This window comes from Condylostylus longicornis, unplaced genomic scaffold, assembly GCF_029603195.1.
Source record: "Condylostylus longicornis isolate FDR11 unplaced genomic scaffold, ASM2960319v2 ptg000076l, whole genome shotgun sequence".
In the NCBI taxonomy this organism is placed as follows: Eukaryota; Metazoa; Arthropoda; class Insecta; order Diptera; family Dolichopodidae; genus Condylostylus; species Condylostylus longicornis.
Genome location: NW_026578044.1, coordinates 1,936,713 through 2,008,801, shown reverse-complemented (window position 1 = coordinate 2,008,801; position 72,089 = coordinate 1,936,713). Strand labels below are relative to the sequence as shown.

Genomic DNA, 72,089 nt, shown 5'->3' with positions numbered 1-72,089 from the left:
TGCAGGAAGCGCTTAGCATCGGTACAACGTAGAGGAGCTTTACGGGTCGCGTGCTCCTATCTCGTGCAGCTTGGTCCTGGTAATCACGAGCGTAATTCCGAGTGATTTGCTAGCGCTAGAAAGAAGGAGAATCTACACAAGAAATCAAAACATCACCAAAGAAGAAGCGGCAGCGGAAGCGAGAGCACAGACAATGGAAATGTGGAAGGAACGCTGGAGCAACAATCACAGAGGTAGATCGACAACTAGATTGATACCTGACCTTGATAGGCGGGTTGGCATGGCGAAGTTAATTTTCACATCACGCAGTTTTTATCGAGTCATGGATATTTTCGGGCCTACCTACACAGGATGGGGAGGTTGAGGAGCTCTGAATGCAAGCACTGCGTTGGGTGGAAGATACTGTCTTCCACACTTTTTTCGAATGTAGCATTGCAGAAACTGAACGTCGAGGCTTAGAAACGTTCAAAGAAATAATGATTCCAGAGAACATCGTTAAGGAGAATTAAAAAGAAAGACAGGTTTCATCATGAAAGAGAGCAGCGCGGTCTAATCTGAATAATGCGAAGAGCGGTTCCGGATTGGATGCACCGTGGGATGGGGGTTGTTTTTCTCGGTAGGAGTCCGACAGTATTGAGGTGTGCGGAACCATCTCATTCTCCATGAAGGGTTTCACCTACTTGTCCATGTTTACTAAAAAAAAAAACATCACTTAACTAGCCACAATCATTAATTTTATTTACATCGTAAACTTTTAAAAATTAATAATTTTCCAATATAAATATAAAAGATCTTTTTAGTAGAAGTTCCATTGTTTGATTTGATTAAAACCTTTGCTTATAAGTAGTGTTTTCGAACTAAAATTTTATTTTACTTACATTAAGTATGTTTAAAAATATAAAATCAGACGGTTCTAAAAGTCTAGTTCCTATAAATTCATTCAAGTAACGAATTTGGCGTGCAAGAGAGGATTAACATGTTGGCAATCTTTTCGACCCTCTTATGTAAAATTTGGTGTGACAACAGCACCTCCCTGGTCGTTAAAAATACAATCGTTATCAGTTTTATCATTTTTAAACTTAGATTTCGGTAATAATAAAGTCTTTTGTATTTGTCAATTTATGCGAAAAACAAATTTTTTATCAAAAATATTTAATTTTTATAGATGATTATATTAAAGTTAACTAATTGCTTCTTTTGTTCAAAGTATTTTATAAAAAATCCTCGATACTAATATAAAAAATTATGAATTACAATTAATTGTGCTTTTTTATTTACAAAGTAACAATGTGTAAAGTTGGAATATTACAACAATTTTTTTATCTAATAAAATTTTTTTAATCAAAATTCAAATAATTTTTAATAAAATTAAATACAGAATAAATTTTTGGGCACACTTGAACAAAATATGGGTTTCTTTTTTAATAACCCAACCAAAAGCAATTCTTTAAATCTTAAAAGTTGCAAATTGGAAAACTTTATTAATTTTTATTTTCTTTATAGACACATATATGTATTTTTAGAGGACAACATTTTATTATTAAGTAAATATGAAAATAATATTATCTAAAGTTGTGTTTTATAATTCGTTTTTAAAGTTTACATACATAAATAAAATTAGCATGTGATTGTAAATAATAATAGAACTTGTGTATATTTGAAATAAATTCAGTATTGTTTTGGAAAGGAATTGTAAATTTGATTCTATCAAAGCAAAATTAACTAAAAATAATTATAAAATTATTACTTGGGAAGAAAAATATCAATAACAATTAATACTACACGAAAAAGCCAAAACAATCATCATTTAGCCGCACAAATATGACTGTAAGATTGCCTAGAAAAATTGTCATCATTTGACGAGGAAGCCTTTTCCTAAAAAATGATGAGAAATTAACTGTTAGAGTTTATTAGTATGAGAGATAAAAAAAAATTTTTGGATTAAGTTTTACGGAGAAACAAAAAAGACTTGAGCTACAATATCACTGTTATATGACCTATTGTTAAATATAACTTAAGTTCCCAGAAAGTACAGATCTCAAAGCACACTTATTATAATTAAGATCAAAATAACTAGAATTAGAATTGGAGGTATGCAACATCCTATTGAATAGTCATTGGTTCATTCCCATCATATGATGACGAACATTGAAAAGCTCTACTGACCTCAAATTCGAATTTTTCATAAAAGACACATGCTTCAACGAAAATGATGAAGTAATATTTACAGAAAGAAATTGGTGCATAAAAGCAATGTCAACATTTATCCTAATAGAGTACAACAATCATAGTCAATATTCATACAGCGGCAAAATTGCTCTGAATGAATTCGATCTCTTAGCGAACCTAGAACGGTAGGTTAAGGCGCCCAAAATCTGACACGCGTACTCCAAGTTGGGCCTAACATAATTATGAATAAAGTTGCTTTAGTGTACGGGAACAGGAGAATTTTGTTTTTATTAAAATGTATAATAGCTCATGATTTAACTTATACACCATTATTGCCACAGATTAATTTTTTTTTTTACAAAAGAATGTATATGTATATATTTGTACAGAGACCTACATATTATATACGTTGAATTATCCTATTATATTTATTTTGAATGTCAATTACATATATTTTTTTTTCATATAACAAAATGGTTTCTTCATTAAATTAGAACTTTTACAATAAAACTTTTAAAACTGTTATACAAGTAAAAATATTGTTTTTATTGTATTTTAATTTACCTTTTCATTTTATTCTTCCCAATTCTCCTTTTGTTGTCAGATTTGCCTCATCCCTTATACTATGTTTTTTTTTTTTATATTCATTGACTTAGACCATTTGGTATTTCTATAATTGTGCCTTTCCTGTTTTATTACTTTTATGACAAACTTATATTTTTCACAATAGAGAGAAACTTTAAATCATCTAAAAATTAAGAACAAAAATTTTTTATTTATATTTTTTTGGTACCCGAAATGTCTTCTGTTCAAAATATTTAATGTGATGTCCTTTTAATTTTTTCCTAAAAAAAAATACAAAATGTATTTAATTGTTTTTTTACTTGTTATTGCTCTAATATTAAATTTTTTAACAATATGTTTAAGTAATTATATAAATAAAAAATATAATTTAAAGACCCATTGTTAAAAAAATAGAAAACCTTTCCTTATCTTTTTAAAATGGTGAAAATAATAAAAAAAGTAGAGTCATTCGCATAAATCATAACAATTGGAGAAAAAAATTTGATATTATATTTTAATGATAGTTCTGAAAAAGTGAGGAACTCAAAGACAGAGGGTAAATTTGGGTTCTGAAATGAAGGCTTTCAAAATTTTAAATTTTCACTCATGAAAAATTAATCAAATTTGAATTGAAACTGAAACGGAAATGCCGTCGGATTAATTGTATATTACCACCGATTAGTGGGTTGTTATACTCGTGATAATAGAGTCAATTCCGGATCATGAGGAATATACTCGTCAAAATTTTTTTTTCACTCAAAACATCATGATGTGACTACTTGTCAAGTATAATAAGAGTTTTAATTATTTGTGCGTGTTTAGTGGACTATTAGAAATTTAAATAATGTAAAACATAAAAAAATAATTTTACTATTCAGTGTTCAGTACCCCGCAATCTCACAACGAGTAAACTAGTCCCGTTCTCATGCGCATTTGTTAAGTGCGAAAATAAATGTGATCTGATGAGTAGATCATCAACAAAAAATAGAAAAATTTTTTGTACATTGAAGTTTTCAGTGAGTGGATGGTTTATTTAGAGTCAGATACAAGTAATCCTTTCATAAATAACGAGCTTTATTTAAACTCGTCGCGATGAATATAGTCGTTATAAATTTTTACATTTACTTTGATATATATGCTTGATATACATAATGATCGATCAAATATTGACTAAATAATTTTGAGTGAAATTACAGAATCAATTTTAAATTTGTTTGAGCAATTTTAAATTAAATTTTGACAGAAATAATTTTCTCTCTTTTCAGAACGGTTTTTTGAAACTAGAAAATTCTGTGTGTACAGTAACTTCGCATTTAATTCATTACCTTAGAAAATTTCACTCAAAAATATTGAAAATTTGAGTTAAATTAAAATATGTAACTGAAATTTAATTCCAGTTTTTAATTAGTCATCACTGTTCTAACAGAATAAAAACAGGAAAAATAACTTATTAATTTTTAAAGCCCCTTCCAACAATATCCTATACAAGCTTAAATTATAACAAAAAAAGAGAAAACAAAACATATAAATTTAAACGTCATTAAAAATATGCTCAGTTTTTATTTAATATTCCCTAATATTTTACTCATACTTATGTACACAAAACCGTACTTTGTACGCCTTTTCATATACAAGAAAATAAAAATGAAATTTTAGGGAAATTACGATATAATATGTACATTTTTTATCCTGTTTACAACAATATTTTCTCATATTATTTTTAATATGATGATATCGAGCTAGATAACATATATAAAACACACAATATAACATGTAAATGTAATCAAAAACTATTCTGGTAGAAAAAATTTGAATAAGTTTTTCAATATGGACACAACACTAACACAGACTTCATCCTTTAATGTACATAATATGGTAACAAGAATTTTAAAAACTCGTGTACTTTGTAATCCGTTAATGCTTAAGTTAGTCAACTTGAAAATTTGTTTTGATTTTCCATTGAATTCTTCATTATTAAAGCAGATAATTTAATACACCATGTAATTTAGAAATGAAATATTAATGGAAATATTTCATGATTCTTAGCACACGTTCACCAAATATAGAATTTTCTTACTAAGTTCACTTTGCCTATCGTCCATCCAGTTGGCCGGTGGTGCGGCTATTTTCAAAACACCTCTTAATTAACTGTTCAAGTATGAATTTATCATCTCGTTAATTCTTTTTTTACTTTCTCGTTTTCCTTCTAAGAGTGTATGACTGATGCGCTGGCGAGAGAGGGGAATATTACAAATCTCCTTGGCACGGAATCCTTCTGCGGAATCGGACCACACACGCTTGGTGGAAAAGAAATGGAGAAACGGCGTTTTGAGCACTGGATGGATCTTTCGAGGTTTCAACAATTTCTAGGGGTGCTTTAGCTAAATCATAGGGTTGCGTAACAACTAGGTGAAAATTCTCAGTAGTATTTTGATGAGCCATTGCAGGCTTATGAGTCATCTTAGGAGGCTGGGTCTAGAAAGTTAGAGTATTTGCAGATTTTGTTCAGAGGATGAGGAGATCACAGTGAACCTTATGGGAGATTATTGAACTCCTACCCGCAGGAGAATCGAAATTCTGAGGAACTATGTACTTACTCCGGCGATTATATCAAGTTACTTTAATTCATTAGGGGGTTGGGTCTTGAAAATAAGATGTAATGTGTTTACTAATTTTCGGAAAATGTGCTACTTTGAATACTATTTATTTGATACGAATTTTTATATTATTTTATAAAAGTTTTATCGATTCCGTTAATGAAAAATATTAAATAGGATATAATGATCATATTAATGAGTAAATAAAATTTATATTGCCTATCTCTCAAATTTTTCTTGTAAAACTTTTGACATAATTATTATTCTACTTTATACACAAGTCTAAAAGTTCGACTCAAACTTTGTTTTTTTTTCTTGTTTCTGTACAATATTAAGGTCAGTAATTTGATGTTGTAATATAAAATTAACAAATTTTTTGTCTTATACACGTGCTAGATTTAATTTAATTTTATTGATACTAATTAATATTTTATAAACAAAAAATTATGTTATTGGAGAATTGAATATTGAAGTGAGTTGATTTGATGATAATGAAAGAAAATTTTCGAGTTTCGCTCTCTCTCTCAATTCTATTACTCTATGTGTGATAAATATGCTTGATTTATGTTTTTTATAATTATTGCTTATTACATTCCTATACAATAAAGTTGTGAAAGAAGAGCAAATTGGGTAATCAACTTATTCGATAAGATGAAGCAAGTTACTTAAGAAAACTCAATTTTAATGCTCTAAATGTTTGCAGTTTTAGTAGCGCAAGCATAATACTCTTGATCCTTCTTACTATACAATGTTTTCTTACCTTACCAAACCATCTGATAGACTCAATATTTTAAGTTAGGAAAACCAAAATAAATTTCAACAAATCTCAAACTATATAATCACATATTCATAATATTAAAAATATACACACATTATTTTTGTAACACAAATATAAAATTTAACATACTATTTAAATAAATAGTAGTATTTCTTTATGTTATTTACTTAAAAAAGGATTTTCTGACAGAATAAAAAAAAATCCTTTATTTGTACATAATAATAAAAAACAACAACAACAAATGCATGGGTACATTCATTTACACTCAGTGTGGTTATCCACTTAGGGGCAGAATCAACTGAATAGAAAAAAGGGACTTGGTTTTTATTCTTTTTTATTGCAATAAAATCAAAATTACTGCCCATCATATCAAAGATCTTCTCATCCTCTATTTTCATTTCTATAGAGAAAAATTTATGCTTCATTTTTAGTTTTGTTACTCTTGGTTTTTTTATTTTTTAACTGTCGGGGATTTGGAATCTTGTATTATCCAGCAATCATTCCAAAATCATCATTTCATACAAAAGACTTTTTTTGTTTTTCTGAAGAATATGTAAAACTATTTTTGTTGTGTTAAAATATGCTTAAATATAAAAATATAATGATGGTTCTTTTTGTTAGAAAAAAACAAAATTTCACGTGGCAATATGAGATAATCCAGATTACCAGCAACAAATTATTTGTCAAATTAATAAATAGAAATTTCTGTTAAATATTTTATCAGACTAATCTCATCTACTATGTATAATAGGCGTACCAGTAGACTGTATAACAAGGGATTAGGAAACATTTGGAAAAGATCTGAGTTTCAACCCGTGCTGACCTAATTATTACTGGTAGCCTGCACAAAACTTATGTTGCGCCAAAGTCTCATACCATACAGCCTCCGAAGGCGTCAGAATACCCTCTCCACCCCCATTCGGAGTCTGAAAAGCCGGCTGCAACCTAGCTCTTTGGGGAACATCGTTTCAATGAACTTTAATTGATTTTTGGAGAACTTATATTTGTTCGAATGACAGCGGGAATATTTAAATGCTGCAGTAAGATTATGACTTATCCTAACTAACGTCACTTTATACGAACTTACAATCGTTACATTTGTGAAACATCCAAGCAATGGAGCACCCGTGTATAAAAATGTATGGTATTTCTTTAAAGGCAACTTTATATAATTCAACAGCCAGTGTTCCAGCCAAAATTTCTCTTTTTAAGGCGAATAATAAGTTGGAAACCCTAACTGAAAATTGAATAGCTCTGGAATTTAAATGGAACAAATAAAATATCTACTAACATTTCTATTCAAATTTTTAAGCAGAAGACCCTAAAAAACAAAACAGAAAACAAGAAAAACCTTTTCCACTATAGTTTTTATCGCCTGTACTCCCTATTAATATTTTTCATCGGTGTTTTTATAATATTAAAATCTACACGAGCGCACACACTCTGTCTCGATATATACATCTATACACACACAATACAATTTATTTTTTTTTTTAATAAATCGTGAAGGATGTTTAATGTGGGTGTTAAAGTAATAAAACCAAATAGTAAAGGATATTCAAAAAGAAATAATGTAAGAGAATAAAACTGAGAATCAAAAAGGGTTTCACTTCTTCTTCTCTTTCTTCTTCTTCTTTTCCTTTGTTCAATGATCTACAGTTATTATTTTAATAAGAAAATATTTCTATTTATAAAGGAATAGAAATTGAATGGGATAGATGGATGGATGGATGGGATATCTTGAAAAATGATAGGAAAAACAGCTGGATATCTTAATCTTTGTTATTTTTCATTTTTGTTCAATTTCTATTTTCCTACTTACACTTATTTTTTTTCCATTTTCAGTTCATATTTTCTAATAATAGTTGCAACGATTTGAAAGAGAGAGATTGAGAGATGCCCTAACGGAATGTATAAGGGCATTTTTATTTTTTTTAATTTTGGTTTTTTTTGTTATTGTTAAGATAAATTTTTTTTACTCCTCATTTAATAGCAGTAATTTAGTAAAATATGAAGTGCATATTACTTTTAAACTAGAATATTATGAACTATTCTCATATTATTACATAAGATTGTTAAAAATTATAAAGCAGCTGTTTTATAGCTTATAAGTCAAGTCATTTGTGATAAATTCGTGTTATCAATCTTGAACAATTTAGTGTAGCAAATATTCAGAAAAAGTTAAAAATTTTAAATATGGACAAAATTCAACGAGGAACACTTATAGCGTGAATGCAAAACGGTGGCTCGCCTACGGCGAAGATACTTCAGAAGGAGCTTTGTGACCCCGATGGAAATCTCGCGACTTAGAATGGAAATTACAAAAGAGCCAACGTGAGAACGACCCAAGGACTTCACTCTCCGACGAGAGAAAAAAAAACCAATCACTGGCAACTGTTATAATATGGCAAAAAATTTTTATATGAAACGGTCTGTATCTTATAATGCAGATAGTTTGTCGGGGATCGAACTCGATTGTCGAATAAACAATAAATTATTATTCCAGCGAGAATTCATGATCAAACAATTAACGTAACAAACACAATAAACGTCCGACGGCCGCGTAGAATTTAGGGAAAATTTTATTTTACTCAGTCTTAAGTGGCTAACTCAGAAGAGTATGAATCAAATCAAGACGTTCATATCTGAGGGTTCGATTTGTCAAATGATTGTTAGCATTTTTAAACCACCCTACTTCTCCTTATAATGTTCTTCTCGCAATAGCTTTTTTTATTGAATATTTTTACAGTTAATAAAATTTAAGATAATAGGTTAGGTTAGGTATCTGAACTAGCCCGAACCTCCTACAAAGATAGTTTGCGGGGCGGCCCATTCCTCTTGCCTGTTCACCGATCAGACAATGGCCCGTCAGTACCCCTACCATAGCACTGATATCCTCCCTAATGAGAGAGATTAGATCCCTTGCTCCATTAGCCCATCTAAGGTTGGTGCGCTCCACTGCCGCATTGCGCAGCAGCAGCCCTAGGGCTCTTAGAGGCATGCCCAATTTCTCCTTTTTAGGTGGAATCTCCAGAGTAGTTCCATGCCTCGCAAGCTCGTCCGCCTTGCAGTTACCCGCAACCCCCTTTGTCCGGGGACCCAGGCATGTCCACTATCCACGAGAACAGAAGCATGCCCCCAAGGGGCACAATACAACTGAGATGTGCCCGCAAGCGCACCGCAGATCCCGCAGCCATCTGCCAACCCAGCACATCTAATGGCGGCAGATGGAAGAGAATCTCGAGAGCCGGAGTAGGGGTGGAGCGTAATACCCCACCAATACATACCATCGTCATTCTTTGAATCTTGCTTATCAGCCTGAGGCCCCCCGCTGTGTGGGGCGCTGGCTACCACACCAGAACGCCGTACATCAGGATCGGCCTCACCACTGCGGTGTATAGCCAATAAACCATGCTTGGTTTCAGGCCCCACCTCTTCTCGACGGTCTTCTTACATGAGTAAAGCGCAATAGTTGCCTTCCTTACTCTCTCCATAACGTTGTACCTCCAGTTCAACTTTGAATCAAGAATTAGACCCAGGAATCTAGCCTCTCTGCTAAAGGATTAGCGAATTCCGTTGAGTGTCGGCGGAGTTATTGTTGGTATCTTATATTTCCTACTGAAAATAACCAGTTCCGTCTTTTGTGGGTTGATAGCCAACCCACAGCCGACAGCCTAGCCAGACACGAGGCCCAGGGCCCTCTGCATCAGCCCACTAAGGGCATGAGCTGTTTTCCACACACCGCAACAGTCAAGTCATCAGCGTAAGCTATCACCTTGTAGCCCTCCCCCTCCAGGCATACCAGTAATTGATTAATTACGAGGTTCCAGAGAAGAGGAGAAAGCACACCTCCTTGCGGGGTGCCCCAGCCAACGGTTCTATCTGACAGCATGTTGCCTATCAGAGCAATCAGAGAGCCATGAATCGAGAGCCCCGACAGCGCCTGAGTGATAGCCCGCGCTAAACAAACACCCAACAACCCCCATGAAATCCGACCCACCAGACCCCTTAATCAAACCAGCCAATATCCCTGGCGAAGTCGAAAAGCCGCGCAAGAGACACTCCGGCAAATCCCCCAGGCCATCGTAAAAATAAGCCCCCAAGCCCCTACATCCTTCACCTCCGCCACATCCATACATCCGTCATAGCAACCCCAAGCCTCCTAGCCATTTTCCCCAAAAGGCAATGCCCCGTCAGAACACCAGTGTGCTGAGATCAGCCTTATTATACCTCAACAGCATCCTCGTCCGCATTTCGCCCCCGATAGGCCACATTGCCTTGGTCACTCTACACGTGTGAGCCTCCGCCCACAAGACCCCGCTCCTCCTACACTCACCATTTATGACGGCAAGATAAGTTCCTAGCCAGCCCCAGCCCTCACAAGACGATCTGCCATCTCGTTACCCCGTATCCCGCTGTGACCGGGAACCCAGCACACGATCTTCCTGCACATATTACAAAGTGCCCTAAGTTCCCACTGCATCGGCTCACCAAAGCCAGCCCTACCGAATAGGACGCGATTTAAAGCAGAATCGCCGCCCTACTATCCACAAAAATTGGCAGCTCGCATCCCCTCACCGGTTCAATGTCAGCCAATTCCGCCGCCCTGACCACCGCCAAAATCTCTGCCTGGAAAACCCCACATCCATCAGGCAGCCTAATCGATAGCTCTATCCCCAACTCCTCGGTGAAGACCCCCGCCCAGTACCATCCATGGTCCTAGAACCATCCGTGTAGGAGGATACCAGCTCCGTTTTTACGGAGTTCGCAGAAAGACCGCATCCCTGCGCCAAGCCACCCAGTCTATCAAGACTCCCCTGCATTATTGCACTCAGTACTTCCGGATATTTACCCGGGACCAGGTAAACACTACCCCCCATGAGCCTAAGATAACCTTCAATAAACAGGACCCACAGATATGCGACAGGACCCCAACCCCCCCCCCCCCCCCCCCCCCCCCCCCCCTCCCAACGAGGTGTGCCTCCGACAGCGTCCTCATCCTACTTGAGCTCCACTCGGCCACCACCACCCTAGTAGTAAGAATTGGCCCTGTCCATCTGATTATTCTTTCCTCTACCCCTACATTCTCGAGAGCCCCTACGATAGCCATTATTGAAAGCACCATCAACATCCAAGAAAGCGGCCAATGTATACTCCTTGTACTGCAGAAACACCTCCACCTGCGTGACCACCGCGGTCAGCGACGTCTCCACAGATCTCCCTCTTCTGTAGGCATGCTGGTCATTTGACAGACCCGACTCCCTTTCATCCCTTATTTTTCCACTAACCTCTCCATGGTCCTCACCACAAAAGACGATAAGCTGATTGGCCGGAAACCCCTCGCCCTGACATGATCGTTCCTACCAGACTTCGGCACAAAAACCGTCTTTATATCTCCCCATTCTCTAGGGGCATACCCCATATACAGGCAGCTACGAAAAATTACCACCAACCTATAGATGATCACTCTCGGTGCCCTCCGCAGCATAATAGGCCACACCCCATCCGTTCCCGGAGACTTGTAGGGGCCAAAAGACTTAATAGCCCACTATATCCTCTCCCCCGTAAAAATTTCTTTACCCAAAACTCGTATGGCCTCCGTTCCTCTCCTCGGAAACTCCCTGACTTTTGCTTCTTCTTTTCCCTCGGGAATTGATCGTGGAAACTGAACCCCCATCAGATTCTCCAGCGTTTCTATACTAGAGCCAGCCCAAGTACCATCATCTCTTTTAACAAAACCAGGTACCAGGAGCTCCCACATAGTAGTTTCCTTAATCTTTGAGGAGTCTGCTTGTTAGCCTAGTGTATAGGCTTCGCGTGGGTGGTCAGTTGGGATTCTTCTCCCTTGCTACTACTACTACTACTACTACTACAAATTTAACTAATTACATAACATAATAACTGTATGGTTTGAATTCAAATTATCTAAAATTCTTATATAATTTTTTAGTTGTCTTTATTTTCATCTTAATTTCCGATAAAGAAACTGAAAACTTTGTTAAACATGAGCAAAATTTTGTATTGAAATTTTAATTTTTTAGAATACATATATACATACATACATATGTATATGCATATATATTTTTTTGTAGAAGCATTGACATTTAAAATGAATATTTCATGAAAATGAATAAGAATTTCTGATATGGTATGAAAAAATTATGAGTTAAAATGAAAATAACCATAAAGAATAAACCAAAACTGAAAATATTTTTGTCTTCAAATGTCTTTCTAAATTCATTCTACAATTTCCACAAAATAGATCTGACAGAAAAAATATTTTTAATTTTTTTTTTATTTTTCTTAAAGTTAAAAGCAAGAGTTACTAAATTACATTATTTTCCTTCATAAATTCCATTTGATATCCTGGTTATCCTTTAAAAAAATACAATCAACTACAATTGATTTAAGTGCACAAAATATTAATTTTGTACAGTTTACGGAAACATTAAGGCGATGCAATAACAAACACTATAGGAAAACAGTGGAAACAATATTTTTCAGAATACGGCAATGCAATGGGTTCAGAAAGTTTACCGCATTCCTAAAACCAAATCAATTTTCTTTCAAATTAAATGAGCTGTGCTCAAGGAAAATTTAATAGTTCTTCTAGTTCATTATATGCATAAATTGGAACAATCTCGGGATCGTTTGTGTAGAATTTGCAATTGTAGAGACCGAACTGAACATATTTTCTGCTTTTTTGAGACATTGGCCAGAAGGCTATTAGTTCACTTAGGGAGATATGTAGAAACACCCTCGAACTTGTGAGAAAAGACACTTGGATTAATCTGTAATTACATGAGGATTATACGCCTAGCTGACACTTTATAAACGGTGGAATATTAGAATAAGTCCTTTTGGCTGCAATGACCTAGAGTAAGGAAGATCCTTGTCAATATACAAATTTATTAAAAACGAAAACTCGCAGAGAACGTGACTGCGCCTCTTTAACTGCTAAAATACTAATGAAATATGGAACAACGTAGTTTTGATCAACAAAGCCATATGGTGACTAGCCACAAATTCACATTATGTATTACTTGCGAATTTTTATTTTTGATGTTCACCGATACGCGTCAAAATAGTACTCTGGACAAAAAGAGAATCGCTTACAAAACAAACTTTAATTTTCAAAATTGCATTCGACCTGGAAATTTGTTTTTTTTTTTTTAAATTTATGTATTTAAACAAAGGTTTTCGAGTGTAAAACCAAAAACAGAAAAAAATCAAAAAGAAAAAAAACCATTTTTCGTGTGTCCTTTTGAATTATTCAAGTATTTGAAATTTTTGATTAAAAAAACAAAAAAAAAAAAAACCGGGGCTACAGCAAAAATATTAAAAATATTTTTATAGTATTTTCATCACGTTCTTCTTCCCAATACTCTCCCAATGCAAAAAAAAAATAATAAAAAGAAAAAAAAATTTGAACAAAACTTTTATACTTTTCAACCCTTTACAACTTTTTGCCATTTTATATGATTTTTTTTTGCCAGTTCCTATATCCGAAAAGAAAATTTCAAGTTAAGAAAATTTGATGGAGCAAAAAAATTGCAAGCAAATTTACAGTAATAATACGACTATCGTTAGTTGTTTAGTATGCGCTTTTCCTTTCTCTTTTCTCATATTTTCTTTCTTTTTCTTTTGTTTCTAGTCTTTTTTTTTTTGCCTTAGCATCTTATTTTCGTTAAAATTCATGCATGCAAATGCAACAATTTTTGAACCCAAAAAGAATGGATACTTTTTCCGAAACAAAAAAAAAATTTAACTTTCTTTTTTATTTTTACTGAAATATTAAGAAAAAGGAATAAAAATAAAAAAGGAAATTTACAATTCATGAATAAATTTGAAAGAGTAAAACAAAAACAAAATAGGAAAATAGAAAAATCCAATGGAAAATTTAGAAAACTTCCTTACTTATTAATACACAAAAAAACTGATATTATTCTAGGAGTTTTAAAGAATTTAAACTGAATATCCTTTTTACATACAAAAGGATTTTAAGACTATGTTCAAATGACCATTTTTGTGTTATAAGAATTTAAAAAAGTTGAGCTCCAAATTGTTATAAATTCTTTTAAGAAAGTGAATTTAATTGATTTTTTTTTAAAAATTAGGTTTTGATCAAGCAAAATTTAAAGTCTTATTACTGAAATAAATTTAAAATTAACAAATTTGCATTTACCCCCTAAAAGTATGCAATTCCGATACATAAATTTATGAAATTTTTATGCAATCATTTAATTTCTACTTTTAAATTCCAGCTAACTAAAACTTTTCTTTAAAAAACATAATTAGTGTTAAGAGATAAAAACACTTTCTAAAACAGTTTCACCTTTTCTAATTGAATTTCGGAACTATTTTCTTCCTAAAATCTTAGCTTCCTTTTAAAAGCAATATTGAACTAATTCGGTTTGAATTTGTTTATTGTTGTAATTTTATCGTTTCCGTATATTAACACAAATATCCTTAATATTGCAAATTCTTAGATATATTTTCCTTTAAATTGCTGCACCTGAAACATTTTATAGTTTGCTAGAAATAAATTGCTATTTTAGAAAGAAAAATCAGAAGAAAATTAAAAATACTATAAAGAAAAAAATGTCAACGAATTCATCAAAATCAACGAAAAAAAAAATAAATTAAGGATTAAAAAAAAAAATTGGTGATCAATCTTGTAAGATGACAAAATAATTCAAGAGAGTAGAAAATCCGAAACTATGTAACAATGCATTGCAATTTTTCTATTAGTTTTATTCCTTATATTTGTTATAAAAATATTTAATTATAAAAAAGAACTGAAACAGGTGGACATTTTGTTAATTTTTTTTTTTTAAAAAGAAAACATGCAACATTCGACAAAGTTTACAGAATAACAAATATTATAGAAGAGCGTTAGAAGAATCAATACAATATTTTTGGAGGTGGCCCAGGCATTTGATATAGTTTGACATGAAACCTTATTATTTAAACTTAAGCGATTTACATCTTAGGATTCATGGAGTTAATTGAATCATATTTAACTGAAAGGCTTTTTAGAATTAGCACTATATCCAGAAACATCTCAGCTGTAAACGAGTCTGATATTTCACAAACATCTACCATCTCGGCCCATTACGGTCTTTCAGATCGAAGCACAACGTCCAGTGGGTACATCCTCCAATAACCTAACGTCTTCACAACACAGCAAGGTTAATTCCTCTCTAATCAAAAGTACAATATAACAGAAATTAAACTTATATTTAATTTTCATAAAATTTATCAAAATATTCTTTGAACAATATATAAACAATTAAAATATTATACTAGTATTATCACAATGTACTTATAATATTATCTTAGCAAGCATTGAAGAATAATACTTACTTTTCAACTTTAAATACTTTCACAATTTATAAAATTTTTTATTCAAGACACGTTCACCACTACGTAAGCACTCTATTCTTCTTATTCAGTATTATTTTTCTATTTTCACTTATTTGGTTTCTTTCCTTTTCATTTGTCAGTTTATATTTTGTTCTCTCTTTCTCTTTATTTTTTTTTGTTTGTTTTGTTTTACTTGTTTTATTTTTTTTATCCTCTCCAAATATTTTTATACATTTTGATTCATCATATATAGAGAGGTAAAAATTCCATCGAAGTTAACAACCTTTACTTTAGTTTTAAAATGTCATTACGTATAGAAGTTATGACACAGTTATCTATCAGTTTATTTGATATAAAATAGAGTAACCAATCCTTCATAAGTGAAGTATTGATGAGCTCTCAGTGTATTGATGAATTTACCAATACAGAATTTTAATCAAACACTGCTAATTTTACTTCAGCTTGTTTACTTACGTAATAGTAGCAGAAAGAATGTCAAAAATTCCTTCGACAGTTCCCCAAGACCATCGTAAAAGAAGGCACATCAGCGAACGACAGGTACAAAGAAAAAATTCAACATCCTCTACCTAGCAATATCCTGGCATCCCCGATAAAGCGTGTTAGTGACTCCAAGTATGATATCCCTGACAAACATAATGTAGTGAAGTATGCTGAGGTTTTAGATTCCTTTTCTGATGGCACCCATCCATCCATTAGGTCAGCATTCCTGCATGCTTCAGTCCTTTCAAGACAGTCCGCCACCTCATTTCCCTGTATCCTGTTGTGATCGTGAACGCACCAAACGATCACTTTGTACATATCGCAAAGTACTCTCAGTGCGTCATTGCACTGCCCCGCCATAGCTAACCTAATTGAATAAGACTCGGTAGTCCTCATTTATGCCCTAATATCCGCAAACATAGCCAAATCACACCGCTCACCAGACTAGGTGTAGCTAATTCCTTCTCTCTGAGCACCTTTAAAATATCCACCTGAAAAACCAACAGCCATCGGGCAGCTCCAATCCCCGTTCGTCGGAAAAGGCTCCCACCCAGTATCTTCCGTACTCCTTGAACCATCTGTGTGGATGAAAAATCCCGCATGCGTATGCTCAGCCACTAGTACTCCATTCCTCTTTTTGTTAAATAACAATCCCGTAATCAACTTCCCATTGGTATATATTACCATAAAGTCAGACATAACGTCTTTAGAACCCTAAACTCCCCCAAGATCCTACTGTGGGTATAGCCCCTTATTTTTCAGAATATCGTTTGCTCGCTCGCTACCCCCGTAATATGTCGTCAATTTCCTGAAAAGAGCTCAATATTTTATGATAAATATATTTGTATGTGCTTTTAATATTTTTTTTCACATTTGTATTGATCTAGTATTTCGCATGCCAGAACTGAATTTCTTACAAACTAAGTAATCATCTTATTACGATATTGATTACAATGGCCACCATATTTTTATATTACCACCAAAATCGGATTTGACCATACTTAAATGGGAAAAAGGATATTTAGTAAAATAAAAAAAAATAAATACGAGAATATACGAAAAAGCAGATTTTTTATTACGTTTTTATTTCTTGTCATTTCTTTTCCTTTATATTCTAAAGATTATTGTGATTCAGTTCACCTTTCAATATTTCTGTATATACCGCAATGCACAACTGTAGACCCTGAAAAGCAAACAAAAATAAAATATTGAGGAATTTTATATTATGTAGGTAAAAATAATACTTGGTTGTAAACTTTTGAGAAAGGTAAAATTACTTAAAGAATTTTAAATCTGACTTTAAATCATATTTGAAAAGTTCAAAATTTTAAAGTTTCAAAATAATTTTAAATGAAGTTAAAGAGGAACAAAGTAAAAATTTTCATGATTTTTATATCAATTGAAAATTAAGACTTTAATGCTATTCCTGAGAAGGTATATGCCCGCGTGAACTCAGTTTTAAAGGCAATTCTTTTTTATTAGGAAGTAGTATAAACCTGTTCGCGGGATATATTTGGAAGAAACTGATATTCTAAAAATAATTCCATATTTTTTAATTTTCATTTCAGGAGCAATTCAAGGATAACGAAACCCAAATTGGGGATATAAAAAAATTCAGCTACCTAGTTAGCATCATTACTACGAAATCAGAGGCTCAAGAATACTTAGATAACAGAATTTGATTGAGTAGAGCAACTTTCGGAATAATATGGGCAAAATGATAATTACCACACCTGGTCAGAAGCACGAAAATAAAAATCTTCAATTCTTGTATAAAAACAGATCGTCTATATGGCAGTGAAACCTGATAAATAAACTAGAAAAATATTGACAAAATGTAGGTATTCATCAATAGATGCTACGAATTATATGCAAGATCTTCTGATATAGAAGAATTAGTAACACTGATCTCTGAGTACTGACCAGCGTGGAGCCAGTAAGTGGGCAGATAACAAGAAAGAGGTGGTAATTGTCGGGGCACACTTCGCTGAGGCTACCAGATTGTTAGGCAGGCTTTATAATGGAACTCACAAGGAAAACGCTAAATGGTGAAGAACGAAGAAAAGAGATCAAGGATACTGCCAAAACATGGGCACAAGTGAGGCTAATAAACAATAGAGTGCAATGAGAGGCAATGTGGAACCCCAAAAACTCCTAAAAGGAGTGAAAGAAGGATGAAAAAAGGAATCAATTTTTTATAAATTTTCTCCGTGCCCCTGAAAGTATGCAATTTTATGTATTATTGTGAAGCAACGATTTATTTGCAATATTTTTAATAGAATTCAATGTTTTTGTCCTTAAACAGAAAATTATTATATTTGCATTAAAAAGTAAATCGTTTTCCAATGACCCGGGGTCAGGTCGAGGCATCATAATTGCTTTGTAATTTATTGATTTCAACCGTAATCTCTAGTTATCTTAATACACTTTTGTATTCGAAAGAATATGAAATTTAAAATATTATTAAAAAATTCCGAAAATCAAACTGAAATTTACAGAAAAACAAAATGCATAAACTTACATTAAAAAAAAACTCAAATAATAAAAATAGTCTTTTTATACTTTTGTTTTAAATCAAAATAAAAATGTTCTACGAGGCACGTATGTACTTATTCTAAAGAGCTCTCATTTTACTAACTTTAATTTTTGAAAAACGATATTGCCGAAGATAAGAGAGAAAAAAATTGAATGCATAAAGCATTTTGTAATTCACATGAGATTTTTTAGTTTTTATTTACCGTAATGATATAGTTTTTAGATTTTTACAAGAACTAAGTGAGCTTGACTACATTTTAAACTTCTTTTTTTAATGCATCTGACAGCTCCGGTTTTTTTTTTTGTTGTAGTTACTTTTGCTTTTCAGAATATTGTATTTTATTATAAAATAACGTGAATTTTTGAAAAAAAATTGAAAAACGATATTGTATCGCTAGAGATTTTAGGGATAGCATACACATGAACATGATAAAACGGTAATTATAAGCATATTCAGACTGAGACTGAAAAGTAGTAGACCTTCCAATAGTATGAAATAAACAAACATATATTTAAGTTTTTAACATTCTGCGTTCATAACGAAATATAATGTAACAAACTCTAATATATAAGAACAACCAAAACCATTACCTTATTATAAAAATATTTTAGAAACCGAAAACCTAACAATTTTCGCCCACAATTACTTTAAGCGCCTTGTCTTTCCATTAAGAATTAAAATTTAAAATTTTTGAACTCAAACCATAGTTTTCTTGAATTCCTAATTTAGTATTTAATTTACTTTTATTTTTCAATTTTGAAATTCAAAATACATAAGACATTAATTAATCCCATTTAAATTACAAAGAATTTTTATTCATTTTTAATGCGAACAGTAAAAAATAGCATAAATAATCATTTAAAATAGGAAAAAAAGCACTTCTTATACAATTTATAGCTTTCGAATATTAAAACCAAAAAAAAAAACAAAAATACCAAGAAAACAAAAATTAGATTCAAAAACAAAATAGGAGGCTTTTGTTATTGGTAAAGAAATGTAAAAAAAAAAATCCAAAAAAGTAATCTCCATAAACATTTCACATTTTTTTTTTTATTAATTCTATAATTCCTTGAACTCCTATAAAACACACCTATTCATAAGCTTTTTCACTCGACTGTTTTTTGTATCCATTTATACTTTAAAACTTTAATACCACAGTTACATCGCGCGCGATGTCGGTTTTGCTTTTTGTTTTCTTCATTTTTATTTGCTTTTATTTTTCAAGTTTTTGTTGTTTTATGATAAGATGAAAAGTAACGAAAACCTAAAAATCCTGTAATAAATCATTGATATTTTTTTCGTATTTGTTTCATTTATTTTCATTATTCCGGGCACGTTTGACCGGAAGCTAAAAAAGTTCTTCCTTTCTACTATATATTTTGACAATTTCAATTTCAATTGTATAATAAATTTGACTTTTGGTTTGTAATAATTATAAGAATTATTCGGTACTGATCCATGCACTGTAGGGTAATATTGTTACGGTGACAGGTCGATCACATCAATCATTTTCAATTGCGAAATGACAGTTAATATGTAAAGCAACTCGTGTCAATTGATGTTTCATAATTTATAAATTAAAATATCTTTTTTCTTATCTGTTTGCCTTTTCTACATCAAAATGAGTTACTTTCAACAACAAGTTTTTGTAAATGCAGTAACACATGACCTGATGCAAAAAAAATAGTTAAATGACAATTACTTGCGTTAGCAGCAAAAACTGAAATTCACGACAAAAACTATTGGAACTCATAACTTGCACATGTATAATAAGTTTTCATCATTTTGGTCGCTTTTGTTACATCAAATTAACACGTTAATGCCACATTTTTCAGATTGGATGGAAAACTGATCAAAAACTTTGCTTTAATTGAGTTTAATTTAAAAAGGGAAGGAATAGCTACAAAACATTTCACTGCCATTCGGAACTGAAAATTCAACGTTACCAAATTTAAAGGCCATCAAATTAATTGTTCCTGATACCAAATGTGATATCTTACGGCTTTGCCAGGCATGCAAGTTTTACTGTAATTACTGTAAAATAGTTGCACCCAGTTCTAAAATGGCGTTAACTAAAAAATTGTCATCATTTTGTAAAAAATTACAAAATATTTGATTGCTCAACTGCGTGCGATCATACAAATAAGCAATCAAACCGCTACAAAACTAAAAATTTCATGTCTGTCTAAATCCTTAGAGTTTTCCAGATTAATTTTCAAAATTATCTTTTATTTCCTTTTTTTCTATTTGTGTTTTTTTTTCATATCTGTACACACTCGTATTTATTTATTTAATAAGAGTATAAGTTTTTTAATTTACATTTTTCTTTTCGAAAACTTTGAATGACTTTTTTTTTTCTTCTTCGCCTCTTCTATTTAAACAAAAAGTATCGCAAAATAGAAGTGAAATACAAAAAAAAATTTAATGTTTCTTTTGATTTTCTATTGTGTTTTTCTTGGTTTCCAACTTCTTATAGTTAGTTCTAAAGAGATGGGCCTATTACCGTTTGTTTACTTCTGTTATTGATTTTCAATTTTTAATAAGAAATCCACTCCAAGTGTATATGAACCAAGAGTAAAAGTTATTTTTAAGTGCGAGAAAAGGAAAAACTTTCAAATTTTTTTTTTACTTTTCTTTTTTCTTCTTATTTTTTTTTTTAATATTTTATTTATTTTTATATTATGTTGGTTACGTTGATAGAAAATATTACAGTTAAAATAAATTTCCATAATGGTTTTCTTTGCTTTCTTCCATTTCACCTCTAAAATGAGAAAAAAAAGATAAAAACAAGACAAGAAAAATGGAAAAATTGTTAAAGTTTCCATTTTAAGGACAAAAATCAGTTTATTGAAGAGTATAAATTAATTTTGTGTAAAATTATTTTTTTTTGTTTTTGGTTTTTTCATAAAATTTCTTCAATTTTGTTATCCTTTTTTTTTGGTATTTTCTTGAACTCCTAAAAGGTTTTTAATGGGGGAAGAGTGTTATACTTGAGTTCATTATAGATAAATTAAGTATTCCAGTTCAATTATTTTATTAGTTTCAAATTCAGTATAACAATAATGAATAATTTAAGTTCAATCAGCTGATAATTTTATGTTAAAATTAATATTCTTCCAATAATAATTATTGTTAATTAGGAGAAGTATGAAGAACTCAAAACATTTTCTTTTGCAATTACAATTAGTTCTACGCTATTTAATTTTATTTGACCACTCCATATCTCTTGAGAATTTGATTAATTTGAGATTTGGTTGTGGTGAGTTCAAATATTTTAGTGTAAATAGATATATTTTGCAATTTATGAGTGAATTTAAATTATAAGTTCAAGTACTTTACTATAAATGTAATTTTGTCTGTAGATTCTATATAAAAAACGAAAATAGAAACCTGTTTCAGTCCTATAATGCAAGAAGACGGTTTTAAAATCATTTTTCCAGAATTTATGTTTGCTTTAATAGAAAGAGAATAATTGTAATAAAAAGATTAACTGAATTTTAAAATCCTTGTTAAGGATTAAACACAAGATAGCCATAATGTATTCACATACATAGTGGGATAAAATAAATTTACTATAAATTTAATATTGAAAAAAAAATGTGTTAAATAAGATAGTTCGCTTGACTGACATAAATCCGACGCGGGTGCTACCCAGTCTATTACTGTTAATACCCAGTAAAGTTACTGTTAATTTTTGGCAACACCTTGTTTTTAGTAGTCTAAAGCATCTCTAATTACTGCAATGAGTCAAGTTGACAGTTCTTGGAAGATTGATGATTAAACTCCTGTTTTGTGACTGCTCAAACAATCTTGCACCCCAAGTTAAGGGTGGTTCTAACAACTGCGCCATAGTGTCTCACTGGAAAAGCTCTGCTGATACCTCTTCCTGCGGCCGAGTTATATTCGAGATTTTTTACGGCTGTTTTTATTTTTTACATACTTGGGGGATCTTCAGAAAGTCTTAAGTTTTCTTGTTTTCTAATTACTTTATACTAATGTATTTCTTCCCTAGACACATATTTTTTGTTGGTAGTTGCTTGAAAGTGTTGATTCCATATTTTCGGGTGGTAATCCACATTTGATACTAAGTTGCCATTTCGATCTCTGACAGAACGTGTTGTGTTTTCTTTTTTCCCGGTGAGATAATCGATTATTTAAAGTAAGTCCTGAGACAAGCATGCCATCTGTTCAAGGGGTCTCCTTTTAACTTTTCTAGTGGCTTTCTAATACTGCTAAAAAAAAAAAAAAAAAAACAACATTACTCCGGTGCATCCTAGCGGCGTATCGCGGCTTATATCGGGAATGGCATGTACCCAGAGGAAGCTAGAAGAGAGAAGGAAAGACTCGAAAAGCTGAGTAGCACAGGTCAAGGTGGCCATCACTCATAAACTGCAACCAGAGGAAAGGCTATCCGAAGTTCAGATGGCGAAAATCAAAGTAGCCATCATGGATGAAATGGATAAAGTTGTAGATTCTCATCCACAATTCACTGCAGCGTTGCAAAGGGATGCATGGATATCCGTAACATGCAACAATCAAAACACCAGGGAGTGGATAACCAGTGTCTGCAGGAAGATAAAGCTTTAATTAGGATAGGGAAGCAAAATCCTAGCCTCAAGATGAGTTTCTGGAGGGTACTGAGGATGGATAAGGAAAAGGACGGGGGCTGCTCCATCACCTTTTCCGTGGATGATTTCGGATTGGAAGATCTACGGAAAGCGAAGTTCCGATTTTTCCTGAATTTCTTCCGTGTTACCGTTCGGGTTAAAGGAAAAAAATCCTCTCAAGGTGCTGGCGGCAGGGCAGGACAAAATAAAAAACCAACGCCCACCGCGACAACGACGAGCGCTTCAGGCCAACCAAAAGAGCGAAAACTCATTGGAAAGTCTGAAGTCACTCTGAAAAAGGCGGAAACGGAAGGACCATCGACCAGCGCGCCGGATACAAGCGTCCCGGATGAACCAAAAGGGCCCAAGCCCATTGGGAAGCCCATTGGAAAGCCCGGTACTGCTTCGGTATCTGCTGTTGGAGGGGCTAGCGTGACACCTAGGACGACAAAGGAGGTTGTGGCAGGGCAAAGGAGATTGTGGTCCGTCAAGATGCGTAAAAAGGCGGCAATGGGAAGCAAGGCTCATGTAAAGCCTTTGTCTAAAGGGCCAAAGCCCATAGACAAGAGCCGGAGGAAATGATATGGCTTTGGGGTGCATCCAAATAAATCTACAGCATGCTAAGGCATCTACTGATGTTGTAGCTCATAGATTTATGAAGGATCACCTCGATATCGCCCTTATCCAAGAGCCTTACATAGTGAAGGATCAGGTTAAGGGCCTAACAGGTGAGCTATGGTATGGTAATACAATTGGGGGCAGGCCTAGGGCTTGTATTTGGTTTAGTAAAAGGCTAACGTATTTCCCCATTCCAGATTACAGTTCTAAGGATCAGGTAGCTGCGTTGGTGAAGGTGAAGTCTTCCGGGGGCTGGACAGAGTTCATTTTGTGCTCATCCTACCTCCCGGGAGATTGTGCCCACCCGGACGAGCAACTGAAGGATCTAGTGGACTTTTGTGGAAGGAGGAACTTCCAACTAATAATAGGAAGTGATGCCAATGCCCACCACACCGTTTGGGGAAGCAGTAATATGAACAAAAGAGGTGAGTGCCTACTTGAATTTAGCAATAGGAAGCGCCCGTGGTGGAATCAAGAGCTTTCAAGGTTTAGACTAAAGACCAGAAAGCTATTCAATAAGGCCATGGTGTCGGATTCGTGGGAAGAGTATAAAGGCTCACTCACAAAAGACAATAAACAAATTAGGAAAGCGAAGAGAATTTCGTGTAGGGCGTTCTGCAAGGGCATTGATGAACTCTCCAGCAGTGCGCGTCTTCACAGGGTGCTTTCCAAAAAGTGTGCAGGCGTGTTGGGCCTAATGGAATGACCTGATAGCTCCATGACTGAGAACGGAAAGCAGACGTTGGAGCTTATGGCGTCAACGCACTTTCCTGACTCAGTGATTCTTCGGAATCACTCAAATGCGGTCATTGAACCTAGGGAATCCTAGCCCAGGAGGGATGACTGGCAACGATCCCGTCTGGTCTTCACGATGGGCAGGATTAGATGGGCTGTTTTCTCTTTCAGGCGCTTCAAATCTCCAGGTGATGACGGGATATATCCTGCATTTTTACAGAGAGGTTTCCAACATATCGCCAGAGCACTGTAGGAAATTTTTCGTGCCAGCTATGCGTGTGGTTACATCCCTCAGGCATGGAGGGTGGCTAAAGTGACGTATATTCCGAAGGCGGATAAGCGACCAAGCAACCACCCAAGGCCTTTCCTCCCAATCAGCCTTACTTCTTTTCTATTGAAAGCAATGGAAAAAGTGATTGATACATTTATACAGGACGATGCACTAGGAAGCAATCCCTTGCATGAATTTCAGTACGCCTATCAGTCAGGAAGGTCTACTGTACTCGCTCTGCAGAGTCTGGTGGGGGTCCTTGAAAACTCACTGGAAGTGCGGGAGGTGGCAGTTGTCTGCTTCCTTGATATAGAAGGAGTTTTTGACAACACCCCATATCATGTCATCTGTGAGTCGTTGCACAAACGAGGGATTGATGCGACGACTAGCAGATGGGTCATTGTAGTGGATGATCCAATCGCTGCTCTCAGGGGCTCCGGGACACGTGTCTGGAGATGCGCCGACGATGTGGCCTTCGTCATACGGGGAAAATTTGAGGGCACTATTTCTGAACTTCTACAGCCAAATTTACGTGTTGTGGAAAGGTGGTGCGAAGGCGTTGGGTTAAATATAAATCCCAGCAAGAACACTTTGGTTGCCTTCACCAGATGCTGAAGCAGGAATAAATTAACAAGCCCAATTCTGCTTGGTGAACGTATTAGTTACTCTAGGGAGATGATGTATCTGGAGGTAACCCTGGATGATCGTCTCTCCTGGAATACCCATATAGATAGAGTTATCGAGAGGGCAACGGCGGCCTTGTGGACGTATAGGAGCTTCATCGGAAGGACCTGGGGAATCAGTCCCAGAATAGCACTGTGGCTATATATATTCCTTGCTAGTCCCGTCGTCACCTATGCGTCGATTTTATGGTACCGTAAGGCTCAGCAGGTGGGAGTGCGGGCCAAGCTGGAAAAGCTACAGAGGCTGGCCTGCCTGGGTGTGACCGAGGCAATGCGGACGGCTCCTACCGCTGCATTGGGGGTGATGATCGGGTTGCCACCTCCATATATTGAGGGAAGCTCGGCTAGTGACCGACTTCTCTCTGGCGAGGACAGGGCAGGGCTAAAGTTGGCCCACAAGACTCACAGAGACTTCATTGAGAGCCATCCGATTCTAAGAATAACCATGTCGGATACCTGTCTGCTGCGGTACAACTTCGACCACAGGTACAGGGTTCTGTTTCCCGATCGATGGACGTGGGATCGAGGTGGCCCGGTACTTGAGTCGGGTTCGAGCGTGTGGTATGTGGACGGGTCCAAAACGGAGTCGGGAGTGTGTTCGGGTGTATACGGTGTCCGCCCGGACATGCGTGTATATGCAACCCTTGATCCGCATTGCGAGGTGTTCCAGGCCGAAATACATGCAATAGAGATCTGTCTGAGAATCAATTTAGAAAGGGGGTATAAGGGGGACATCATCTATGTGTTCTCGGAAAGCGGGGCTGCGCTGCTGGCGCTTCGTTCAGCTCTGGTCTGGGGCTGCCTTACTGCACTTATGGAATTGGAATCGGAGAACAGAGTCACGCTCATTTGGGTGCTGGGCCATAGTGGCCATGCGGGCAACGAAATTGCCGATGGGCTGGCGCGGAGGGGATCTGGGGCTGACTTTGTACAGCCGCTGTCTTTCTGTGGTCTGCCTTCTTCCGCCGTGGGGGCCAGGCTTGCCTGCCTGCTCGCGGCGGAATGCGGCCGTCACTGGCGGGACACGAAAGAGTGCCGTCATGCGGAAGTGTTTCTTTCAGCGTGCTGCAGCGGATTCGCCGCTGTGGCGGTGGCTTGGGGGGTTACTCCTGTTTCACTCGGTTCCCTTGGAATCTACAATACTAAATTTCCATAAAACTTCATATTTATGTTGATAATCACCAGTTCTAAAGTTTTCCAAATATAAGTTACTCTTTATTACTACCGCTATTTTCATAAATTACATTTTACATGAATTACATTAATAATTTTTACTCCTTAATATTTAAAGTTCCTTAAATTTTTAATTGTGTGCAATTAATTTCTTAATGGTTGCAAAATATATTACATATTACTTATGTGTAATATATGTATGTTCCTCAAAATTAAATTAATCATAAAATTATCTAAGATGTTGTCCCTGTATTTTGTCAAACACATATCATTTCTATTTCCCTATTATGATAACAAAAACATCAAATACATCATGTTTTATCTTAAATTATATAAATTTTATATAATGCTATACAGACATATTTCAAGTTATTTTACATCTGTATATATAATATATATGAGTATATATTTAATATTTGTATATATGTAAACAAGACTAGACAATTAAATAATTAATTTTAATTTTCTTATATATTTTCTCATATTATTATTATCCTCAATCACTTCTATATATAATATTATGTAAAAAGATAATAATGTCACATTGTAATTTTAAAAAGCTGTAATAAATTTTTATTATATACTCATTTCATGTAAATACATATAAACAATAGTATATACATATGCATTTTATATTCCTATTATAGCTAAATTATAATATATATATCAATTATAAGTTCACCTGTAATTATAGCATCACAACCTAATAATGTAATTCTTTTATATTTATTTTCATTACCTAGCCACATTCCACACAAAATTAAAACAAACGCAATACAAAGTAGAATTAACAGAAAATAAAAATAACAATACAAAAGAAAAACAAAAGACCATTAATAAGAAAACAACACATAGTAATACACAGAATAACAAAATAGAGAGAAAACGTAAGAAAAACAATAAAACAAACAAAATAAAAAAATTAAAAATAAAATAAAGAAAATATAATAGATGGCAGCACTTGTAACTACATAATAAATTTCGTGACATTTTCAAGCGACACCATTATTACCTTATTTTTTTTTCTCTTTAATTCTCTCTTGTTGTGTTTGTTTTGCTTTTTTTGTGTGTTTTTCCTTACTTTTTTTTATTATGCTTTCTAATACCTTTTCTCTTTTGAGGGTTATCGTTTAATTGCTCGAAGACAAATAATTATTACAATACAAAACATATAAACATACATAAATAGAGAACATACATAATACATATATACAAAATCATAGAATGTAATAAACAAAAAGAAAAAAAATTAAAAAGGGTGGCAAATAGACAATCTAAACATTTGTATAATGACGGAATGGATGTGAATAAGTGTATATATATGTAGTACACATGTATGTACGTATACATATTACTTACATAAATACTATATACGAAAGAAATAAAAAATAAAAATTAATGAAAGTGATAGAGAATTATATACGAAATATCATTGTTTTCATCTACATACATTCGCATAACATACAATGTAGCACGATTTGTATCTATACTATAACAAAATCTAGTACATGTTTACGATTTTGACATATCTACAAAATTTTTTGCTTCTTTTACTTCTTTCAAAATTTTTTTTGTTTACATAAACGACAATAATTAAATTATTATCCCGTTATTGATGCACATATTCGTTTACACAACTGAGCAAATTTTATGTGTGATGATTGAAATGCATTTATATTAGAGAATTTGTAGCAAAAACCTTAAAAATCAAGTGACAATATCATAAAATAAAACATTAATGTTATAAATGTCAAAAATTACTGCAATAACAATTACTCATTACATGATCTTAACAAAAATTATTAGAAACCGGCTAAAATTAGTTCACTGAACTTCTATGACTTCAAATAGTTTTTAAGGAATCAATTTTCGAATATCATCGGAGGGCGCCCAATTCTTCAACTAATATCAGTCAAATTGAATTGAAAATTCTGTGTAACTTAAAATTTACCAAAATTTTGATAAAAATTTAGCATTTTTAAACAATTTTAATTTAAATTTCCTATAGTTGACTGGACATATCCCTTATATTTATTGCCATTCTACAAATTTAATACTATAATTCTTCTGTGTATTGTTATAATTGTGTCGTTTTGAGATTTAGTATGGAGCTACTAGCGATGTTAAAAGAAGTTTTATATCACAAGCAATAAATATTTACAAATAAGAAAATAAAACATGAAAAGAACAATAAAAAAACAGCATAACTACAAGCAATAACGGGAGTCAAATGGAAAACAAAAATTTTTGCTATAATTTTTTTGTACTCCTTCTCTTCCTTTACCTATTTTCTACTCTTATTTGTTTGTTTTTTTTCTTCCACCATTTTGTAATTTCTATTATTGTTTCAAATTGTTCGCAATCCACCTTTATATATATTAGTGTTAAGTGGAATTGAAACACCTTAGAAATATTTTATTCCTTTACTTATTTTGCTTTTTATTATAATTTTTGTTGTTTTTAATTTGCTCTTTATGTTAAAAATTTCTTCTACTTAACTAAAAATTATAGTGGGGTGAACTTTTATAGGTGACAGGTGTAATAAAAACGCATCATTTATAAAATTAAACATGTTCGTCTTGATTAGATTGTGCGGTAACAAATAGGTAACTACATAACTTATTAAAGAAATAATAAAAATGTAAAGGAAGAATTTCAAAAGTATAGAGAAAAATTTTAATATGAACTTTTGTTTTGCTTCTTTTGTTTCTTCTGTCCTAGAAAAGTCTAGAAGAAATTCCAGGAATTTATTTAATTTTAATTTTATGAAAGTATTAAAGTTTAATTATGCTTTTAAGCAAAGATATTGAAGTCAATTTTACGGAAATTTAAAATAGCTAAATAGACGAAAATTGCATTTTTAAGCAAATAAAACAATCGCAGAATTTGATTACGTATTGATATTTTTTTAATTGTTGAATGCAAGACATGCTGCCAATGATTGACAAAATCTCCATGAGATTAACTACTATAATGAAAAGATATATAAATGTATATCAATCGATTTCTAAAAAATGTTAATAAATAAAATATAAATTGCTGAGTGAACCGCATATGACGTCATGTAAGTAGAAAGCCCGATTTAGAGTGTTTTATAGAAAATAAAAATATTGATGTGTTTATTGTTGCGAACAGACTTAAGGAATGATCTGTATGTAATAATCATTCACGAGCAGATAATGATTAAGTAAACCTTAAAACATAATGAATAATCCAAAAAAGAGACGGATGAGGCTCAACTTATTATTGTTAAAACTTAATTTGCTAAGTGGAACTTTAATGTTGTTGCAGAATATTATTCACCGAGATATAAAGAAAGATACTTTTCTTCACCTATGTGCTGGTGGCAATCGATTCTTACAAGGATGTGATCACTCACTGTGGAACTTTAAAGAAGCGGCTAAAAAACAGGGTAAATCCACTTTATTTACTAGAACCAAAGATTAAATAAGCTCCAAACATTGTGTCACGCAATGACAAGGCAGCGTTTCATTGACAAAACTCAAATTAACAAATTCTATAATGCAATCAAATTTTACCAAAACTCTTGTTAAATGCCCTAAAATTTCCCACCGTAATTCTTTAAGTTTCTCTCCCTTAAATTTCCCATTTTCTATTCACAATCTACTTTACATTAAATTTCATTATTATTAGATTTTCTTGGAACTTCCACAAATTTTTCATAAGTTTCTTATATACTTTAAAAGCAAACTCAATTGTTGCATTATTTATAATACCGTTATTATTATGTTACTGCAGCAATAATTTCTTCTAAGCTGTGTACAAGAAGTGTGAAAAATAAATCCAACAACAATAGAAAAACAAATATTTGCAGTTTATGGTCATGATTCTTTCATCAATTTTTATTATCATAAAATATTAAATTAAATTTAAAGTAAAAGGATAGCAGTTGCAGACTAGTTTAATATATTCTTCCATTGGTTTCGTTTATTTTGGTTTGCTTTTTTCCCCATTCTTATGTTCCAATTTATAGAAAAATGCGACAAAAAAAAAAACAGAATAAGAAAATTATTAAAAATTCAGACTCAACAGATGTGTCAATTTTCATTTTATTTATTTGTATAGTTGCAATAGTGTAAATTGACATAACAAATACACAAGTTTTTTTATTTAGCTTCGATAACAAGTAAAACATTAAAATATATGTATATATTATATACTTAGAAAAAAAAAGTGTGCTTTAATTTGGTTTTTTTATTCTCTTTTAATTGGGAGACATCGGAAATTTTGTTGTTAAAGACGTTAGTTAAGATTGCTTCAATAATAACTATGTTTTTAGCTTTTGCATAATCATAAGGCGATCATAAGTATGCCGAGAAGATTTTCATGTGAGAATTCTCACGAGTTTTTTGACGTGACACTGCAGGGTTAAGAAACATCTAAACAAATTGGGCTTAGAGAGTGACGGATTTTCCAGGTACTGTGGGGAAGAAGAAGAGATCCCGATGCACTTTCTCAATGAATGAGCGGCGTTGATTTATAAGAGAAAGGACAGGATAGGTGGATCCTCGTTAGTTGACATGTTGTTCTGAGACATATCGCCGGAAAAGTTGCTCGGGTTGACCAAAAATGGGCGTGTTATAGGGGTGCTCTAAGAAAGGCGCTGCATTATCGCCCTAATCTACAATCTAAAATCTATATAAAGCAAAACCGGTTCCATATATACAGATTTTTAAAATTTTGGTAATTTTTCAGATTGCATTCCAGACAAACGCGTTACCTCATTTGGGCGATCTTTTGTATAAATCCAGGCAGAAAATTTAGCGTTCCAGACAGAAAAATTCGTGTATTTTAAATAAAATGCTGTTTTTAACACTTTTCATGTTTAAATATAAGAAATTAATTACATAAAATTTCACACATCTCTTTTGCGTTTAAAAAACATATTATTCCAATTATCCAATTTATGTATTTTAAGAATAATTCAATATTTTACATATCATCGTATTCCACTTCAATTCAAATTGTATGCAATTTATTATTTTATCTTTGATTTAAATCACGACTCGAAATATCAAATTAAATTAATTTCCTTAATTTTGAATTGAACTTTTCAAAAAATTAAAAAAAAGAGAATAAAATGAAAAAAAAACGTAAAAAATAAATTATATAACTAAAATGTATCACAGCTGATAACCGGAAATAATAATATTTAATTATACAAATGACATTATTCTGATTGAAATTTCCTGATTAATTTTAATTTATTACAAATTTGTTCAAGTAAAGTAAACATACACGATGTCACATACGCATATTACAGAAAACTATAAAAACAAAACAGAAAAAAAGTAAAAATTAAAAAAAAAAAAATTCACAGCAAAATGGAAAAATTTTTTAAATTAAAATTTCGCGGTTAAAATTGATAAACAAAGACAGAAAATACAAAATTCGAAGAATAAAAACGAAAATAATTTTTTTTTAATAACTTTTACTGTGATGGTTATATAAATCTCACCACTACCACAATTTAATCATAGCTTTTGGATCATTTTAAATCTGGCGTTATGCAAATTTACATTTAATCCCTGGATTTTTTTTCTTCTCTTTTTTTTTCGTTTCTACATTTTGTAATAAAAATTTAATGAAGATTTTAATTTTAATTATAGGGATTTTCTGTTTTTCAGATTGGGTTAAAAAATTGCAAGCATTAAGTAACAAAATTGACTTTCTATTTATAATGCCTAAAATTATGCAATAAATTAATAAAATAATTACTGCCACAAAAATGTAAAACGTCGCAGTCACATTTTGTTTTGGGCAAATTTTTCATTTCTTTACCCGTGTAGGTGACTTCTTTGTTGATAGTTCTGTGGCATATATTTTTGGGGTATCCAACACATCGTTTTGCTTGATAGTTCCATTGTAGTGCCACAGCACTGTAGTGGCGATTGTTTCACGTGAATGTCTCAAATTATATCCAATCCTATTCCACTTCCTTCTTTAATGACCTGTTTTTCTATATTTTTTCTTCTTCGGTTAAGGCAATAAGTTAACATTGCTTGTACATTATTTTCAGTATATTTTGCAGATATCCCTTAAACACCTGTTTACAAAAACCTACAGATTAATTGTTATGTCTTTCTGTGCCAGCCAGGTCACTTCCTTATTATGTTATACGAGAATACTTCTAGATGTTCATAGTCTATAAAATTCCATAACCAATTCATTCCATTCTAAACAATTTTACCCTGTTTGCAACATCCTCTGCCGCCATACAGTGGAAATTGTTCAATTTTGTTTGCATATTGGAATATATGTGGGTCAGTAGGGCAATGTCATCGGCATATTCTGGAGTTTCAAGACGCTTGGTAAGGTTCCGTTGTATACCTTTGGGAGTAGATGTTACTTTGCACATAACTTTTTCCAGAACCACATTGAACAATAGAATGGATAGAAGTCACCCCACTATACATCAGTTTATATTTGAAATGGCTCACTAAGCTCATTGTTATGCATGTCTCTGACTCATTGTACAGAGTACATTAGTTCATTGCATTTCAATGTTTATATATTTTTTAAATATTGCTGGCATATGCCGGGTATGTTCATAAACATATTAATGTTCGGAATAGAAGAAAGATTACTGGACAATGGAGCCCGAAGAACGGCATTAAATTTATGTTCAAAGAAGCGACAAAGGTGCAATAACAAGGTTTAATAAAATATGTAATAAAATTGAACTTTGTACGAATTATTGTACGAACTATAGTGAACATGACGAGCAGGAACTGCAATGAATTTTATATAGAGAACTTTCTATTTAAACAAGCTTTTTATTCAGGACATAAACTGAAATTTCATAGACAGCATGAACTTGAATAAAAATATAATATTAAAATATATTCTACACTTATTGCAATTCTGATTGCTTTTTTAACTTTTGTTCTGAGTAAGACGCATATGTTAAAAATTGCCATTCTACATAGTATTCCTGTGTTACGAGTATATAATGTCATCCAAAATAATATTCAAATTCAAACCCAAATGTGTATCGTTTCGTGGTTAACGTGACAACAAAGCGAACTACAATAAAATAATATTGAAAAAAAAAATTAAAATATGAGAATAAAAAATAAAAAGTAAGAGAGAGTAATAATAGTAGTGGCAATAATCAAAATAATAGTATAACAATAATAATAACAATAATAATAATAATAATATGATTGTTATAATAACAAAAATGTTGTAAAAATCTGAACACACCATTTGTGGTTTTAACTTTTACTATATACTATAAATTTTTTGTTATTGTTATAAATTTGGCCATTTCTTCTCTTTTCTATATTTTAATATATATTACAGGAACGTGTATATTACAGAGACTGTATATATAACTGTATTGCATTTGATGAAAAATGAGACCCTTGGTTTTTATTAACTTTCAAAATATAACAAAATTTTGTTCGTTTTTACATTTTTTTTTTTGTTTTTATTTTTTTTTTCCTATTTTTGGGGTAAAAGTTTTAATGTTACACATCATAAGTTTCAACCATTCTTTTTTCACTTATTTTAATTTTATGCAGTGCCAGTGTACAGAGAATGTCATTTTAAATATTTGATAAGCGAACCAAATTCAACTATTGTGTGGAATGTTAATTATTAGTATATTATAGCGTGTTAATTTCAATATTCAGATCGTATACAAAACATAAAATTAAAATTAAGAATAGAAAACATTTCATACTTTTTTTGAAATTTAAAATAATATACTGAGTTTCATATTTTAAAATATATTAATTGTGAATTTAAGCTTTTATATTTTTAGGGTACCATTGATGGATAAAATATAGATATTGCATATAAATTGGAAAAAAAGTTAAAAGGAAAATATTGTTTATGGTGCATAATTCGCTCTTCTTGCTACCATATATAAAAGTTTTAATTAAAAATTTTAAGTATGTCAAACATTATCAAATAAAATGAAAATTTACAGTTCAAACATGTTCGTGCAATATCAACACGTTGCATTGAAGTTTGATTAAAATTAATTTCAATTTAGACATGCAATTTTTAGTTTTTCAATTACAGTTTGATTGCAAAATAATTTCGCTTACACTTAAGCAACTAAACTATTTAAAATTACTATATTGCATATAGTTTGCAAAAAATTACAAAACGTTTTAATTGTTTAATTGAATGCGATCATATAGTCGCATGTGCGCACGTTTGAATATGAACTAATAGAATACAAATAAGTAATTAAACAGTTGCAAAACTAAAAATTGCATGTCGATCTGAGCCCTTAAATTAAATTTTTCTCCTCAACAGAACGAATTAGAAATTATTGTTCGTTTAATTTTAAAAACTTTTTCAACATTTTAAAATGTTATGGCTTCTAAATATAAAAAGCAATGATGGCTTGATGATCAAATCTTGTATAATAGTAGTAATGGGTATCCAACACTAAATTAGTTGAATAAAGCGTTTTGCTCTTTAATCTTTAATTATTATAATATTATGTTATACACTTACATTTATACATAAACTAAACATTAATCATATTTTATATTACATGCTACTTTAATAACATTTATAATTCATACAAAAATTTCAAACTACATTATATAATATTAAATTTAAACAAAGATTCGCGATAATTCTAATTTGAAGTTGAAAGAGAGAACAAAAAAAATCATAAAGACAGAAAGTTTTTACGATAAATAACATGTTTAGACCCTTAAGACAATATTCTCTAAATTGTTGGTTTTATATGATTTTTTCGTTGTTTTTATTTTTTCTTATCATATGCTTATATCGTCCTTTTAAATTATTTATCCTTGTGAATATACGAACAAACTTTCTGCGAAAACTTTATAATTCATGTCTTTTTTTTTTGCTTTTGTTATTTTTTGACAAATAAATTCAACTTAAAAACTTTTCCCCCAGGTTTTTTTTTTGTATACTGAACGTATATGAAATTTTTAAATTTACATTGAACTTATGTGATAGTCTAAATTAGAATATATGATGTTGTTGGATAATTTATAAGGTCTCGACAATATACCCACCATACCTAGCTATATTGTCGTGCATAAATTTAAATTAGTAAATACTAATTGGTTTTGTTTAGGTATAGGTACCTAAACACACGTTGTCAAAAGAGATGAAGTCATATTAAATCTGAAAAATTAGCGAAAAAACAAAGTATAAAAAAATTATGAGAACTAGATTTGTTAATATTTTTGAGCTTTTAATTGTTATTCTACTGAAGTTTAATAAATGTACGAGTTAGTAGAATATTAAGACGTAGTACTTTTCATAATCGCATAATATTTAAAAAGATTTGAAATGGTTTAATCACTTTAGTTTCATGATCCTTGTTAAATTAGTGCAAATTAATTTTAAAGTTTTTTAGTCTACCTCATTCACATTTTCAATTGCAATCATAATTAACACAAATAATGTTGTAATTTTAAGTTTCGAGAGAATAATTTTAAAAGAGACTGTCACTATTTCAATGCTACCGTAGTAATTTTGTATTTTTTAGTACTTATTGTTAAAAAAAATAAATTGTAACACACATAACTAATGTGTGTATTTAAGTATAAAAATTTCATCACATCTAAAGTCAACAGCACAATAAATTATAGATTTAATATTGTATTTTTCAACCCTTTAAATTTAGAAAATTTTTTGTATGCATAATAGCATAGACAATAATTTATTCTACTAGCGATTAGAAAAGTCTTGATGAATAATTATTTGGAATATATTTAGAATTATATATCATAACACTTCTACAAGATTTTTCAATAGTTCCAAAAAAAAATAAAATAAATTACTTTTTCTAAAACTATAACACTTCAATCATAAGTTTATCATGAGAGAACTGCTTTGGTGTGTACTCCATTACATGTACAACGGATAAGTAAAACCCTTGTGAAGATTTAAATAAAACCATTTAAATAATGGTTTGAGAACCTCCATAGCCTTTTTATTGTGTAGTTGTCGTTCGGGTGGTGCAAAGGGTATATTTTGGTGACCTGCCTTGATGTGGAGGGAGCTTTCAATAATGTTACCTTGCAGGCAATTCGGGAGTCTTTAGCCAAGTTTAGACATGCCGGTCCTTCGCTGGATAGTTTTGATGCTGCAGTTTAGAATCCTTTTTTCGGAACTGGCTTGAAGCATAGGGACCCGTTCTCTTTCATCTGCTATAACTTATGATCATGGATGGAATTCTGGTGGAACATGATATAAGGTGGGTCAAGGCGGTTGCATATGCAGACGACCTGCCTATTATAATTTCCGGATTCTTAGGAATGTCAACTAGAACAAAACGTATGTAGACCGATAATACATATTTAGAGAAAATGGAGTTAGTCATTTTTACGACTACAGGCTGCCAAATTGGGTGAGGCTTACCTCACTGTCAGTCCGACGGTTAAGTAATTGGGAATTGTGTTGGATTCAAAGCTCAAAAGGAGAATTAACGTCGAGGAAAGGATGAGGTTGTACGGCTCTCCGCATCTGCAAGAAAAGGGTTATGACGCGGTATCGATTAGGACATAGCATGATTATGTGACTGTACACGGCTCTTGTGCAACCATTCCTGGTAGCCGGCGATGGATAGAGCAAACAACCATACCAAGATGGATTGGGATAAGATGGGTTAGTAATACTGAGGCTTGAATACGCTTTTGCATTTGCTTCCAGTGAAATTACATATTGGCCAGCTGTGGATTTAGAATTAGGAAACAAACACTCTACAGACACGTAGTATTCGTAGGTCATTTCCTGCAAGAACGACCGATCAACAGTGCCTGCTTGCACCTGGGTTCCTTTCTTTTTCTTTAGATTATGCATAACCCTTAAAAGTTTGCATGACACTACAATGTTTTTCATAATTTAAATAATTTTCACATTTTGGAAAACTTAGTGCTAATACACAAATTTTACATTCTACAATATTCAACTCCAAATATATGTTCACATGTACATATATAAATAAAATTATTTAGAAACTAAAAAATAAAAATCAAAGCTTTAACTAACATTTGGACATACACTCATCGTATGCTCATTCAAAATTGTATACATGTCTGAGTGAAACATGATAAGAAACGACACAAATATACAATGTGGCATTACTCATATTCCATACATTGTATTACATATAATAAATAAGTAAAAATTTGTGGAGATCCAAAAATATTTTGCTTCCAGTTTTTCAAAATTCGAGGAAAAAAACAGAAAATTTGCAGGACAATAGCAAGGAATAAACCATATTGACAGTGTGATTTTCACAAACAACAAAGTTTAAAATTTTGTCATTTTTTTTTCAAATTACATTTTATACAAATTAACTCTTACTATAAAACAACATACGTACTTATATACTCTTATTTTCAGATGCGACTCATATATACATACATATATAAATTTCATACTCCAATTTTTTTCGAAAGATTAAAAGGATTTATCTAAGCAGACAAAAAGGATATTATTTTAACTTGCTTGTCACGAAAATACTTGATTTTAGATTTATAATATTCCAAGCCACATAACATTTTTGTACATACAGAATTTAAGAACGGAAGAAAAAAAAATAAGTTATTTTGGATAGTATTAATAAGGATAATATTCACCATTATTTGAATTTATATTTTGCAAATTTAGAATGAATGCAAAATAAATTTTAATTTTATTTGAAAATAAATAAAGAATGGGGAAATTTCTGTGAATCGACATTTTTGGTAAGTGAAAGCATTTTTTTTATAGTTCATAACAATGAAATGCATTTAAAAAGTAATTCTCTTAAGCTATTATAAAATCCATCAAGAATGTTTTGGAATATTTACAAAATCTGTACTATAAAAAGGCAAATTGGTGCAAAGGCAAAGCTCAAAAATCAGTGGCCAAGATTATTCTACCCTGCAGGTACAACGGCAATTTTTATCCTAACTATATAGGAGTGTTCAAACAATATATTCACTGATTTAGTCCTGACGTATAATAAAATTTTATATTTAATAAAGTTAAATTAATGCAACCCTGTATTGCTTTTCACAACAAAATATAAATAAATTAATTAAAAAATTAAACAATAAATTTAAATTGAATTGGTTAATCTTTCATATAAAATAAAACAAAATCATCAATTCATGAGCTTAAATTATTCTCGAAATAATTTCTAATTTAAAATTTAACCGAGATTTTATTGTCACGTATACTACCATATACGTATATTGTGTATATGCATGTGTGCATATTATTTAAAAAAGCAAAATTCCTCCCGTAAACTGTAATTAACCTAGCATTTAAATGAAATATATTCTAATGATTACAACGATTAGATAAAGCTATAAAAAAAACATAAACTATTATAATATAACAGAAGCCAACACAGCTGTGATATCCATAGAATATAACATTTAAGATCACAAGAGTATGAATGTAAATTTAATATACGTGAAATTATTCAAATGAATCTAATCAAAAACCACTGAAATGTGAATTGAAACATTTTTATTACATACATACATACATAAACAATGCAACAATTTTTGAATTTTTATCTCACATTATAAGAAAAAAATAAAAACAAAAACTGAGAATGAATGGAGTTGATCATGGCAATTCTATGATATCAAAAGGATTCGAGAAACCGCGCTACAGAATTAAAGTTAAAATGAGTTTCGGGATATCAAAACAAAAGATATTTTGAAGCTCTCTAGCTGCTACCCGAACCTCTACCCCGATCAAATATTGAGACAGAAGTACGGACACATACATATGTGTCTAAGGTCATTATTTCTTAGCGAATAAAAAGAAAGTACTAAATTTATAATACCCTTCGAATGTCATATGAATATATAAAATATTAAGAATCTTACCGAACGTGAAATTCAAAGTATGTTACACCGTGTGTATTCGTAATTAATTTATGAAGAGAGTCAATTGATCCCTTTGAAGAGAGTATCAAAATCAATCTATTTACTCTTGCCTAGGAAGGAGAAATTCTATTGAAAATCCGAAAAATTTTAGGCTTTGTGTCATCCTGATCGTATACAAGGTTTTTGGAAATAATTAATCATATTCAATTCAATCCACAGTTTCGAAGTTCTTACTGATTTACCTATTAAAAAGCTGAGACAATTTTTATTCTTTGCTTTCTCACTATATTAGACACCCATCTTAAATTTTTAAAGTGAATATCTTAAAGCTGCCAGAACAATTGCCATCATCTCTTCATATACGAAATTATTCGTATATAGCATTACATAACTTAAAATATGTGTTCGTACATCTATAAATAATTCGTGTTTTAAATTATTATATAGAATGCAAGAATATTTATTATAAAACATCCTGATGGATTATGTAAAAAGGATGTAAAATATACTAATATTTTTGATATTAACGTCAAATTTATGAATTATTATTGCAAAATTATACATCCTTTATAGTGACATTGTGATATGTGAGTGTATGCATCTATATATGTGTATACCTAACACCTGCACACATTTCCTTTTAAATTTACTAATCGATTTAATAACTTTCTTCCTTAAAAAGAAAAGAAAAATAAAATAAAATAAATTTAAGAACGATACAATTTTGTCTCGTTGCTCTTTTTGTAATTTTCTTTGAGAAAAACAGGAAGAAATGAGATGCAAATTATGGAATGGAAAATTTAAAATGATATCAGATTCAATTTTAATTTTATTAATAAGTAAAATGTATAATAAACTAAATTACGATGTAATCAGAATATAAAGATAAATATCAGGTGCTTAAAATATAATTAAGGATGTGAATTATGTAATAACGGGGATGAATTATGTACAAATAAGGAAAAGTTATTGCGTTAAAATTTGTTCTTCCTTTCTTCTTATTTTTATATTTTTTATGAAAAATAACAAAGAATAAGCGAATTTCTTGGGCTTTATTTGTACTTTCATATATTTTACAATTAAATTATATAATATTGTATACATATTTGAAAATTTTTATTTTAATTGAATTTTTAATTAATTTTTGCTTTTCTTTTTATAGAAATGGAAATTTCTTTCGAAAAATTAAGTTTGAATTGATGTTCAAGAATCTCAATAAAAAATACAATGTATCGCTTTGCATAAAATAAAGACTAAAATTCTACTGCAAGGTTTTAACAGCTTACTTTACTTACAAACTCCTATCAATAACTATATTTAGTTCTATTAGCAATCCGCTGTATTTGCTTATATTAGTAAGATTGACGAGTTTCGCAAACAAACAAAGACATTTTATAAGCGATTTTATACTATAAAATAAGGATTTCTTCCGTGAGTTATAAGAATGAAATTAAAATTTTACAAGTTACTTTTATACTTTAAAATGTGTATACAAAAAGTTTATACGTTTAAGGTACAAATAAATATAATTGTTGCTGTTGCAGTCTCCCATTCTAGAGCTGCAAATTGTGCACGACAAGGTTTCAGGTAGAATCTTAAATTTTCTTTCGATAAGAAGTTTATTGCAAATAGCCTATTTGATAACGTTCTTACGATCGATATATACTCGTAATTAGTTCTCTAATTTTACAAAAAACTGATAAGAAAACTTCCAGGTTTTACGAACAACAGGCATCGAACCCCAAGAAAATCCTATAACTGACAGCTGTATTATAATTTTTAGAAACAAGGTTTCAGGTGTTAGAAATTTTAAGGGGTTCAGCAAGAACAACAAAACATAACAAGCCACGCAACCAAATTTATCACAGCGTAAAGCGTAGTACAAAATGTGTTCATGACATGCACTCTTCGTTTCAGGATGAAAGCAAAATAAAAATGCATAATACACAAGTAGTCCCGGTGGAAAATCAAGCAACTGCATTATACAAAAAACTGCCGCAGTTTCCTGCAAAAACCCTGCCGCAAATACAAGAAAACGAGTAAATTGAAAAATATGGGAAAATTAATCTTATATTAGGGTCAGATGTCATTCGTGAACTATAGCTTATTGGAATAATTAAAAGAAAATCTCACCATCCAATACCTCAGCTAACAATTTTTGGATAGATTGTAACTGGTCCTGGAGATTGTAACTGGTTCGGAAGCAATTCCGAACGAAGACCAACACATTTAAAAAAAAAAAGAATTTGACTGGGAGTTTTCACATTTAAGTAAAGTTTTCAACGGCTGTGAAATAAGCCTATTCAAATTATTACAGTATAGAACAATATCTGATTTTTGAATTATTCTTTAGATTTAAAATGAGTTATCTTTAAATATAAATAAAAGCCTATAAAATTTCATAAAAAATAATCCTCTAATATTTTCCATAAATGTTATTAAGAAAAAATTCAAAAATCTTACTTTCATCTCTACTTGAATACCATATAATTTTGGTTATTTTCAAGTGTAACACCAAAATAGGTTATATACCTAGATATTATATTAAATACATATAGCCATAATACTTGAAAATATTTTAAATTGTAATTCAATATAACTGTGTATTATTTTCTAGAGCACACCATTAATACACCAACATATATTGTACACGGTTGTATGCACACAATAAATGAGTATTCCAAGTACGTAGGAATTTTGCTATTTTTATAAAGAAAAAATAATATGTAAAAATAATCAGACAAATTTTGTTCAGAACAAAGACAAATCCAATATTATTTTTAATAAAATAAATTCCATATATGTATGTATATAACACTTGCTTATACATAGGCAAAGAGCTTTAAGTAAAAAAAAATCTGACGTGAGCAGTACATAATCGGTCGCATTATTTTTTCTTCTAAATGATATTACCAAATTCAAATAAATCTTATCTGATCAGTTTAACTAAAGGATTGGAGAATATTCAAAATTTATTTTATGGTATTATTACAAATTCTAAGAAACTTTCTGGTTTGCATCCCATAAAGTTTTCAAAAGTTAGTTGTTAGTACACATTCACTTTTTAGAGTTTTTCGAATTTTTTAAAAATTTTTGATACCTCAAATATTACAACCTTAAGAAATGCCAGTAATCACTTCCTTAGCTTTGGTCAACAATGCAAAATAGGTCACTGGTTAAGGGGCTATTTCTAGCAAAGGTTACTGATTAACGTATTCTAGCAAATAACCATCTAACGTAGACCAAATCTATTTGTCATATCCTAATATTAGAACTCAGAAATTTCATAAAAATCAAATTGGTCAAACTGGAAGCACAATAGTTTACAAGGACAACTATTCCATTATACGATGTTGCATATCTCCCATTTAGAAAAGTTTATTAAATACAAAAACAAATTGATATGATTACAATACCATCCTTATTGCATGTAATTCAATTGGAAGAAATGAAAAGAACACCTGTTGTCTACGAGATTTTGCATGATACTTATCATATATCTACTTACAAATTCAAAAATATATAAAAGATTTTAATAAGGGGGTACAAGATATCACAAAATTTGAAATAAAAAAAAATTTAACAGAAGCGAAAATTTTTTCCCGTAACTTTTTCATTCTTTTGACATCACTTGCCACTTTTATCCTTTTATTTTTCGGGATCATTTGAAATTTAAATTTTTTTCATAGCATTCTTTTTATTTCTTTCATTTTTCTTATTGTTCTTTTTATTAATAGTCGTGGTTTACATAAGTATTTCAATCTACTCTATATTATATAAAGTGTTTTCATTCTGTCAATCTCTTCTCAAGCTGTGTGTATTGGGGATTGTGTATACGAGTATTGTAACTAAATCCACACAGTTACATATATAAAATATGTAATCCTCATACGTACGTACATACGCAACTCTGTATATGTATATAGTATTCATTTTAGCCTTGATCTTATATAAACAAAACAGTATTAAAATTATTATCCTAGAAAGTTCTTTCTGCTTATTTTTCTTATTTTATTTTAATTTTATATGATACTTGTACATGGACATACTCATGTATATGAATATATATTGAGCACATGGATGGATATTATATGCATATAAGTTTTATATTATCCACTTCAAAAGAGAAAATATTGAGTTCCAAATATCAAATCCTGTCAAATATAAAAAGATTATTACCAAAGTGTACATATGAAATTTTATATATTCTGCAATCTATAGGTGCCATACGCTCCTAATAATATAAATATCAGTGTATACAAAACGGTTTTAGTTAAGGAACTTCTATTACAAAATAAGGAGCCGAAGAAAGTAGAGTTTATATCTAACTGGTGAAGTATGTGCCCATTATGTAGTAATTTGCCTTTTCTTCTTCAAAAGGTTAAGTTATATTCAAAAATACGCATAGAGTTTTGTATCTAGGTTTGAGGCGAACCGAAAGTTCGGACGATCTTTCACGATCATTTTGTTCAAAATCAGAAATCACGAATACAAGAATACAGAATTTTATATAAATTTGTGTTGGAAATTCTTATTATCGCTTTAAATACTAACTTTTAAACATCAAAATTTTCTAAAATTGACAAAATTAGTACGATTCTCAAAATAACCCTAATAAAAATACAACCGTAAGCCAAATGTCAAAATTAAATAATGAATAAGACTTTTGAATAAGACTTAGCAAACCCGTCACAAATTAAATTAATACATTCATGAACTAACAATTACTTCCTTGAATCACGTTTCTAATTTTATAAAACCCAAATAAACTCATACTATTAAAAATTATTTTACCTTACCTACATATGAACTGTCAAATATCTACATACGTACTTAGTTGTTATACTTGGATTATTACTTTTATTTTTCATTTGAACTTACTGTTGTTGGTTCTAAATGTTACTTTTGTTATTGTATATATTATATACAATATATATGTATAAAAATGTTATTGCAAATATTCATGTGATATTTTTTATATCAAGTTAAAATCATATACAAAATATGATGACAAAATAAATAAATAAATATATAAACACAACAATATAAGAGTAAACTACAAAATATATATTAAAGTCAAAACACACATATGTATTGTAAATATACTGATAATATATCTAGACGCATAATATATATATGTATCTGATATTGTGTAGATATAGACACCTATAATATTATTATAAAATCCTTAAAAGGATTATTCAACAAGAAAATTTGTTTGCGTGTTCTTACAAATTGAAAAAGATTTTTAACATCATGCATCTCTCATATCACTCGACGCCCTCTGTTGTTACAATTTTTGAATTTAATATAATTTTTATATATATTCTTTTTTTTGTTTTTTTTTTATTGTTACTCTTCTGTTGTTGTTACTGTCATTGTCTCTTTTCTTCTGTATTATTATTATTTAAATTCTTTAAAAGCTCCCCCTAGAGGTGAAATATGAAAGTAAAATGGTTTATAATAAAAAATAATATGAATTTGTTCATAGTTTTTTGAGAAGCGTACAGCTATTCTTAAAAATTAGAATATTGAATTTTTTTTTCTGATTCATATTATAATACTAAAAATAATGAATAAGAAGTGGATGCAGCTACAAGTGATATGATTGTATTCAAAAAGTTTCAAATTAGTTTAATTGATTTTAAATACGAAAATGGTCTAATATTAAATGATTTACATGGTACTTGGGGCTGACAATACGATATTTGTAATTTATACGAACGTTCACGAATCAATGCTAATAGCGTTTCTAATTTTTTGTCTGTGATATACATGTAATTAATTTCTTCCCGTGCTGTACTGTTTAATTTGAGCTCAATCTACTCCGTATTTAGAGAAAGTTTTCATATACAATCAAAATTTCAAATGAAAATTTTTACCAAGTTTTTTTTATGAGAACATTTCATCCAAAAATCCTATTTCATATTTTAATTTATTTATTTCTTTTTGTTTTTTTTTTTAAATTTTCTCCCTATTTTCTTTCATAAAATATTCAAATTTCATTTCCACAAAATTTTTAGGAAATTTAAATTAAAACAAATTATTAATATTATATATAAAAATTATTATTTATGCTTTATATTTTTTTTAATAATATTTAATTGAAAATGAGAAATTTATTCAAATAAAAATAAAAAAAAATTAAAAAACCACTAATTACCAGAAAAATATCAAAAGGCGTAAAAATTAAATAAAAACGAAATTAAAAGAAAAATTTTTTAAAATTTATTCTGACCAGGAATTCAATGAAATTTATGTGCTTTCAATAAAATATAAGTTCATTTTTATAACTCTAATTATGTTTTTTTTTTTTAACTTATATTTTTCAATATTATTTCAATATAATTATTATTATATTACATTTGTTTTATTTAATTTATTTCTTTTCATTCATAAATAACAGAAAAAAAAAACACCATTTATTTTTGGTTTAATTTTTAATAAAATTTGAAATTGTAAATTATTTGGCTTACGAAAATTATTGCATACTGTTTTTTAAATAAATTTAATTTTGGTATTTTTACGTAGGAAACACGTACATTAAATGAAAATTTAATAAATTTACTTCTTACTACGCCTATATGTTTTGGAAATTAGATCAACGGATTCCAGAGATGCCAAAAAATTATATGTTAATTATTCAGTTCGTTCTATAGCAATACATATTACACTCAAAATTACTACAAGAGCAGTTAGGAATAATTTATTTAATGGAGCTCTGTGGGAATCCTGTTATAAAACGAGTAAAAAATAACCTATAAAATTTAAAAATTTAGAATTTACTTTCCATATAAACCACAAGAAATTTATCGAATCGAAACTACAAATTGATACGAAAACATGTGGAAGAATGGTGGCATTGGAAAAGCAAAAATTTTGTTGCACAGTTGCATTAACTGCATTTATTGTGTGCACAGTCCATTAACAGTTTAATATTTTACCTAGAAAAACCTTGTAAATAGGTACTTAAAAATCTTGAAAGATTAGAAATAAGAACAATACCCAAATTATAGTAAAATAATTTCGTTTTCAAGTTCTAACTTCAATGATTTTTATTAATATTTGTAAAAAAAATTTTGAAAACCATTATAGTTTTAAATCAATCATAAAATTATGGTCAGTTGAAAGAACGAAATTATATTGGCAAAATTTCCAGGGAAAAAAAACAAAAACAATGATTTACCAAAAAAAAACTAAATCCTGAATTTTTAATTTATAACCTAATGGATTTGGTTTTACATTTCTATATTTATGCAGATACAAATATGTATGTTTATTATAAACATAATGAATTTAATATTAGAAAATAAATTCTGATCACAAATATTTTTATGATTTACTTAATATATGTATGTATACCAAATTACCTATATTGTTATATTAAAATATATTAAATTTTTTTGTCAAAATTTTTTTATTGATAAAATTTCAATATGGCAGTAATTATGATATTGTTTCTATATTTTTAAACCATATCTATATAATTTTAATTAGTTAAAATTTTTATGACTTGCAAAATATAGGGTGAACTTCAATATTATAAAATTTGAATATGGATTCGGATTTGGTTTCAATTCCATTCGATTTCATATTTGGAAACACTTAATTGGAATCACATAATCACGAACCGATTAAATTTCTTTCTCTGAAATCCAAATTTATGGACGATGTTTCAAAACCAATGTAAGCTCATATGTACATACACAAATATAATTTTTGTTTACTCAAAATTATTGTTTTATAAATAGTTTCAGAGCAATACCAACATCAACATCCTTGTTGTTGTTCATGAATTGCAACATAATACTTTCTTGATAAATTTAAATTGCCATTTACACTTTTAAAAGTCCTCATGAATTCGACTACTAGAAAATGAAATGAATTGAAAACTAACATTTTTGACGGTTTTTCGTTTTTTAGAACACTAAATTTCATTTTCGAAGTTCCATTTTTACAATAATATGATTTCAATTCACAATATTCGGATTGCAGAAAGAAAAGATAGATGTGACCTAAGTTCAGTTTTGGCGGTTACTTTTACTTTTATTTAGTCAAACTTTAACTTCAATTTAGTCAGTTTTGTTCTATCGTATTTTTGTGTCTATATACCGTGAAGGAAGGCACGTAAGTGCTTTCACAGCACTTTAGGCTAATTCTAGTGGCTTCGTTCGAGTTAGTTTTTTTGCCCAAAGCCTCTCCCCTATAAGTCTGGTGGCTTTGACATTCACATGCTGTTCCAAACACGCCCTATGTTTCATGGCACACTTTCTTATCTCCTCACTTACTTGGCGGACACCCAGATCGCTATGAATATCACTATTATTTGTTTGATGTGTGTTTGCTTGGCACAACTCCATAACTGCAAGTCATACATACAGGCTTTATCATTTGGTTATATAACAACACCTTATTGCATGTTGACAATCCAGACCTACGACCTAGGAGTCAATAGTTTTATCTATATTTGTTTCCTAATTATATTCTTTCCTTCTTCACATGCCCTTCCCATCTGAGGTTGCCATCCAAAGTTATACCCAGGTATTACGCTGTGTATTTTATTGACACTTAAGCATCATTCAAACTTAATTGTGGTTGGCTTACTAAATTTTTGTATGTGAAATTTACGTGTACGGATTTACTTTCATTTAGCCTCATTTTTCATGTATTTGTGCATTTACTTATATTGTTACTTGCTTCCTGTAATTTTTTGTCGTTTCTTCAACAATTGATCTGCCAATATTGCTGTGTCATTAGCAAATGTAGCCAAAGTAAGAACCTAAATCTGACGAATCGCTTGTATCAAGCACGTATAATATAATACCCAGAATACTGCCTTAAGGCACACGGGCCCTAATTTCCCTAAGTGTAGACCACTCGTCATTCTGTTTGATTCGGAAAAGGCTGTTAGATAAATATGATGCAAGTAACTCTATGAATTGCAAAGGTATCAACTTTTCAAGTTTAAATAATAAACCATCGCGTTAATTTTTTTTTGGCCCTGGTCACGTCCAGAAATATTGTCGAACATATTTGCTTCTCCTCTAACGCCTTTTCCACAATATTTGTTAATATATGTACTTGGTCAGTTGTTGCATGCTTTGTTCCAAAACCAAATTGATGATTTGGAATCAATTTATTTTCTTTATAGGCATCAACCTCAATAACAACAATTTTTCAAAAAGTTTTGATATCATTGGTAGTAGGGAAATCCGTCTATATGACTTTACGTCATTCAAGGGTTCTCCTATCATAATAACTTCCGCTACTTTCCAAGCACTACGAACATACCTCTGGTTAACTGCTGAATTTATCAATCTTTTAAACATAACATAGCCTCTCTCGGCAACTCTCTTAATATCTCAGCAGTAATGAGAAACCTAGGGCCTTAAACGACTTTATCACTTGGAAAATTTCTTTTTCATTAAATAAAGCCAAGCAAAATATTCTTCTACAAAAGAAATACTAGAATTCAGTTCATTTGGTTGAAAAATTCCTTCCAAGTGATTCCTTCCTTAACTTTATCACTGTTGCTTTTTGTCAATGATCATCTGCTTTTTCCAGTGGCGGGATGCGCTTTACCTGCTTTTTGGTACTCTTCGTTGCTTTCCACAACGAATGATTCTTTCTCTAGTTGCCAATAATCCATTTATATAATATTCGCATGATACTGATTTGAAATTTTCTAATTTTCTTTTAAGTGTTTGAAAAAGTCTATTCACAATAATTTTATTTTCTGCGTGACGCGACGCTTGCCATTAACGTGCCAACATTGAAGTCCCGCTTGGTAGACTCAATTTTAAGAACAACAAGTTGAACCTCCTCGATTTCGGATTCCTCATCATGTCTTTTGGTTTGTCTAATTAAAATAGCATTACCTCCTCTTGAATGGTTACCAGGGTGAGTTGTCCTATAGCATATATAACCCAGTACATCCAAGTCCTTCCCGAAGTCCCTTTCTGACACAGACATACATCGATATTTACAGCTCTAAGAAAAACCTTCAGTTCGTGCCTTCTACTTAGAACGCCATTTGCGTCCCACGTACCAATTCTTATTTTATCTGCTGACATTTTTCAGAAACCGCTTCGGGGTTTTTATCTCCATGGTAGTTAGTCCCATTGAAATTTCGTAAATTTTTTGTAGCATGTCTTGCATTATGCAACCGTCAATTCCTCTAGGTTTTTGCATTGTATTTTTGTCAATTTCTTTATTATTCATGCTTTTCTTAGATCTTTTATATAAATAATTTTTTTTAAAGCCATTTGTGAGTATGTAACACAATTTTTTTTCTTATTTGATGTAAAAGCATTAATCGTTTTTGGGGCATCTTCATGATTACCCAAGACCCGTTTAAGCCGTTTCCTTTTCATTCTCCTTTTTGTAATTCCTTGGACTCAAACACCCTCGTTACAGTTTGCGCACCTGGCCTTGAAGTTATCTTTCTTATTATGTTCGGCTGTGATATGATTTCCAGCACATTTAACACTTTTACCACCTCTTTGGCAAAATCTTTGTGTATGACCGAATCTCTGGTATCTATTGCATCGCGGGATGGATCTATTATTTCCAAGAGGCTCAATTTTTACTCTCATGTGCTGAAGGTATTCTATTTTGTATATTTTTTTTGTCTTCAGTGTGATTGAAGGACAACACAAAAAGGGGGCACCCTTTTAATAGTATGTATTTACGTTATTTTTTTTTATTTTTTTAATTTTATTTACAGCATCTACGCATTTACATCCCCTTTGGATAAATTTGCATTTAATACTCTATGGTTCACATGATGGATGTAGATTTCTGATCATTACTTTAATTGGCCTCGTTAATTTATTTTCATAAGTATGCCACTCCAATTTGACCATATTAACAACTTTAGTTAGTGGTCAATATTCATTTTCAACGTTTATTTTTAGTCGATCGTTGTTCATCACTTTTACCTTCACGATTCACGTTAATACTTTCCTCTTTAAGGATCGTTATTAGCTGCATGAAATTAGTTACATTACTTACTATTATCGACGAAGGATTATGTTTTTCAAGTTGGGAATCCTTTTTTTGTGGAGATTTCTCCACCCCGGTAGAGAATTTCTAATGCCGGTTCCATTTCTGGCGAACTCTTGGCTTTTCTCTTCTTTGAGTTTCTTTTAGTTTTATCCAATCGGTCTCTCTAGCCCACTCTTACCTCATCTGTGTCATACAGAATCACACCTATTTTGTCTTTTTCTTTGCAATTTGAAACTGCATTCTGTTGTCTCAATAATCATAAATTTTTTACCTTAAGTTTGCAGATCCTTTCTTTCAGCTCCTTACACAGGTTCTCCAAGTCTCTTATACGCGAATCGATCGTTGGTCCCGGATGTAATTTCTCTTTACATTACCTTCAGAAGTTTTACTTTTGTTCTCTTCTTCAGACCTTCTTTCTATAATCTTCAATGGTTTTTCTTCTAACTTCTCCCATAGGAGGGGACCTTGCAACCTTGATTTCTCTGAACGTCTTGAACATTTTGCCAAGCCCTGACCGACAGTTGTAGCCTCTGCCGACACTTTGGTAAACATCTCTTCCGCTTTTATATCCTTATTATTGGACATTTCATATTTGCTTATAAGTTATATGGTCGTTATTCCAGCCAGAGTCTCTCCCGCTGCCATCCCTCTGGAATCAAACTTCTTTCGCATATGAAAATTCGCTATATATTTTCATAGTGTCCAAATTTTAAATGCGAAGACTGTTAAGCAAAAGAAGCAACAGATAGCAGGTCACCTGATATATTGCTTATGATTTTTAGTTTGAAGTCATTTATGTATATAAATTCGTACCATTAACTTGATATTTTTAATTCATCAGCAGCATACAAATATTTCATTTTCAAAATTTGTGCTCAAAATTACAATAAACCTAATTGAATATTTTTTTTGTCAATTCGTCACTAAAAACCAAAATATCGAAAATTTTTATGACTTATTAGAAAATATTTTTACTCTATATATAATCAATTAGAATAATTTTGATTTTTCTTTTTTGCTTTATTAAAATACCTAAATTATTATCCACATTTCAATTATTTTAAATAAATTATTAAAAGTAGCATTTATGGTAAAAAATTAGTGAATAGCTTCTCCATATATATTTTAAATTCTATATAAACATTTTTTATTTACGCTAAAATTCTATAAAAATTTGAAATTTCTGTTTTTCCGCTGTATCAACAATGAAAATATTTTTTTCTTCGTTATATATTTTCCATGCTCTGTCCTTAATATCATCATATAAATATCAAACCACACAAATATCAAAATCTTTGTGTGTTTTTTAAAAGAGAAGTTTTTATTTATCTACAAATTTTTTAAAATCAAAATGATTGTCCCACATTTTTATTTAACAAAATAATGGTTATATTTTATTATAAATTAAAAAATAATATGCACAAACCTATATTCTAACTATATAGTACAATTACGCGTTACTTATGTATATAGAAATTATAATTTTATAATATAAAATCAACCACATCAACCAATCAGCCATTTTATGCATGATAGTTTTAAATAGAAAATTAATTATTGATGGACAAACTATATGTAAGTATAGATAGATGGCAGAAATTCGATGAAAAATTTGCAAATAAACACGAGTAGAGATTTTGATTTTTTTTTTAAATTTGAAATTCTAGATAATATGATGGTCGCAGGATACACTAGTAAATTTTATTATATTTTATTGTAGGTAATAAATGAATTGTAAATTATTTTTTATATATAATATAAAAGGCAAAAAATCAAACCACAATTATATTCAGTTTATGACATTTTTAATTCAATTTTTTATTATATTCATACACAATTAATAATATACTTTCAAATAAATGAGCTTGTTTACATTTAGGTACATATAGAAGTATGTTTGAATGATCCATTGCATTTTTTATATATTTTAAATCAATAGTAGCTGCATGAAAATTTTAAGAATTAAAAGAAATAAATTTAAGAACTGATAATATGGGGGATAACTGAAAATTTTATTAAATATAAATTTTATTAACTATATATACAATATAGTCAAGTGTAAAAGAGTTAATTTAGTATATATGTACTACCATGTTCGAGTTAATATTGTATATTGAATCTTAAATTAGTGATAAGATTTAAAATGAATTTGTTTAAAAAAATGGCTGATTTTTAATGCTACGTTAACATGATTTGTAGAGCTGAAAAGAAAAACTTGAACTTTTTAATTACCCAAAAACCTGTGAAATTATATTTTTTTGAGTAAATACACTTTGGTTTTCGGGATGCGATATATGCATACTTGCAATGTGTGGTATAACAGCCTCCTTGCCATCTTTCTTCCTAATAAACAGTACCCCGTCAAAATGCCAACCGTAATATTGAGATTCTTCCTGCTGAAAGTCAGCAAATTTTTCGCTTTTGCACTAGCCACAGACCCTTGTCGTTGCACAAGTTCGCCAACCATCCCAAGTTCCCCTTCTTTTAATTTGCTCATCTACAACGTTTTTCAAATTCCGCAAGAGCGGAAGTGCCGACCAGTCCATTGCAAAACGTCGGCTCCCAATTCCAATCTCGCCCAGCATAAAATTACCCTGTATACCGCAAAAAAATCTCCAGACCGCCCTACACCGCTCCAAATTTAATAATGTAAGAACCCAGTCTCAAAGACTCTGTTATCCACATAAATTATGACAACCTCAGCCGATATATGGACTGCTCGGCGTATTATCTTACTTTGAGTATCTCTTAAATACCTATTTATCCAATAGGACCACATTCCATTCGTTATTATAATTAGTTTGTTATACATTCTCCCTCGATGTAAAAAAAATCTATTAAAATCTTCATTTTGAAATAATATTATTCACATACTCTGTAAAATTCTGCGAATTAAAAAAATTACTGCACAGATTTAATATTTTTTTGATATCTAAAAGCAAAAAAAACAATTTTAAGAGAAAAATTTCATATAAGACTTTATACACATTTCAAAATTGTTACTTATAAACATTTGGGGCTATTCAACGTTAAAAGTATTTAAGTATAAACTTTGAACTGTAAAAATGTTTATAAACATTTCACTTACAAACATTTTCGCCCATAATTGCCATCAATCTTTATGCCATCAGTGGGCATAAAGAATATTATTCTTTCTTTAAATTAAATTTTTGTATAACATTAAAGTAAATATATTTCTAATCTGTTATACTAATACATATTATTTGTAAATTCCAATGAATATACTTAAATAATTCCAAGACGTAAAAACTTTGCTACTTATTCTAACAAAATTATGAAGAATCTTACATATATTGTGTATAACAATTTATAATGCAGAGAAAATTAATTGAATTGCTACAGACTATTTATTGTACTGTAATATTGTAGCCACAATGTTGATGAATATTGAACTGCTACTGAAATCTTACAATTACAGATACAATTCTGCAAAACTGTTTAATCTAATCGAGGAGCAAATAAATTATAGCAAAAATGTTCTTTTCATAAATAATAATCATATAACATTTTCTGTGTCATCATATAACATTTTGGTATTACAGAATCTCCGTTATTTTTTCTGAAAAATATTTTTGCATACATTGTATAACTTCTCATTTTTAATACCGTATACAAATAGATTTCTGCACACAATTTTATTTCTTTCAAATGAACAGAAAATCTGCAAAAAGAATAATAAATGACGTTATTTTTAACGAAAGGAAAACAAAAAAAAAACTAGTTCAATTTTTCTGTTTACAAATTGCAAATTTACAAATATAAAATAGTAATATAAAAATTTTACCACCGTAAAATAAGATTACGGACGGATGCGGTTTTTAATAATATTTTTTGTTATTTTATGTACAACATTAATGAAATAAATAAATAATTCTGTTTTGTTCCACATTATTTTATCTCTACAAAAATATTTTAAGTATTATAATAAATCTTTGTTAAGCATATTGAAATTCTGCACAGAATTAAATCTTAATAATATAAAGAATTAATAAATTAACTACAATTAATTAAATTATGAATTAATTAGTAACTTTATATATACAATAATTATTTGATATTATATAACGATTAATTTAATGAATTTTTTAATGAACTGTTAATTATTTATTAAAAATATTTTTTAAAAACTTCAAGAAAAACACCTTCAAATACAATTTCAATTTTTAATTAACGCTTTATAATTTATTATTAAATTTTAATTTAATATTAATTTTTATGATGAAGTGCCTGTAATAATTTTTGAATCATAATTTTAATTAAGAGCTCTTTGAATCCTGAGTTATTTTTAAGCTGTTATAATTCATGTTATAAGAGATGTAAGTACAATTAAATTGATATACATATTAGTAGCTAAAATTCAAAATAACATAGCACTAGTGGCTTGATGAGTCTTTGATTAAATTTGAAACAACAATTACTTGAAATGTAATTTATGTAGTTGGCATTTATTGGTGTTAATTTCTTTATAAGTCAATTTTTTTTAGTACGACATTTTGACTAATATAAAAATACAGAGACGTGGCGACAGAGATTTAGGATATGTAATTGCAAAAGAATTTTATATATCACTGAAATAATATCATTATTATATAAAATACGGTTAGATATATGTATATCGTATATGTATTTTTGGGACGAGTATATAGACTGCCTTCGAAAACGAAGACTGATTAACGAAAAATATTTTTTGTTAACTTGAGCTTGTCAAGAATTTTCTGTCAAATTTTAAATACTATCAAACTAGTATTTTAACTAGTGTTTTATATAAGTATTTACAGTTAATGAGACATAGTATTTTTGATAGTATTTCAAAAAACTAGAATTCAAGAAATGGTATGGCTTTGTTCAACTTAAACCCAAGTGTTTTTCAGTATTTCAAAAAATTTAGAAATCAAAATTCGACTTCACATTAATCATAATTCGCATACTGATGTAATTGTACCTTAAGTATGAATTGAAATTTTATATACAAAAAATCTTTTACAACAAATAATGTTTTTTATTTAATTTATTGCTTTTGTTTTACTATTTAAATAGTTTTTCGCCCACAACTCGCACAAATATTTTGTGTACCTATACAAAATAAATATTATTTTCAAAATAAAATTATATAAAGTATATACATATAAATTATGTACTTTAATTTTTATGGTTTCATGACTAATGGCATTTTGTGTGTGGTTTCTTTACAAAAAAAATTTATTATCTTAAAATTTTTACACGTTTACCAGAATAACACATTTTATTTCTGCAGGATTTCTAAATTAATAGCAATAATCATAAAATATTTTACGTTCAAGGCTACAATAGATACGTACATACGGGGTGTACTGACGTGTAAATATATTAATTTATAGGTATACCTTATCATTTTTATACACGTTCTCAGATATAAATATGTATAATATGTATACCTTGTGTATATAATATTAATGAAATATATACGATAATATTAATAAACTTTAACAATTTTCTAGATCTGTGGTAAATCATTAATGTTCTATTGTAAAATTTTAACAATAATAAAGTTAAAAGAAATTAAGGACAAAAAGTTAAAGCACATACATATAGCTATATCGGAGAAAACCAAGAAGAAAATGAAAATGGAAAATAAAATTTAATTGATAATTAAAATTTATTGAGATGCTCAGTTATGGTTAATTGTTTTAGCCTTCATGTCCTTTTAAATTTTCATTATAAATAAAAAATTGAACAATCTATATAAAAATTAAATTATTGTCTCAGGTCAACAAATTCAAGACATACAGAGAATTTATTATGTTATCAATAAAATTGTGAAGCCAAATTGACATTCTTTAAATTAAAAGAAAAAGTAATTTATTTATTTTTTTTAAATATATATAAGAATGAAATTTTAATTATATGGAAAGTAATTAAAATATAGGAAATAATTACTCAATTTTAAAGAAAATAAAAATTGAATTTTATTTTAGGTGTAGGCATCACTGTTGTAAAGGTATTACAAATTGTAGAAATAAGTAAATCCCGGAAATTATATATTATAATCGAAATTTTGAATTTAAATCATTCGGAATACTGTTAAACAAATTTAATCCCTTATATCTAAACATGATTTTTGTTTTTTCAATTCTAAAAAATTAAGACGAAAATTGAAAATGTTTGCTGATGAATATTCCTAAAATATATATGAGTTTGCTGGATATCCACATTATTCTGCAATTTAAACACAATAATCGCAACATTGACCAGGGTATATTGATGAACTGACAAACCACTGCAGACAATAAATTTGATGGGATTCCATCTCATTACCATACTTTGTAGTTTTAGCATTCGTTCAACACTCTCACGATTTAATAAAACCAATATAGAGTAACAATATTTAGAATGACGCTTTGAATGATGCTGTCATTAGTTTGACAATGCCTTAATAAAGCCATATACATACGTACCTGCAATAAAAGAACTTGATTAATATTTTTATTAATGTTTAACAGCGAATTTATTTATTGACAATTTATCAACCAATATTAAATGTTATTGTAAATAAAACTCCTTATTTAAAATTTATTAGACCTTAGCTTTTAATGAAGAAATGAACTCTTATGTGAATAACATTTTTTTTATAATAAATATTTTCAATTAGGAAAATACACCAATACAATGCAGACACGCACAAAAAGTCAATAACATGTGCCTATAAGTGTGTAAAAATAAACGAAAATTTAAAAAAATCTTTCTTATTCTTCTGCATGAATTTAGAATTTCACAAGTGCCTTACCTACATACTTCTGTAAATTAAATCTTGACATATTTTTTGTATTACCAAAACACACACCCGCATCTACTTTCATTTATTTTAATAAACAAAAAAAATAAGAAATGCTCTGTAACAATAAAAAAATTAATTTTAGTCACAAATAAAATATTTCATTGTGCTCTCATAACATACATTAAGGCGTTTAAATTCTATTGTTTATATTTTTATACAAACACACAACTAGTTTTTTTTCTTTCTCAATTTTTAAATTATTATTATATAAGTAACTAAAATTTTTGTATGTAATTCAAAAATTCGTTTATAAGCCTCTTGTTAAACACATTATTCGCTTGGTTTTGGATATGACAATCATTATATTCGCTTAATTAATAATTTTCGTTTTAAAAGTTATTTCAATAAAACGGAAAATTTAAAATAAAATTAAAAGATTTTCTTCGTCATTCATTTTGTCACATATTATGAATATAACTTATGCATCAACCTTTAAAGATATACAAGAAAAAAATAATATTAATCAGTTGCATTGGAAACGTATGTTCGAATTAACGGTGTCTATGTCATGTCGCGTTGGTATTTATGACTAGCTTCAGTTGCACGCATTTGAATTCTGAAAAATAGCCTATGTAAGAACTGCATTCCTATATATATGTAGTTCAAAAATTAAGATTTCTTCAAATTTGCTAACAATTCTCATTGATCTCTCATTTCTTTATACATATATGTAAATGTTACATACAAGGACCTTTTCTCCTTTACTCCTAAAATCAATTATGTAAAATTCAAAATCTTTCAATATAATATTGCTTGTATAAATTAATTTATCACTTAACATTAAGTAGTTTGCCGAGACACATGCCTAAAAAATTCTTAATTTAGAAATTTATGGAAAAAATAATTAAAAAAAGAGAAATACCTTAAAGGTTCTCATATCAACGATTAAACTCTTGTGTATGCTTTTGACCTTTTTCTCTTTGTATCAAAAATTTTCGTCTTTTTTTTTTGTTTTTTGTTCCGTTCTGCTGTTTTTTGTACTACTTTATTTCCCAGGATGTGCGAATATAAAAAAAAACCATTCAAAAAATTACGTTGCAGTAAATATTAAGAATTGTACTTGTTCTACAATAATAAAACAGTATAGAAGGAAATTCAACAAAAAGACAATAAGAAAAGAAAAAAATTTTTAATAATAAATTTTCTTCAACAACGAAAAACTGGAAAATTACAAAAAAATTGAATTGTTTTCTTTGTTTTTTCTTATTTTCCTCTCTTAAAATTAAAGTTTTTTTGTTTCATATCAAAATAAAAAAAATTTAAGATTTTCCTTAAAAACACAAAGAGGAAGAAAATATTTTATTCATAGCTGTTTTCACTCTTGTTTAAACTACAAAAATTATTAAATAAAGGCGTTTTTGTTACAGAAAAAAGAAAAAAAAACAATAAAATAAGTAAGAAATGTAATTTTTAACTTCAAGTGACGTTTATTTATATTTTCTTTTTTTATTTGTTTTTATGTTTGTTTCTAAAATAAAATTGTTAAAATGTAAATAATATAGTAAATCATAATACGAGGACATTAAATATAATAAATAGGAGTGAAATTAAAAAATACAATTAAAACAAACAACATACTGTATTGTTATTATTTTGAAGAGAACAAAAGAAAAGTACTCCCTACAATTTTGACAGAAATTGGCAAATTCGAAAATGGTGGGCAGTTTTGAAAGGCTGTAAACCATAAATTATTATTCCAGCACAATTTCTGTTAGGAACTAGTTTTACTATAAAAAATTAGAATTAGTTTTCAGTATTTACTCTGTTCAATAGTAACAATTTCAATTCAAAATATTTTTTTCTATCAGACAAAAATAGGCGGACTTATTTCGTCGTCAGATATATCACTAGTTGGAAACTTTAATCTGGAATCTCTGAACGGTCTTCCTAAAACTAGTCAAATCGACTAAGCATTAATTTTGCTCTATCGTTTTTTAGTGTTTATATTCCATGAAGGAAGGCATGAAAGTGCTTTTTCAGTATTTTAGGCTATATCGAGAGGTCCCGTTCTTTTCGGTCTTTCTGTCCTAACCCCCTATTCTATAGGTCAAAAGGTTTTAATATTTACACGGTGCTTCAAGGAAGCCCCATCTTTCATGGCACGTAGTTTCTTATTTCATTATTGATTTTGTTGACACCCAAAATTTCTGTGAACGTCACTATTGCGCACATACAGGACAGCACCAGCTATATTACAAAGCACCTTGTTTTGAAAAATTTGTATTTGCTTTATATGTGTTTGCTTGCCACAACTCCACAGCTGTATACTATACGTCCATATAGGCCTTATTATCTGGTTATATATCAAAATCTTGTTGTATGTTGCTAAACTAGGACTACGACCCGAAGACTCTCAAAGTTTTCTCTATATTTGTTTTCACACAGGTAAACTCCAAAATATTATATCTCTCATCCTAAACTCTTTACCATTACTTTTGCTTTCTTCTTGAATGATGCCGATTTTTTTAACAATCTGATAGTCATCTCATCTGGTTGTTACCCAATCTGAATTGATGCCTGTGTACTCGCTTTCGTGTAATATTTGTTTGCATTATAGCTGATACATGGTGTAAGTAATTTGTCTTGGTGTAATTAAATTTTTAATTCTGATTTCTGCTTACGCCAACCACTGATGTAACCATAATATTCTCAACTCGTCGTTCGAAAAATATTCAAATTTTGAAAACCGAATGTCGCACCCTGAAATATGCAATTTTAAAAGTTAAATTTTAAATTTTTTATTGAAAAATTTCTTAACAAAATAATTTTTTTTCTCAATTATAATTTTATTTTTGTTTTATTAATTATGCACAAGATTTTTTTTTAATTTCTTCCTTTGAGTTTTTTTTACTTAATTTTATTTTTCAGTTATAATATAAAAAACACCAAAGAATTCATAATTTTTAATAAATAATTATTCAAATGTTTTTTTTTAATATTCATCGAGATTAATTTTTTGTTTTTTTCATTCTTCAACATCAAATAGAATTCTAATTTTGACCTTAAGGCGGCCATTTTCATAAATTATTTTTTCATAAGATTGCAATAAAAAAAAATTTGAAATTAAAAGGTTTTTTTTAATAAATTTTCAATTCATAACTAAAAAAAAAATCAACATATTATTCAGGATTGGCTATACGCGCGTATATGCTTTGAATATAAAAGAAATAACAGAAAAAAAACGCCTTGAATCCAAAATAATTAAATACGTAATACATAAAAGCCTGAAACTTGTATAATTTTTTTAAAGTTCAACATGTTCTTGTGATGTTGTCCTTGAAAATATTCCTGTTTGCTCAATAAAATATGCATATTGTTTGTTTGGCAAGGATTTTTTTTTTTTTTTTTAATTTTCATATTAACTAAGTATTTAAGCGATGAAAATGAAAAAGAATTGTAATGAATATTAAGGCATCCAAGATTAGATAAGTGAGTAATTGCCTACATTCAGGCGAAATATTAATATTTCAAACTACAATATTAAATTGATATTATTTTTGTAATGAAGCGTAAAATTTGAACCATTAGAAAAAAAAAATGTAAATTTTTATTATCAAGATTTTGTTTTAGGCGAGTATGCTTTTTAGAATTATTTTGAGTGTTCTTGATATTACCTAATCTATAGTATTAAAGCAGAATTTTGATTTCTGATGCACACTATATAAAATTCTCTCACTTATCATTTCTTCAAGAGAGAAGTTATTCTTTGGCTCTTGTTCGTGGAATGCAGTTACGTTCCGGGTATAATGTTTTTAATATGCATACTTTTATGATGTTGAATAATCTATGCGGAGCACATAATTTTCTAAAGTTTTTGTCATTAAATATTCAACGAGAAAGAAAAAAAACCATCTAAAAATAACTTTCATATTTTTACCAATAAATATTTTCAATTAAAATAAAAATTAAAATCACAGACTCGCGCTCATATCAACTTTTATTTGGCGTTTCATATTATGTAGTCATTTTCAGTAATACACGTAAGTAGAAAAAAAAATTTTCTATCAATAATTACATAATTTTTATCTCACAACAAACAAATAATAGCAATTAAACCTTTATCCTTTAATGTTCCGAACAATTGCATTTCACAATTCCCTGTGCTACAATAATCCCATTTATTCAACCGTACATGTATAGTTTCGTGTGAATATCTTTAATTGTACTGAATATTCCCTACATTAATGAAGTTTTTATTAAAGTTAATGTTATTCGAATTAAAATTGAACTGATTCAGTCTAGCGTTTAAATAAATGACGTGAAATATGCAATATAAAATTAATTAAAAGTAGAAATTTTGAAAAAATTAAATTGTGAACATTTTATGCCTCTTAAATAACTTTTTGCTGTTTTCTGCTGATGTTAAATTTCATTCTTAAATTCAATTCCAAAATTTAAATTATTTTTTATTGTTACAAGCAACCACTGCCTAAGTCAAAATTTGTACGTCAAGTTTCAATTAGTTTAGAAGTTATGAATAAAAAAAATTTTTGTTTCTGATATTTTAATTCTAAACTTTGACCATAATTAACTCAAATAAGTTTTGTTTTTAAAACCGTAGAATTCTTGATCTCTTATTTGACGTTTTATATTAATCAATACCATTCAACAGAGAAATCGATAGCTTTTTTTCTACCACTAAAATTGTAATCAGGTACCACAATGAAAAAAAAAATGGCACTGTCAAATGATTATTTTCGTCATCGATTTTAGTCACCGGAATATTAAAAAAAAACTCAATATTGATTTTGATCGACAATTTTTTCAATTATATTGCAGTACAATAAATGGAAAAATATTAATATAGATGTTTCCACCCATTAAATCTTTTATGATTCTTACCTCTAGACCCATGACATATTGTAGCAATGCAACTACATCAAGTCGCCGTCCAAAAGCCTCTTCCGATATATCTCAGCTGCAGGCGAACCACCGTCGCGCACTCGTCTCGTCTCCTTCTAGAAAAGCACAGCAGATCTTGCACTCTACCTTGCCCATTTTGATAAAATAAACCATAAAGAGACTGTGTTCAGTTGGCACACCTACCAACCTTAAACCTAGACCAACGAGTTTGATCAGTTGCCGAACCCGATCTTCAGAGGCATAAATTTTTTGGAGTGTGAAAGGCCCGCGAAACCGTTCCAGTTTACGTCCTATACGTTCCAATTGTGCAGCCTAATTAAATGGAGTCGCCGTCTCGGGCACGATATCACCCATCTTGTTTTCGTCGATACTGTAATGTTCGGCCACTCACATCAGGTTACCTTGTTGTGCTTAGCCAGCGCATAAGGAGCCGTTAGCAATTTGCACTTCATTAATAAGATAAAAGATCCCTAAATGAAACAGTGGGGTTCTTAACCCTACTGTCTGACATAATGAAGATCCTACTTTTCCTGAGATTTTTTCTGATGCACTCATGGGCACAAAATTATAAGGCCTCACTATGTTTCTTAACTTCGAACTAAAATGCCAAGGCAACTGTATGTCCTGAACCTTGTTGGTCTCTCCCAAAATGCTAAAAATACCTTAAAGGTTACCTGAGAAATGATTAATAACACTTATAATGATATTCATAACAGTCACTCTATCTGAACAGAATACATCAGACCAGAAAATTTTTGCATTAAATTTCATTACAATTTTTTTTAAATCAATAAGTGAATATTTTAAACACTATTAACAATCCCATTAAAATTTTTAATTTTTTTGTTCTGTCTATGTTTTTTTTTTCTTTAAATATGTAGCAAGAACATGTTCCTGCATTCAGAGAAGTAAAAAAAATTAAACTCGAAACATTTAAATCAATCATAGTGGTACAAAAAATATAAAATGAGTATACAACATTTAAATGTACGTATTTAAATATGTATGTGCCCTCGTAAGCTGCAGATATTGTATAGATAACCCTATAGACATATACAAAAGCACCGTATACTATCCACCACGCTATATAGAACATGCAAGTGTACAATATAAACGTGCCTTACATTTATGTTTGTGTTGCTTTTGAATGCTGCAATTTTTGTTTTTTTTTCATAGTATACGGATTGCATACAATATACGTGAAATGCTATTGTCATAGGAGCGGAGAAAAAAAAAATAAATTACATAAATGTCGAAAAATTATTACAATAGAAAAATTGTATTTGCTTTACTATAAGATATTTGAAATAAAATATTGATTTAATCGAAAATATATCGTTGGTGCGTGAGAAGTCTCTTATAACATATTATTAATTTGCATATATAGATAACAAAAAATATTATCATTACATGATCCATGTCAAAATGTCTCCGCTGCCTTTATCTTTCTCTCGATTTTTATAGAAACCTTCCTCTACATATTTGATTCTCCTATGTTCCTCTACAGATTCTTTGAATCTGGAACTGATTATTCAGTTGAATATTAATCATCCCGAAATCATATTTAATTCAGCATTATAAAATGGAAAATAAGTTGATGAATACTAGTAAAAAACAATATTTTATATTTTAAATTGGTGAAAGGAAAAGAAAATTCAAGCAGAGTGCGATGGCTTGAATTAAAAAGCTATTTCCGGAACGTTAAAGATATGAAAGCTTTTGATTGAAAGGAAGGAACCGCATTTTATATTTCATTTTTTGTTATTCCTTTATTTAGTGTTTTTGATATTTTGTTGTTCATATTTTGTATTGAAAATCTTTCTCTTTTATATTTTTTCACTTTTCGGATGGTTGGTCACGCCATCTATTGTTATTGTCACAATGCGTCGTAGTTAATGCCAGTAGTGCAAATCTGTTCATTTTTCTTTTATTTTTCTTGTATTGTTTTTTTTTTTTTTTTTTTTTTTTTTTGTGTTTCATTTCGTTCGCATACATGTGTGTGAATTTAAAGGATATAGTTGAGATTCAATATCAGATTCTATTGAACATTGAACTATAAATATGAATTGATTCTGAATATGAAATTGATAGGAATTTTATACTTATATTTAATATGAGGGACAGAGTGGGACAATAAAAATTAAATAGAAGGAAAATTCTTCTCAGTTTTACGAGATTATATTTTACATTTACAAGACAAAATGTCTTGCTATAGTTAAGAATTTATAAATTCTCTTAGATTCGCAGGTTCTACACGTGTAAACTAGACGACGGGTAAGATGTCATTATAAGTTGTTATGATATTTAAGATTATTTATCGAACTGAACGGGAGGTGTACTAGGAAGCATAATCAATTTTATTACAAGTACGAATAAAAATACGCTAAGAATTAAAATTCTTCTCTTGACAATCTTTATATAATTACATTTGAACTATCTTGATTCAGGAATAAATAACGTTCATATATACCTTACCTATATGAGTCTCACAAAATTAGTACAGAATTTTTTGACACAGACTGTCGTTTTCTTCTTTTTTTTGCAAGCATGTACGAATCGCAATTTTTCGAAACAATTTTCGGATGCATTGTTAATCAAATTCATATTGAAAGCGTTATGATTTTAATTTTACAATAAAAATTTGTAATAATGGTAAAAAGCATACTAAAAATTATTTTAGGATGAATAGACCAATACAATACACAATTTTCTTTTATATTGCCTTTTCATTAATAATAAGCGATAGCTCTTTCTGGCTAAACCAAGCCATATCCAACAATATACTTTACTTTTTATTATTTTGAAGTTAAAAAGAAAATAATATTTTTTACCATATTAAAATCAGCATCAGAAGTAAATCTCTGCGGAAGGTCAATTTCTGCAAAAAAAGTTATCTCGACGGTAGAAGTGCAGGCGCAATATGAAGATATAAAGAAATTTGGAAGTGGAGGCTTGATAACTTGTGTGACAGCAAGCAAGACAAAATTAAATTTTAAAAATACATAAGATGACGTGTCTCGAGAAAATATAACAGAACAAATAGCAGCACTGTGGATTGTGATTAAGACAATAAAAGAAACCAAAAAAGTTTGACATTTCAGCGAATTGTGTAGCACTTTTTTAAGCGCAGAACTATCCCTTTAGGTCAAGCAGATGTTATGAATTTATTACAATTTTGTTTTCAAAATGTTGAAAACAAAATTCTAATAAATTCAAACTGTAAATTTTTAGACTTAGAAATAAAACAAGTTTTATAGTAGATGAGAAAACTCAAATATTGCAAAAAGTATGCATTATTTTAACCAAATAATTCTAAACAAAAACTTAGGGACTTTTTAGAAAATTTCTTTTACAATTAAAATATACATTACGCATAAAAATTATGAAACAAACGAAAAGGTTTTTATCTCTTTAAATAAAAGTAAAAAAAAGATTATAAATTTTAACTTCTTTATTTATAAAAAAAACATTAATTATTGTTCTTTTATTAAAGTAAACTGGATAAAAATGAAAAGAGTACTTTTTAAAAGTTAAAAAAAAATATTCCTACAAAGTAAAAACAAATTAACCTACTGAACTCAGTAAAAAAACTCACTACACAATATGCGTAATATGCAACTTTTATTATTCCATTATGGAACACTATACTCGTATACAGCATTATATTTGCATTCAGAGACCTAAATTTTAACAAAAATTTTTTTTATTTCTTTTCGCTTATGCTCATGAAGCTCTATACCAGTTCTATTATTACTTATCTACCTATATCGAAATGAGTAAAATGAAAATAAATAAAGAAATTTATAGATTTAAGGTGTACACACGTACTTTATACTCATAATATTTACTCATACATCTATTCTGATTTCTTTTAAAATAAAGAAAAAATTCCTATATTCTCTACTTGAAATAATATTATATGCCTCAAGGTTCATTCAACATGCACTTTTTAACCTGATTATTAGAATAATGAACTCGTTTCTATTTACATATTATTATTATCTTTCCCCATATTCACCTCACCATCCCTTTTTTATCTTCAGTCATTCCTTTATTTCCTTTGAATATTATAGGTAGATAACTATAACATTACTTTCTTCATTCATGTATCAGTTTAATTGTAACAGTACCCTTCTATATATTTATATATATATATAGAAAAAGAGAAGTATTTCCTTTAACATGGAATGTAGTCTTTTGTTTCATTTTTTTGTTTTGTATTTTTTAATTTATTAAAAAGAAAAAAAATTGTTATTTTTTTTCCTTCTTAGTTCACTGTGTTATTTACAAACGCAAGCAGATGAAAGAATATCTTTTTTATACACACATATACATATATATGTGAACTTACTACAATTATATTATTTTAAATAATATTATGGAAATGCATATGTACATAAGGATCATTTTGATTTGAAAGGAGAAATAAATAATATTAAGTTTTGAGTAAACGCAGCCATTATAACTCTTCTATAATATTGTTATTTAACTATATTTACCGCTGTATAGATTTAGGTACGTTTATGGCGGCCTATTTTAGATGTAAATTCATTTATTATTCGTCATTCATTTATTCGTCATTAGAATTTAATTGCTTTCGGCATAGTCAAAATGATCGTAAATCGAAGCGTCAAATGACGGTAACAATCTATTTGGTCATGTTGCAATGCCATGTTGCAAATTGTCACATATTCAGTTGTGATTTTGCCATGTTGGGCGGAAAGTTTCAATAATTATCAGTAATTTTTTTGTTAACTTTTCAGTTAATCAATTTGACTATATGGGAAACAGAGTTTGATTTAAAACACTATTGCGTTGCTCTAACATAATATAAGTAACCTTATATTTAGAAACTAGAAGATTTCTGCAATAAAATGTTTATTTTCAAAAAATAACTTTCTTGCTCATACCAAAATGTAGTCCTGCTATGAAAAAAAAGTATTGGTTAATTAAATTTCAAACTAATTGGAAAAATATTAATTTTTTAATATTTTAGCCTGAATTGATAATTTTTAATATTTGATTGAATAAAATTATAAATTGAATATTATGAAACAACGTAAGGAAATAAAGAATAAAGAAATTTTAATTTAAAATAAAAGAATTCCAATATGTTTAAGCAATTCAGTAAATTTTAAAATCGAGAACAGAAAGCAAAATTTACGAAAAAAAAATGTCATTGTTATTGTGTACTCAATTGAGTAACACGGTAACATTTAAATCAACCACACATTCTCATTTTTCTCTTATCAATTCATTTAAAAATTTAAAATTGTCTTTACTTTCTTTTTAGCTTTCATTTGAAGAAAACTGAAATGAAATTTTAATTTCAAAAGCCGAGAGGAAGACAACAAAAAATAAAACAACAATAATACTGTAAATTGCAAAATTTTGTTTACTTTCTTTTTTGTCCTTTGATATGAGCAGAGCGAAAAAACCGTTAATATTTTAAGGTTTTATTGAAAAGAGAAAACATAAAATAAGAGAGAAAAAAATGGAAAATACAGTTATGATAACAGTTAAGTTCAGTTCCCGTTATTTCATATTTATTTCTTATAATATTTCTTTCCTGCCTCTCCTTCCCTTCGCAACAATGTTAATATTAAGATGAAAGATACATATTTTTAAAAAAAGAAGAATAATATTGTTGATTGATAATGGATGATAGAAACAGGAAGCCTCAATTTAATTTTAAAGGCACCAAAATAAAAGTGATGATTGCAAAGACCATTACATTTATATTTATAATACGAGATATTGATAATGATGTTCCAATATAGTGATGGTGATGATGATGATAAATTGTTGATTATAAAAACTGTGAATAACGTCGATAATGATAATGATTGTAAGAAGGTCGTAACTTCAATTTAATTTCAATTGTATATAAAATGAAAACATTTCATTTTCTCATACAAATTGAGAACTCATACAATATATTTTTCACTTACAGACGAAAAGATGAATTAAATGGGGAAAAAAAATACGTTTAATGTGTGTCACTTTAAGAAAAACTGCACGAAATCAAAAACAAAACTTAATATGAAATGCTATTAAGATGAATTTTTCTGACATTATTCTTGCGTTGTTTAATATTTGTGAAATGTGGGAATTTCAATAGAAAATTTATAATAATTAATATTTCTTTAACACAATCATTTACAAGTTTTTATATGGTACAAGTTTTTATATGGTATGACCAGATCACCTTTGTCAATAAGGAGCTGAAATTTTTTATATTTTGTATAAGTTTTAACTTAATTATTTAGAAAATACTTAATTACTTATCAACTCTGTATTCAAGCATATTTCTTTCTATTTAAATTATTTCACTGTTATAATGACAAAGGCATATGACCCCCCCCCCCCCCCCCCCCCCAAAAAAATAAAATTTTTTATTTAAAATTCCCATTTTCATTTCGATAATTTTATAAATTTATTTCGTTTAGTGTTTTTAAAATGAGGTTAAAAGAATTAAATTTCTTTCCTATTCTCATATCTACTCTTTAATGAAAATTTTTTCCTTTCCTCATTTTTTTTCTTTTTATCATTTTCTCATTATATACACTTAAATTACGTACACTTCATAAGATTCATGAATATTCATTCATATTTTTAAAGAGGACTTTTTCGTGTGCCAATTTTACATGTGCACGAGAGAGAGAGAGAGAACGAGAGAATGTTAAACAAAAACAAAATGAAAGTATAACGGAAAATTATTATTTTCCTTTTTTTCTGTTTCGAGGTTGTTCAATTTATAGTTTGTGTATATTGCTTAGAAGAAAAGTCGGTTTACATTCATTGAAAACAAAGACTTCTTTTTGTTTATTTTGTTCTGTAGAACAAAAAAAAAAAAGAAATTAAGAGAGAAAATCTAAGGTTCCTTGCCTAATCCTTTTTTGTTTTGTTGATCCCTCTCCATTTTTGTGTGCCTGTGTATTTTTCTTCATTTTTGAAAATCTAATATTTTAAAGGATATTTGAATGCATATAATCAGAATATGTTGATATTTAACCATGTATATTAAATAAATTCCGCCATTTTAATAAAACGGTATAAAGAAGAAGAACACTAATACGACACACTTAAACTAAATAACTTAAAAAGAAAATTTAGGGTAGGGAGAGGGAGTTGACAAGGAATTCGTTTAACCTATATTAGTTTTTCCTTTGTTTGGCTTAAATTCTAAGAAATTTGCCCTTTGTACTATAATAATTCTTCTGCTTTCTGTTTGAACTCTCTATTTCTGTCTCTATTTGAGTCCCATCTTATTTGAAAAAAAAATATTTTTCATTTCTGAACGTTTAATTTTTTGTCCCAAGATAAAATTTTGCTTGGTCATCATTTTAGAATTTACAAATATTTATTATGTCGCATGCTTTTTTTATTTGTGGAAGAATTTTAATGATAAAATTTATAAAGAAACAAAAGAGACAATTTAAATTAATTCACTTTCGGTCACATGTTTACGACAGTTCAAATTTACAGATTTACGAAATCGGTGAAAAAGGCCTGAGTTCTAATTGTAAAACTGATTTAATTTAAATTAGAATCTGACAAGTACGGCCTCCTAGAACATTAGTATACTAATTGCAAAAATCATGAATTCCATCACGCTAGTCTCAAAAAAATCCAGTTTTTGTTGCGAACTCAAATTTTTGTCATTTTTTGTTTCTTTTGCATTTGTTCATCTGTTACTGCATTTAGAAAAATCAATTGTTAAAAATTACTGATTTTGATGTAGAAAAGGAAAACAAGAACTTACACTAGTTGTTGAAATGATTGTCAAATTGATGATGTCAAATTGATTAAGGGAAAAAACCTAATTGTACTGGAATTTTTGATTGAATTTTAGAAAATAATCAACTGAGTATATAAGGCCGAATCGGCTAATTATTTTCAAAAATAGAATAGAAATTTGAAATTCTTTAAAATGATTCAAAGTTATGTTCAAATATGTTTTTAATATAGGTAAACTGGTCTAATATTATAATTGAACAATAATTGCATTTTGACAATACATTATTGTAATAATCATGGCTTAGTTAACTTTCATTATGAGATTAACAAAATAAAATTTAAATGATTTTCCACTAATTTATTATATATTTAATTATCACTTAGAAAACAAAAAAACTATAGGCATATTTTATGTAATTAAAATTTAAATATTTTTATTGAATAAAATTCTAATATTTTTTTTCGTTTTTAATTGTTTTTAATTAAATTTAATTTAATTTAATTCTCTATATTTTCAATACATTTCAAAAATTATTTAAGTTATAAGATAATTCTATGATAATTTCCCCATAATACTACATATTTAAATAATTATATAGGTTCGAAAAAAAAACTATAATATTGGTATCAGTTGAGATCAAAATGCCTACACACAATATAATTATTTACACAAATTATTATAAAGTGCATTAAACAGATTAAATACACCACTAACAAATACTTTATAATACTTTAAATAATAATGATAATCGCTTCATTATTGTAATAATAAATGCTTTTGTATATTGTTATACAAAGAATATCAAATATTTAAAAAAAAAGAAAAAAAAGAACTAATAACCATATTGTATAAATTTAATTAACTACGAGAATAAGTAGAGTTCACCGTGTCAACTTTGGAACACGCATACGAATGAATGATTTTAATAGTTGTATTGTAATCACCCACTGCTTCACATGTAACATGACTATATTTTTTGTATGTGCAAGTGGCATTTTATACATATATGGCAATTACCATAAATAAGCTCACATAGTCACACATTACAGCCCGATGTCTTTATCACACATAACAGCCCGATCCATGCAATTTAAAAGAGATTCGTCCGGCAATTTTCTTTCACAAATCATTTTTGAAAATTTTATAAGCTAAGCTCATTTAATTTTTGAGTCATCGTTGAGGCAGATGGATGATTAAATTTACTCAAACTATTATTTCTTAGTGTTGTAAAACGGGAAGGCAAATTTATGATACCCTTCGAGCATATATTCCTACGGCAATAATAATTTATAATTGTATTGAGAATAATAAATGAATTTAGAAAATAGAAATTGTAAGCAGTAAAAATATAATCTTCAATATTATAATTTTCCATTCAAAATAACAATGCGGAAGAAATTATTACTACTTTATTGTAAAATCTCCTTTAAATTTCTTATTAATTAAATTATTATCCATTGAGGAAGACATTTTATGTGGCTTAGAGTAATTAATGTTTATACATACTTGAATAAATGTTAGGAATTTTATTGTTCTTAATTTTAATTTTAAATTAAGAATCAATATTAAATAAATATTCAATAAAATTTTTTCATTTTTCAATTTTTCAGATAATAAGAAATGACAAATGGTGAAATTGGGTTGCAGTTGTTACAGAATTTGATATTAAAGTATTTTTCTTTAGTATTTTAAAATAAAGTTTGAATAAACCAATACAATTATTCCTTTTTTTTTAGGTATGAACAGCTTTGTGACAAACAAATAAATTTTCAAGCACAAATATAAATCAACTTGGGCTACAAATAGAGAATGCTAGAGTGTTTAATAATGAATTATTTCAATTCTATTATATTAGTTAAATTTATTAAAAAACTTATTCATTATTGTCATGTATAAATAATTAATTTCCGTGTTTAATTAAATTATTGCAAAATAGAATCGCGTATATTATTAAAGAACACTAATTTTATCTTAATAAACATTATATTAATGACAAGTATAATAATTATTCATTCAATAATAATAACTAATCATTTTTCATTTTTCATTTTTAAAACGCAAAAATTAATTAAAAATCTTAAAAGATTAAACTTAAAATTGAATTTTTACGTGTCACTTTATTATTATCACTTAATCAACTTAAATTTAGAACTTAATTATATTAATAATAATAATTAAACTTTTTACA

At 29.5% G+C, this 72,089-nt stretch overlaps 1 long non-coding RNA gene across 1 annotated transcript; it reads left to right on the top strand.

Annotated features, from left to right (window-relative positions):
- The first annotated feature begins 54,478 nt into the window (after positions 1 to 54,478).
- On the top strand, positions 54,479 to 71,870 carry LOC129612733 (uncharacterized). The gene is made up of 3 exons (XR_008697274.1): positions 54,479 to 54,799; positions 71,512 to 71,571; positions 71,638 to 71,870. It is a non-coding gene; the product is annotated as an uncharacterized LOC129612733 (long non-coding RNA).
- The last annotated feature ends 219 nt before the right edge of the window (positions 71,871 to 72,089 follow it).